This window comes from Panicum virgatum, chromosome 7K (assembly GCF_016808335.1).
Source record: "Panicum virgatum strain AP13 chromosome 7K, P.virgatum_v5, whole genome shotgun sequence".
Classification (NCBI taxonomy): domain Eukaryota; kingdom Viridiplantae; phylum Streptophyta; class Magnoliopsida; order Poales; family Poaceae; genus Panicum; species Panicum virgatum.
In genome coordinates, this window is record NC_053142.1 from 19462517 (window position 1) to 19534605 (window position 72089).

The following is a 72089-nucleotide window of genomic DNA, read 5'->3' on the forward strand; positions in this document are numbered from 1 at the left end:
TGGATGCTATGAGCCATGTTCAATTAATGTAATCGTGTTGTTCAATTGTTTGTTGTTCAATTAATGTAATCGTGTTGTTCAATTGTTTGTTGTTCAATTAATGTAAACATGTTTTCAATTTTTGTTTAAAAACAGCTTTGTTTCAGTACAACTATTTCTGAAATAATACTTTATTTACATGTAATGTCATTGTGGTATGATATTTAAGCTTATTGGATGGATAACAATTCAGGGATACAAACATTTCACAACAGCTTTGAACAGATAGGGGATAACAATTCAGGGATACAAACATTTCATAACAACTTTGAATAGATAGGGGATAACAATTCAGGGATACAAATATTTCACAACTTCAGTGAATAACATAATATTGCACTAATTAGTAGGTCTTTGTTCTTCGCCGCAGGAAAATACAGAGAAGGGGCAACATGCGTCTCCAACGGCGTCTTCAACGTCAATGTCATCACCAATCGTCGTAGAAGATTCCGGCTATGATCCCGTGCCTGATGGCAACATGAAGGTCATGTGTCATTTGACATATCTGACAGTTGACAATGCAATCAGGTAAGTTATAAATCAAAATGAGGGGTGCAAGAGTAGCTTGTGAGAGGGATCCTTACGACATGCGGCGGCATGAGCTCTCCAACGGCGTCTTCATCGTCAATGTCGTCTTCAATGGCATGCACAATCACTGTGATGCCCTGAAAATGAAACTCATGCATCCCCTCGACCTATGAGAAAACCAAGGTCACTATAAGGATAGTACATGTTGCACAGTTCATTTGACAGATTCACTCAATCAATCAAGCCAAGGATCTAAACTTCCTACAATTGAATCACAACTCGCTTCAATCCGAACTACTCTCCCTACAATCCAAGCTACAGATTCACTCAATCTAATTTGGCATCGAAGTTGAACATGGTGAATCAATGTAATTAGGATTCGAAGTTGAGCAAGGGTGCTTGAAATATTAACCTCGTTCTCGGGTGCATGCACACCATTGTCGGCCGCATGCGCACCATCGTCGACATTGGTGGCGACCTCTGGAACGTCCCCAATGGAGGCCGCATGAGCACCATCGTCAGCGTTAGCGTGGCCCGCATCCTCGTACCACTCCTTAGCACTCGCCCCGACGAGGATGAGGGGACGCGGGCGGATGCGGCTGACGGAGTACTCGGGGAGGCGGGCCGATGACGAGCGGCCGCTAGGCGGAGCCTCAGCCTCGCATTGGGGTCGCCCGGGAAGCGACCCCACTTGTCACGCGCCTGCATGAGCGAGCAATGCTCGGCGCGTTCCGCCATTGCTGCTGGGGTGCAGAACAAAGACACGAGGGGGAGCATGGAAGGTGGCGATGGATTGGAAGACGAAGTCGCCGGCGACGAAGATGGAGAAAAACTATCCGCAGTCAACCGTATTGGGGGAGAAGGCGAAATGGGCGCGGTGGTTTTTTTTATTTTTAATCTAATAAAAGAAAAGTCCATGCACCAACTCAGCCAGTCCACTGACCGACGGGGGATTCTTGCCCCCTGGATGGTAAATCAATAGCCACGATCCGCAGTCAACCTAGGGTAGACTCAATCGAATGGTACCACCACCCACTCCGGCCAGAACCCCAATCTTAAGTGGCGGCGGCAGCGGCAATGGCAGCAGTGGATCCTTGTGTTCCCGGACCCTTCTGCCCAGCCGGTACTCACCCTAAACCGTAAGTAAGTCTCCTCACCCCCACAATCATCTATTTGTTGGTATGACTATAGTTTGGTAAGTGATAGCTTTGATTTTCCTCTAGTAGATTGTTGAACTAGTTCCAATCCGGCCACTCTGTCACCCTGATTTGTTTAGGGAATTCAAATATCGAGATGGACAGAAATTGGATAACTAATGGTAGAAAATTCACACCTTCCTACACACTTGGAGTGGACAAATTCATGGAGTCTGTTAAGCAACAATCTCCTGAGCACGCCCATAAAAGTTGCCCATGCACCCGGTGTCTTAACCAAAGTCACAGGGCTCTGGCAGTTGTCCACGACCACCTTCTTCTGTTTGGAATATCAGCAGCGTATACAAGGTGGACTTATCATGGGGAATCTGCAATTGATGCGAATGTTGAGTTTACAGAGCAGGCGCATCCACATGAATATGATGGGATTTGGGAATCTCACCATTACGATGGGATTCATGTTTCCGAGGAACCCAATGTTGGTGACCAAGCAATCCCAGATCTGGAGATGTTATCAGAATTGTATACAGCCGCAGAGGAGGATGGACAGTTGCCTAATTTTTCTCAAGATTCTCCTTTCTTGTGAGGCTGCTCCGTATCAAGTCGCGCTACCGAATCAGCAATACAGCATTCAATGCAATATTGAACCTGCTGTCCTCGGCATTCCCTAACTCCAAATTACCTTCAACATATGATGATGCAAATAAGTATCTTCGTGCCTTGGATACGATGAGATCCATGTGTGCCAGAATAATTGTTTATTGTTCAGGAAGACGTACGAACATGGATGCCTGCCCAAAATGCAAACAATCTAGATGGGAAGATAAGGATGGCAAACGTGTTCCTCGAAAAATTTTGAGGCATTTCCCCCTAATTCCAAGGTTGAAGAGGATGTTCGCTTCAAGCCGAACAGCTAAGGACCTCCAGTGGCACAGGACAAGGCGCGAAACGGTTGAGGGTCAAATGAGCCATCCTGCAGATGGGAAGGCATGGAAGCACTTCGACAACAAGTACAATTGGTTCGCAAAGGATGCAAGGAACCTGAGACTTGCCGTGGCTATAGATGGTTTCAATCCGTTTGGCAACTTCAACGCGACCTACAACATGTGGCCAGTGCTTGTTATGCCCTTAAATCTTCCACCATGGGAATGTGTGAATCCTGCGAACTGCTTCATGTCTTTACTGATCCCAGGTCCAAAAACTCCGGGAAAAGATTTTGATGTATTCTTGGAGCCTCTTATAGAAGAACTACTTCAGCTCTGGAGTAGTGTCATGACATATGATGCTACCCGTCGAACAAAGTTCAACATGCATGTAGCTGTGCTTTGGAGCATAAATGACTATTCGGCCTTAGGCACCCTGTCAGGGCGAAGTACAAAAGGTTATTATGCATGTGTTCATTGCGACAAAAACCCATTGTCACGGCAACTAAAAAATAAGATAGGGTACATTGGCCACTGTCGTTACCTGCCAATGGATCATGATTGGCGCAAATATACAAAAGAGTTCGATGGGAACACAGAGGAGCAGGGGGCACCTGAAAAGTTCACTTCAGAGGAGGTTGCAGAGCTACTACAAAGGGTCAGCCATGTCCAGCTAGGTGTAATAGACACAGGGCTCAAGAGAAATCGAGGTGACAAAGGAGAACGAGTAATTTATAACCGCAAATCTGCGTGGTGGAAGTTGCCATATTGGAAAGATCTACTGCTGCCCCACAATCTTGATGTCATGCACATAGAGAAAAATATATGCGACAACCTCCTTGGCACTCTGTTGAAACTAGAGGGCAAGACAAAGGACACAGTGAGTAGCAGGATAGATTTGGTTGCCATGGGCACTCGACGTCAATTTCATCCTTACCAGGAGGGTCACGTGGTAAAGACTCCACCAGCTTGGTACGTCCTCAAGCCTGCACAACGAATTACATTTTGCAAGTACCTAAGAGGTGTAAAGTTTCCAGATGGATTTGTAGCCAACCTAGGAAGTTACATTGCTGCAGATGGTTCAAAGGTTCAAGGCCTTGTAATGGGAGATTCAGCAGATGATGAGGAAGACGAGGAGGAATATGAGGATGATGGAGATGACACTATCTTGGATTATTGTACTGACACTGACGCCAATGGGAATGGTGATGATGACGATGACGAGGATGACGATCTCTAGGAGTATGCATTATTGTTTTCGGATGTGTGTCTTGTTGCCTATTATTGCACATTCAGACTTGTCATGAAATTATTGTTGTATTGGATTTGCACACAGTTGTGTTCATTCATGAAATCCGCAAAAAATTGGATTGTTCATTCATTTTGTTTCAGGTACAATCTAATCTTCAACAAGGAAGACCTTGGTTACAACACTATCGGTACTAACTTCAATGGCGATTGCGTTAGCGGTTACATCAAATTGCACAACGAGATCGTTGAAGCCTGCTCGCCCTTCTCCTTCAGGGAATACAGGCTCCAAAAGGAGAAGATTGTGCCTAGTATAGGTTTGCGCCATAGCAAGAGCAGTTGCAGCCCCCTGCCAGGCACCGTTGGTGGCAATCTGCCTAGCGCGGTTGGGGATGTCCTGCAGGTGGTCCACAGCAGGTCGCCTCTGGCGTTCACCGTGGTGGCGGTGCCATTCGCCGCTTGGTGGAGGGCCTGAATTTGTGCCTCCAGGGCTATAATTTCCATGTAGAAAACAAGAGATGTTTATTAATGGGAACAAATAATCTTCATGGAGAATCAATTATGCTCAAAGAGAAGAACCGTACCTGCAACTCTACCATCAACAGCGGACAGCATCGCCCGAGCGGTGGAGGCCTCACCCTCGGCGGCAGTCAGGGCGGCCTGGGTGACCTCCAAGCAGAGCTGGAGACGCACAATCTCACGAGTTGCCTCGGAGTAGAGGTCGTGTGTCCCCTTCCACCAACGGAGGTAGCGCCGAGCGTCGTCTCTGTTGTAGGATTCGCCGGAACCGCCAGAGGAACTTGTTGCGGCTACGGATTTGGCGCCGCGAGCACCCCTGCAGGCCAAGCCGGCCATACAGATGGTCCTATATGAATAGAACAGAATTAGGGGTACAAACATATAAATGAGACCACGCAGGATTAAGATCTTCTTACCCTTGCCGGAGAAGGCGGGCACAGAGTGGCAGATTGCCTTCTGGAGCTCCATCTGCCAGGCGCTTGTTCTTCCTACCCATGGGATATTGAGATTGAGTGTCCATGGAGATTGAGAGACTAGAGGATGATTGAGACTAAAGCAGATGAGAAGGTATAGATTGATTTTCCCGATTTTCTCAGGATTTGTATTTATAACCGTGGTGAAATTGACGGAGAAGGGACGCGGTCGCCGGCAAGTTCAGACGAGGCGCTCGGGAAAATGAACCGTCGTGTGGGAAGTGGAAAATGTCTAGCGCAGTGGTTTTTAGTGATCTCCGAACTGCCGGTGGCCCATGTTCAAACCCGCACGGCAGCAGATTTTTTCCCATCTTTTATGGAATGTTCGCCACACATGTTTCCAATGCGGGCCTGTTTCTCTTCCTAGGCCGGATCAAGCTGGACCCCGATTACACGTGTAAATCACGTCGGCCTGCTGCCCTGCACTCCTACACGTGGCTGCCAGCTACATAAACTGGACCAGTCAGCCAGCAACGTGGCAGCCGGTCTGGTTCTATGACGAATCGCGCTGATCATAGGGACGAGGTGTTAATTAGCGAACCTTTTTTATGATGATATGAAATGTTGTTCTGTGACGCGCGTTGTATTTTCATCATAGTTTCGTAGGGGCTGAAGGTTTTGGCGATGACTGATGATGAAATTCCGGTTTTCACGTGACATGTTTTTACTTCCGTCACGGTTCAGCATTGTTCGAGGGATGTAGACAAGGACTTATGATGAACCTGGAATTTTCGTCATAGATGGGATCTGTTCAATGAGGAAATTCAAAACGTCATGCGCAAAAACATCATGGATGCTACTATTTCTACTAGTGGGTGTTACAGTTGGCATCAGAACTTTGGTTTTAGATTCTCGGTTAAACATGGCTTAATTTGACACACTTGCACATGTAGGATGGGTTTGGGTTTGTATAATTGCATATTGATATTTTATTGAAGTATAGGTAATTTCCACTCTCATACTCTGTTTTGATCTGGTTGGTTGATATAATTTATTATTTTGACACCTTGGGGTGTAATAAGGTATTGATTTTGTTGTATGTCACTGCTTATAGAATTAGCTGTGTTATATGTCACTATTTTTCTTTGTTGGGGTGGACAATTGCCTTCTTCTATGTCACATTATATATGTTTATCAAAATATATTGTTGTTGGCGTATGTTATTTAGTATTGGGCTTAACTAGTATGTATTTTCTGTAGTGGTATAATTTCATTGTGTTGTCTTATTGGATGGTGAGACATTTCTGTGGTTTTAGAGATTTTATAGTCTTCATGGTTTGAAGGATCCTAGAAGTTTAAAAGAGTATAGAGAGGACATAGATTGGCAATGCAGATGGGTAGAGTGGAGGGCCCCCACAATACTTTTTCTGCATTGCCGAGTGAGGGTTGCCCGGGGTGTTAGGATTGCAATTCAATGATCCATATTCGAAGCTAATAGTTGAGTAACGGATGGACTGGCCCCATATCGTACATTTTAACTATTTTCCTTCAACATATCAGAACGATTGATCATTGTGTGCCTTGTCCTATAGGTTGAAGTGGCGATGGTTTAGCCTAACTTTTATATGGTGTAGGCTCTCCACAAATGAAGTAGAAGCAATTTTGTGCTAATTATGGACTCGTGCTGAGCATTGGAAGCTTATAGGTGTTAGAGTATATCTATGTTATTGTGGAGTGCCTGCTTGTTTGCTTAGTCTAATTAGATCATAATTTGTCAAAAAATGATGAAAAGAAAAGATGCATACCCAAAGAAGGTATGCCACATGCCCACAAGGCAAGTCAAAAAAAAAGAAAAGAAAATATAGCTCGTACCAAAAAAAATATAAGGAGAGAGAGAATTCATGCAAAGGAGTTCCTCCACCATCCACCAAAAATATCCACACACCTGCACATCTTGATCAAGGTTTATGACTTGTTCCTCATTTGGATCCGGACTTTTACTCAGCAAATATGAGAAGTAGGTTTGCCTTCATATTCTCCATACCTACAGCTCCACCAAAAAGAAACCTTTAAGAGTAGGATGAAAATAAAGGCACGTAAAAAGGCCTTGGAGAGGAATAAAACACCTTTGAGCGATCTGAGAGATCACCCGAGGAACTTATTAAAACCTCCGGATTGATGGTTGAGCAAAGAAGCAAGTAAATGGTACTCTACATGCCGTTCTGACCCTCAACCGCCAAAGATGAGGATGATGCTATAAGCCCCATAGGAGTAAGGCAAAAGTGCGAACAATGCCAACTTATTCAAAATCAAGGTGAGAACAGTCGATTGTGCCTTGTGCATAAGTCAGGAATGCGACATTGTAGCAACTCCTGATCAACAACCTAAGTCTAAAACTTTGCTCGGGACGAGCAAAGGGCTAGCTTGGGGGAGTTGTTGACGGTCATTAAGTACCAAATTTGACCATCAACTAGACTCAATAATAAAGGAAAACTATACACCTTACTCGCATATTTGTATCACTAACCTTGCTCCACAGTTGTTTTCGAGTTTTATATATTTCAAATGATGATGAGGACATGACACCTTTGGATATGAACATTGATTATAAGGTGAGTTTGTTCTTATATTTGCATAATGATTTCATATACAATTCACTTGGTTCCACATGTACAAGTCATTATTTGCTTGTAGGTACAATCCACACATGGGAGCCAGGCCCATGTTGGAGGATGTCTCAAACATGTGGAGAGGACTTCAAAGATGGCCAAGGACGTCCTTCCCTTTGGCCACTACCTTAGGAGACCAGCAAGGGCGCCCCAGCCAAGGTTGAGGCCCAAACCGATTCGACTTCGTTTCAGTTTCGGACTCCGGGAACAGCCCGGACAGAAACTGGCCATCAAATTCCTCGGACGATTCCTGTCGACTCCGGAAAGAACGTCCAAATCTGACTTCGTATGCGACCTGGGCGTCCATTTTAGTGCGGGCTGTTCCTGGAGTCCGAAACTGAAACGAAGTCGAATCGGTTTGGGCCTCCACCTTGGTCTGGGCACCCTTGCTGGTCTCCTAAGGTGGTGGCCAAGGGGAAGGACGTTCTTTTCCATCTTTGAAGTTCTCTCCACATGTTTGAGACATCCTCCAATATGGGCCTGGCTCCCATGTGTGGATTGTACCTACAAGCATATAATGACATGTACATGTGGAACCAAGTGAATTGTATACGAAATCATTATGCAAATGTAAGAACGAACTCACCTTATAATCAATGTTCATATCCAAAGGTGTCATGTACTCATCAGATGAGCAAGAGCGGAATAAGACGAAAATACACAGGACACGCCACACAACTACACAGAATAACGCATCAGCATCTCACACTTACAAGGAGGGCCCATCTGGCAGAGCAAACGGGCGCCCCCATGCAAAATGCGTACAAGGAAAGAGATCAGGGCCCAAATGTTAGCCTGCCAGAAGAGGATGAGAATGAGCGGTGGCTAGGTGGGGCCGGCCTCCCATCCATGTGCACTTTGGGGAAGAGTAGCTGCCACGCCTCCTTATCACCTTCCATATGTGCATTTGGCGGGAACCAACCTCCAAGACTATAAATAGGGTCTCTCTCCACCCCCCTCAACACACACACACACACACACACACACACACACACCTCATTCCACTTATACAAGGAGGCTCTCTCTTGCTCTCTTTCCTAGGTAGTGGAGCTAGGCTAGTTCTTCTTTAGCGAAGCGAGTCGTACTCGGGGTCGTTGAACAATCCTCTACTCCTGGTATGGCTTTGTATTTGACTTGTCAGCTTTATATTCATAATATAGAGTTGTGCCATAGTTGCTTTACTATCTTGATAGTTTATCAATCCATGCTTAGTTCGTTAATAAGTTGTGCTACGGATTTTGTTAGGCCAGATGATCCAGGTACGAATAGAGGTTTGTTGTGCTTTCGGGCTTGCTCTAGCTTTTTACTTGTCCAACCGAAGAGTAGGAGACCTGGGGACGCTAGGGTAGTGACATCATACACGAGCGTGGTGCTCGGGTATGCAGGATCCTTCGAATATGACCGTGCTCCATGATGTGACTGGGGTAAACGGCAGGTGGTGACAGCCCTGTCCGTCCGTCTTAACAGCTGTGCTGCGATTAGTGCACTCCCTGATGTTCGGATTCAGTGTAGGAGTTTATACAAAGAGGTAACAGGACTGGATGTACTCCAGTGTGGGACCTTCTCCCCGCTATCCCATTTTTCTGGCACCTGCAACCCTAACCATGTCCTAACATAACCTCAGCTTTGGATAGAAGCACTAGGACACCTTACCTAGCCTAAGCTCCAGCTGACTTAACATTGGGCAGATTAGTCTTTCTTTTGTCCATTCTCTCTTTTATTCCTTTCTCTTTGGGTGTGGTTGTGTGCTATGTCGCATTACCCTTGCTTATTCTTTATCATGGCTTACCCCTGTCAGAGCTCTACCTATTGCTTGAGGCATAATGTCATGATTAATGTTAAGTACAATACCTTTGCCACTGCCATCCTTTGGAAAAATATAAATAACGATACCCTTACTCTCCGGGTGAAATGCTACAATGGTATATCCGTGCGCTTGCGGATCCTTCTGTAATCGTATAGATTATACCATGAGAGTGGCATTCCCTTGGTGCATTTGCTAGGATGGGTTGGCGGCCTCGTTTCTAGTGATTACACTAAGGAATGCCATCAAGCATTTCTGAGGCCGTTGCCGGGAACACAAAACCTGGTAGCGACTTAAGAAATGTCAACAGTCTGCATGATATTGTGGCAATGATGGAGTTTCAGATAATTGATTGAATTGTTGTAATGTTAGTTGAGGGATGTCGTTCCTTAGATTTCTGATGACTCCTTTTGGGTTTGTAGTTGTGGGTTGTTGTAGGCTTGATCCTGCATGCCAAAAAAAATGTATGGTGTTATTTGGTTGGTTCATGTTGAGGTCTCTCATGCCACTTGGCGAGCCACGATTGATTCCATGTTGTTTACTTGACCCTATCATTTGCATGCTCTATGGTGTTAATAATCAAGTTTGTGGGTCTCATTTGGTGAGTGAGTTTTAAGGGGATTTCAGATTTTGTTTTGAAATGTGTAGTCCTTCCTTCTATTAATTCTACGTTCAGTGTTCAAATAGGTCCTACACGTGGATCTAGTTTTGTGGCATGTGGGTCATCAAAGTTCGTTCCTTAGTAATGGTTAGACCAAAGAGTCTGGTTAGATCATTTGTTTCAAGTGGAGTTCTAGCTATAGTTTTATCACTCTAGAAAAGATAATTGTTGAGGCGCAAATATATTGTTGTGGTATGCTCTAAGTAGTTGTGCTCGAGTTTGTGGAGCATGTTACGGAGAAGAGTTAAGTGCCTCTTAAAGTTATGCTAGAATATATGGGCACTTTAGCTCGGTTTCTTCTTTCTTTTGGAAGTTTAAAGGAGGTATGGCTCGAAAGATGGATTTGGTGAAAGGGTTGCTTTGAACTTAGTTATAATTGCAGGAGTTTACTTTCTATATCCATTTCTGTGTCCTACATGAGTTCTCATGCATCTTGGTTTATTAATATAGTTTTCGCCTTTTGATGCCAGTGTTTGGCATGGTATACCATTCATGGTGTTTAAGGATTTCTATCTCTATGACATAACTCATCATAGGAATTAGAGTGGTCGGTGCAAAGTTTTGGAGTGATCATGTAATGATGTAAGGTTTTAAAATTTCAGTAAACAATGAGGTTTGAGCATGGATCCGTGTTCTTGACTGGTGGTGCCACGTTGGGCACCTCTGATGCATTAACAATATATTTCCATCTTTAAGTGGTTGAATTCGAGGACGAATTCTTTTTTTGGGGGGGGGGAGATTGTAATGCCGCTGACATTAAAGTGTCACTAATCGCGCATACTTCATGAAATATTTGGATTGATGTTATGATGATTGGATGTTGGTGAACTAATAGATTGAGCTTTTGAGCAAAATACATTTTTTATATTAGAAAGTGTAAAAGGTGTATATGTTGACCGGGTGTTTTAAGGAGGGGCAAAAGTTGACTTTTTGATCAATAGTTTGTATAGAAAGTCAGTGACCATAGATGCGTAGATCTTGCCGAAAACATTCTGTTTGACTGCTCATTCCGTTTTGTGCAACCGAAGAATGAATGGATGAGATGAATCAAAAAAAAAGTATGTAACCCTTACCCCCACCCTCTTCTGGCCGACACTATTGCCGCCCTCTTCCCCCTCCATCATGACCCCTTCCCCAACATGCTCTCTCTCTCTCTCTCTCTCTCTCTCTCTCTCTCTCTCTCCATTGCTCCCTCCTCCCTCAGATCCACTCCATTGCAGCCTCAATCAAGAAAAATGAGCAGCAAAACGGATCAAGAAGGAAGAGAGGATCAAGGAGATGTGCAAAATCGGTGTTCCCCCTCACTTTCCCCTTGCGGATTCTCATGGGGAAACCATAGGTGAGATTTGAGCCCTACTGTATATTTGATTTGAGGTTGCTTTGGGTGTGGTAGTTCAGGGTAGGGAAGGGTTGGTGTGCAGGTTTAGTGGTGGATCTTGAATCGACGTTCGTCAGGAGTTTCCAGATCGGGTAGAGGTTATTTCGTGGCTAGAAATGGAGGATAAACATCATAAAAAAATTATATTATGGTAGTACACTCGAGTATCTTTCTTTTGATGCAAAAATCATGTCCATAGATATTGTATGCTAGGAGTTGTGGCCGGTGCTTTGTGATCCAGTTCTTCTAATGAATTTCTTCACAGTTTTAGATCTATTCAGTTTGAACAACCATACAAGTCTAAAAGGTATACACAATGAATACCATTGTTGTTGATAATTTAGTAAGCTTTTGTGTATAATTGCATTTTTGGGTGGAGTAAAACTCGAGTTATGGTAGGATTATTCTGTCTGTTTGTGTTTGCCTGGCAAAATGAGCAGGTCTATTCATTGATGTTTTTCATCTAGTAAATGAACGAATTGGTTCTTCCAACTATGAAGAAATTTGTAGAGGGATAAAAGTTCTTACTTCCAGCAAAATTTCATATTTTTGTATGCATAGATTAGGAGATATGGATTTCTCTATATTGGTGCATGGGCTGTTAGGCAGATTCAGAAGTGTTGTTTTAAGTGTTTTTTTATGTGACCTTAGAGGCTTAACAAAATTATTGTTTGACTATCAAAGTTTTAGTTTATTCTCTGAAGTTTCCAAATATGTATTTATTTGGTACCTAATCTGTTGTATAAAAATAAATACATAAAAAGTAAATTTTTCTGCTCTTCATCAATGTGGTGACGAGAATTATTGCTCGTAGGTTCCCTTTTGTATTGTGGGTTTTGGACAAAGGTTCACTTTGTATTTCTTTGGCTATGTAATTTGGAGTTGTTTTTCTGATACACGAGTGGTTTAGCAGGTGATGTTGTTACGAGGCATCTATGCCATGTCTACATAGTCGATAAAGGCAAGTGAACATAGTTATTGCTTGCTACAACTTTAACATAACATTCTATTTTTACTGCCTCCACTTATAAAATGCAGCACACATACTTATATGTGATAATGGAAAAAATTTCTACATGACTTATGATTAATGGGCAAATTATGAATATGATATTGCTAATATAGGTATGCAGTGGGTACATTGTTTTTACTTCAACATGGGTGGATAGGTAAATGAAATATTCTCTGGATGATGGATTCTGAATTTATAGTGGGCCTGGATGTATATGTATTTTAGCAAGTAATCCTATGGAATATGTTACTGTGAGTAATGTTTGTGGAAGTCTTAGTGGTTCAATAGATGATGAGTTTGTTATAGGATAGGTATGCTAGTCTTGGTGTTTGAAACCATCTATGGTGTTTACGCTACTTAGTATCTCCTAGTGCAATAGTGTGTGGATGAATTAGAGTTTGGGGTATGAGTATGGTCTGAAGTAGTTTCCTACCATTCTTTGATATATGTGATCAAATATAAGAATTGAATCTCGCTCGCCTCTATGTTTAAATTAATAATGGCTATATTCTATCCCATCCTATTTTTGGTTAAGATCGAGGACATCTATAGCTATGATGGAGGCACTGCAGCAGCTTCATACCTTGTTGGGTATGAAGGCATGAGTTCATATGCATCCATATGCATATATCATCTTTGGTTTGGCATTGCAATGGAGCTTCATACCTTAATGGGTATGAAGGCAGGAGTGCGTGTGCATTGGTACGCATTCTTGGATGGCTGAGTATTAAATGTAGTGGAGTTATTATGATGTTATATATATTATGCCCTTATGCTAATATGCATTTTGATAAGGCTTATGGGACTTTTGATATACCATATACGTGCCTCTTGCATTCACATGCTTTAACGGAAGGATATTTGGATATTAGTTGATATAGTTGGAATAGAACTAATATGATAATGATGCTATTGCATGGTGACGAGAATTCTGGTATGGCTTGCAGGATTGTGGAGATATTATAAGTTGTTGCCATGCATTACTTTGCACCTTTTTTGGATTGCAATTATTATATCTTTTCTTATATTATATGATATGATCTGCACATTGCTACCTTTAATTCTATTTGTTATGGTGACCTATATGTTTTATTTTTTTAATGATTGCTTACCATCATCCTATTTGGGTCATACTTTATTGATTGTTTGTAGATCAATAGTAAAATGTTATTGCTTTATCCTTACCATGCCCTTGGTATAGCTACTGGATGGTGGAGCCATATTTTGATACTTTCTACTTTGCCAAATGGTTAATTAATCTTTTGCGGATTAAATAGCTTGTTAAAGCGGTTCACTTGCTGAGATTATTCAATCTCACCCTTGTATATCCCTCCCCAAGTTATAGCATGAAGGGAAGTGGGTTAGTTGCACGGCATACACTTCTACAGGATCCCTTAATGGTGGTGTACAACTTTGAGTTTGATAGATCTTATAGTGCTCCTTCTCATAATCGTTAAGGATAACTTTGAGTTTGATAGATCTTATAGTGCTTCTTGTCATAATCGTTAAGGATGTAGAGTTGTCTTGTTGGAGTATCACACTTTTCTTATACATCTATCTTTTGTTGCTTCCGCGTCGTGCTTGTTTATAGGTATACGGTGATAAATTTAAATTTTCAGCATTTGATAGTATAGTTGTGTAACATCTCAGGGTTGCATGATACCTGGGGTGTTACAGATAAACCCGCGAGTAAGAGAACAGATCTCACTCAAGAAATGCAATATAGAAATCATAAATACTAACACTAGTAGAAATAGTAGCATCCATGATATTTTTGTGCATGACGTTTTGAATATCGTCATTGAACATATCCCATCTATGAAGAAAATTGCAGGATCGTCATAGGTCCTCGTCTACATCCCTCGAATAGTGCTCAACCGTGACGAAAGTAAAAACGCGTCATGTGAAAATAGGAATTTCGTCATTGTTCATCGCCGAAACCTTCAGCCTCTACGGAACTATGACGAAAATACAACGCGCGTCACAGAACAACATTTCATATTGTCATAAAAAAAGGAGCGCCAATTAACTCCTCATCCCTACGATCAGCGCGATTCGTCATAGAACCAGACCGGCTGCCACGTTGCTGGCTGACTGGTCCAGTTTGTGTAGCTGGCAGCCACGTGTAGGAGTGCAGGGCAGCAGGCCGATGTGGTTTACACGTGTAACCGGGGTCCAGCTCGATCCGGCTCAGGGAGAGAAATAGACCCACATTGAAAACATGTGTGGTGAACATGGGCCACGGGTTCGTGCTAGACATTTGCCACTTCCCGGACGACGGTTCAATTTCTCGTGCGCCTCCCCTGAACTTGCCGGCGACTGCGTCCCTTCTCCGTCAATTTCACCGCGGTTATAAATACAAATCCTGAGAAAATCGGGAAAATCAATCTATACCTTCTCATCTACTCTAGTCTCTATCATCCTCCAGTCTCTCAATCTCCATGGCCACTCAATCTCAATCTCCCATGGGTAGGAAGAACAAGCGCCCAGCAGATGGAGCTCCAGAAGGCAATCTGCCGCTCCGTGCCCGCCTTCTCCGGCAAGGGTAAGAAGATCTTAATCCTGCATGGCCTCATGTATATGTTCATACCACTAATTTTGTTCTGTTCATACAGGACCATCTGTATGGCCGGCTTGGCCTGCAAGGGTGCTCGCGGCGCCAAATCCACAGCCGCAGCAAGTTCCTCTGGCAGCTCCGGCAACTCCTACAACGGAGACGACGCTCGGCGCTACCTCCGTTGGTGGAAGGGGACACGCGACCTCTACTCTGAGGCAACTCGTGAGATTGTGCATCTCCAGCTCTGCTTGGAGGTCACCCAGGCTGCCCTGACCGCTGCCGAGGGTGAGGCCTCCACCGCTCGGGCGTTGCTATCCGCTGCCGATGGCAGATTTGCAGGTACGGTTCTTCTCTTTGAGCACAATTAATTCTCCGTGAAGATTATTTGTTCCCATTAATAAACATCTCTTTTTCTGCATGGAAATTTAGCCCTGGAGGCGCAAATTTAGGCCCTCCACCAAGCGGCAAATGGTGCCGCCACCACGGTGAACGCCAGAGGCGACCTGCTGGTGGACCGCCTGCAAGATATCCCCAACCGCGCCAGGCAGATCGCCACCCACGGTGTCCGGCAGGGGGCTGCAACTGCTCTGGTTGTGGCGCAAACCTGTACTGGGCACAATCTTCTCCTTTTGGAGCCTGTATTCCCGAAAGGAGAAAGGCGAGCAGGCTTCGATGATCTCGTTGTGCAATTTGATGTAACCGCTAACGCAATCGCCAATGAAGTCAGCGCCGATAGTGTTGTAACCATGTTCTTCCTTGGTGAAGATTAGATTGTATCTGAAACATAATGAATGAACAATCCAATCTTTTGATGATTTCATGAATGAATACAACTGTGTGCAAATCCAGTACAACAACAAATTCATGACAAGTCTGAATGTGCAATAATAGGCAACAAGACACACATCCGAAAACAATAATGCATACTCCTAGAGATCGTCGTCCTTGTCCTCATCATCATCACCATTTCCATTAGCGTCAGTGTCAGTACAATAATCCAAATAGTGTCATCTCCATCATCCTCATATTCCTCCTCGTCTTCCTCATCATCTGCTGAAACTCCCATTACAAGATCTGCTAAATTAGCTTCAATGATGTCTGCATCCTCATGCTGGTGCACATCATCATCAGCATATTCATCGCCCTCATGCACTGCACGCTCCGTATCGGAATAGTAATCGTCTTGGTGTATGTCCCCATCCTTTTCAGGCATATCATAAATGCCCCTGTGCTCAAATTTTTGCACAACTCGCCAACTGTTGCCTAAAGAATTATCCTGCAAGTAAAATATCTTTGTGGATTGTGTTGCAAGAATAAATGGGTCTGACTTGTACCAAAATGAGTTGATATTGATGGACTTGAAATGTCCATCATCTTTAATGCCTACAGTCTTTTCGTCTTGATTGTACCAGTCGCATCGAAATAGGACCACTGAACGACGGTGTTGCAGATTAGAGTTATATTGCAACTCTATTACCTCTTTGAGAACACCATAAAATTCAATTGTCTCACCTCTATGTGTCCCCTTGGCCATGACACCACTATTCTGTGTTTTTAGGTATTTCTCACGAGAAACTGTGCTATAGCGGACTCCATTGACACTGCAAGCTGCACACGTCTTGACTCAGAGATCAGGACCACAAGAGAGTGCAAACAATCCCTGGCTAACCGCATTAGGATCCTCTCCATGCAGCTCCGTGATCTACAACCAAGCATAAAATAAAGTTGTATGCAGCTATTGTAATTCCTCTTATGACTTACATAAATGATAGAATTATAGCAACTTAAATAATGCTTAAACCATTCAGCAAACTCTTTCCCGTGCCTTTTGTCAACATCACGTACCCCTTGTTGCACCAAAATTTCTCTGTGCTTCCTGCGTGGCAAAGTATAGACATTATTGTTACGAACATATCAGCAGTAGTCAACACATGTGTACAACAACAACAACAACATAGCCTTTTTTTCCAAGCAAGTTGGGGTAGGCTAGAGATGAAACCCGAAAGAAATAAGTTCAAGGTTCAGGCACATTGATAGCTAATCTCCAAGCGCTCCTATCCAAAGCTATCTCTTTAGAGATATTCCAATCCTTAAGGTCTCTCTTAACCAACTCATCCCACATCAGTTTAGGTCTGCCTCTACCCCTCTTTACATTATCGACCCGCTCAAGAACCCCATTACACACCGGCGCCTCAGGAGGCCTTCGTTGGACATGTCCAAACCATCTCAGCCGATGCTGAGTAAGTTTCTCCTCAATTGGTGCCACCCCGACCCTATCCCGAATAACTTCGTTCCGGACTCTATCCCTCCTTGTGTGCCCGCAAAACCACCACAACATCCGCATCTCTGCTACACTCAGTTGATGCACATGTCGCCTTTTTGTAGGCCAACATTCAACACCGTATAACATCACCGGACGAATTGCTGTCCTATAGAATTTGCCTTTTAGCTTTTGTGGCACCCTCTTGTCACAAAGGATGCCAGAAGCTTGCCGCCATTTCAACAAGCCAGCTGAAATTTTATGCCTAACATCTTCATCAATGTCGCCATCCTTTTGTAGCACTGATCCTAAATACCGAAAAGTATCCTTCTGGACCACCACTTGCCCATCTAGACTAACGTCTCCCCCCTCATGCCTAGTCGCGCTGAAATCGCTCATCATGTACTCAGTCTTTGTCCTACTAAGTCTGAACCCTTTCGACTCTAACGTGCGTCTCCACAGCTCTAACTTCCTATTAACCCCTGCCCTACTCTCGTCAACTAGCACCACATCATCAGCAAAGAGCATACACCAAGGGATCTCACCTTGTATATCCCTTGTGACCTCATCCATCACTAAAGCAAATAAATAAGGGCTCCATGCTGACCCCTGGTGTAGGCCTATGTTAATAGGAAAGTCAGTGGTGTTGCCATCACATGTCCAGACAAACGTCGTCGCATCCTTGTACATATCCTTAATGAGGGTAATGTACTTAGTTGGGACTTTGTGCTTCTCCAAAACACACCACATGACATTTCTCGGTACTTTGTCATATGACTTCTCAAGGTCAATGAAGGCCATGTGCAAGTCCTTCTTCTGCTCCCAATATCTCTCCATCAATTGTCGTATTAAAAAAATTGCCTCCATGGTTGACCTTCCAGGCATGAACCCAAATTGGTTTTGGGTCACACTTGTCACTCTTCTTAGGCGATGCTCGACAACCCTCTCCCAAAGCTTCATCGTATGGCTCATCAGCTTAATCCCATGGTAGTTAGTACAACTTTGAACATCGCCCTTGTTTTTGAAGATAGGTACTAATATACTTCTCCTCCATTCTTCCGGCATCTTGTTTGACCGAAAAATGAGATTAAAAAGCTTAGTTAACCATACTATTGCTCTATCTCCTAGGCATCTCCACACCTCAATGGGAATACCATCAGGGCCCATCGCTTTACCTCTCTTCATCCTCTTCAAAGCCTCCCCAATCTCTACCTCCTGAATTCTCCTCACAAAACGTCTGTTGGTATCGTCAAAAGAGTCATCTAACTCAAGGGTAGGGCTCTCACTCTCCCCATTAAAAAACTTGTCAAAGTATTCTCTCCATCTATCCATGATCTCCTCATCCTTCACTAGCAGTCGATCTGTCCCATCCTTAATGCATTTGATTTGGTTGATGTCCCTTGTCTTCCGCTCGCGGATCCTAGCCATCCTATAAATGTCCTTCTCCCCTTCTTTCGTGCCTAGCCGCTAATACATGTCATCATACGCCTTACCCTTTGCTACACTCACAACTCGCTTTGCAACCCTCTTCACTAATTTATAGCCCTCGATGTTGGCTGCACTCTTGTCAAGGTGGAGGCGCTTGAAATACTCCTTCTTCTCCTTAATAGCCCTTTGCACCTCGTTATTCCACCACCAGGTGTCTTTCCCTTCCTGTTTGCCTCCCTTACTCACGCCAAACACCTCTGAGGCCACCTTCCGAACACATGTTGTCATCTTTAGCCACATGTCATCTGCGTCTTCTCCTTCTTCCCAAGGCCCCTCACCTAGCATCCTTTCCTTAAATGCTTGTGCCGCTTCCCCTCTAAGCTTCCACCACTTTGTTCTCGCAATCTTGGCACATTTGTCCCGGTGGACACGTACCCGAAGACGAAAGTCCGCCACCACAAGCTTGTGTTGAGGGACAACACACTCCCCAGGTATCACCTTACAATCTAAGCAATCACGTCTATCCTCCCTCCTAGTAAGGATAAAGTCGATCTGGCTCGAGTGTTGTCCACTACGAAACGTCACAAGATGGGATTCCCTCTTCTTAAACACGGTATTCGCTATCAACAAGTCGTAGGCTAACGCGAAGTTCAACACATCCTCCCCCTCTTGACTCCTGCTACCATACCCAAAACCCCCGTGCACTCGCTCGAACCCTACATTAGTCGCACCCACATGGCCGTTGAGATCTCCTCCTATGAAGAGTTTCTCGCTGGTAGGCATGGTACTAACCATGCTATCTAGATCTTCCCAGAACTGCATCTTGGTGCTCTCACTAAGGCCTACCTGAGGGGCATAGGCACTGATCACATTCAAAACCGAATCTCCAACTACCAACCGGATTAGGATAATCCGGTCGCCTTGCCTTCTAACCTCTACGACTCCATCCTTAAGGCTCCTATCAATCAAGATGCCTACACCATTTCTACCCGGAGTTGCTCCCGTGTACCAAAACTTGAAGCCAGTATCCTCAACCTCCTTCGCCTTCTGGCCCTTCCATTTAGTCTCCTGAACGCATAGAATATTTACACACCTCCTAATTGCTACATGTGTAGATATAATAAATAGGAAACAAGTAAAAGATATATACACTTACTCCAAATACGGCTCGACTTCATCACTGCTACTTAGTACATACCAAAAAAGCTGCTTAAAGCTTTGGTCATCGATGTACTGTACCCGATCCCTGCCAATAAGATGAACACCATGCATGAAAACATCGGTGTCACCATCTGTTGGCCCATCAAATTCAGGAAGTCCGTCGACATCATCGTCCATGTACAAAGAACAAAATGTCAAGACTTCACTTTCTATGTATGATCTAGCAATTGATCCTTCAGGCCTAGCCCTATTCCTTAAAAGATTCTTCAATGTGCCAAGCCGCCGTTCAATTGGATACATTCAACCATACTGTACAGGACCTCTAAGCAGTGCCTCATCAGGTAGATGGACTGCACCATCACATCAAAGAAGGCAGGAGGGAAGATCTTCTCAAGCTTGCATAGGATCAGTGGGATCTCTTGTTTTAGGTGTTGGACAACATGTACAGAAAGATTTCTGCTACACATCTCCCGAAAGAAGTTCCCATGCTCAGCAACTGCATCATATAGATCAGGACGCACAAGTCCTCTTAAGCCCGCAGGTATGATTCTTTGTAAAAGGACATGGCAAGAAAGAGTTTTCATCTGGCCTTGGACCTTTGAACCATTTGCAGTAATGTAACTTCCTAGGTTGGCTTCAAATCCATTTGGAAACTGTACACCTCTTAGGTACTTGCAAAATGTAATTCGTTGTGCAGGCTTGAGGACATACCAAGCTAGTGGAGTCTTTACCACTTGACCCTCCTAGTAAGGCTGCAATTTATGTCTTATGCCCATGGCAACAAAATCTATCCTACTACTCATTGTGTCCTTTGTCTTGCCCTCCAGTTTCAGCAGTGTGCCAAGGAGGTTGTCGCATATATTTTTCTCTTTGTGCATGACATCAAGATTGTGGGGCAGCAGTAGATCTTTCCAATATGGCAGCTTCCACCATGCAGATTTGCGGTTATAAATTATTCGATCTCCTTTGTCACCTCGCTTTCTCTTGAGCCCTGTGTTTGTTACACCTGGCTAGACATGGCTGACCCTTTGTAGTAGCTCTACAACCTCCTCTGCAGTGAACTTTTCAGGTGCCTCCTGCTCCTCTGTGTTCCTATCGAACTCTTTCGTATATTTGCACCAATCATGATTCATTGGCAGGTAATGACGGTGGCCAATGTACCCTATCTTATTTTTTGTCGCCGTGACAATGGGTTTTTGTCGCAATGAACACATGCATAATAACCTTTTGTACTTCGCCCTGAAAGGGTGCCTAAAGCCAGATAGTCATTTATGCTCCAAAGCACAGCTGCATGCAGGTTGAACTTTGTTCTACTGGCAGCATCATATGTCGTGACACCACTCCAGAGCTGAAGTAGTTCTTCTATAAGAGGCTCCAAGAATACATCAAAATCTTTTCCTGGAGATTTTGGACCTGGGATCAGTAAAGACTAGTAGTTCGTAGGATTCACACATTCCCATGGTGGAAGATTTAAGGGCATAACAAGCACTGGCCACATGCTGTAGGTCGTGCTTAAGTTGCCAAATGGATTGAAACCATCTGTAGCCACGGCAAGTCTCAAGTTCCTTGCATCCTTTGCAAACCAATTGTACTTGTCGTTGAAGTGCTTCCATGCCTTCCCATCTGCATGATGGCTCATTTGACACTCAACCGTTTCGCGCCTCGTCCCATGCTACTGGAGGTCCTTAGCTATTCGGCTTGAAGCGAACATCCTCTTCAACCTTGGAATTAGGGGGAAATGCCTCAAAACTTTCCGAGGAACACGTTTTCCATCATTATCTTCTCATCTAGATTGTTTGCATTTTGGATAGGCATCCAAGTTGGAATACGTCTTCCTGAACAACACACAATTAATATGGCACATATGGATCTCATCGTATCCAAGGCCCAGTTCACGAAGATACTTATGTTGAAGGTAATTTGGAGTCAGGGAATGCTGAGGACAGCAGCTTCAATATTGCATTGAATGATGTGTTGCTGATTCGGTAGCGCGACTTGATACGGAGCAGCCTCACAAGAAAGGAGAATCTTGAGTGGCTAGATCCTGGGCAAAGCGTCCGCTTCAAATCTTTCAGCACTCTAGTAAAATTTGGCAACTGTCCATCCTCCTCTGTGGCTGCATACAATTCTGATAACATCTCCAGATCAGGGATTGCTTGGTCACCAACATTGGGTTCTTCAGAAACACGAATCCCATCGTAATGGTGAGATTCCCATATCCCATCATATTCATGTGGATGCGCCTGCTCTGTAAACTCAACATTCGCATGAATTGCAGATTCCCCATGATGAGTCCACCTTGTATACGCAGCTGACATTACAAACAGAAGAAGTGGGTCGTGGACAACTGCCTGAGCTTGTGACTTTAGTTAAGACACCGGGTGCATGCGCAGCTTATATTGGCATGCTCAGGAGTTCGTTACTTAACAAACTCCATGAATTGCTCCACTCCAATGGTGTAGGAAGGTGTGAATTTTCTGCCATTAGCTATCCAATTTCTACCCATCTCGATATTTTAATTTCCTCAACAAATCAGGGTGATGGAGTGGCCGGATTAGAACTAGTTCAACATCTACTAGAGGAAAATCAAAGCTATCACTTGCCAAACTATAGTCATATCAACAAATAGATGTTTGTGGGGCGAGGAGACTTACTTCCGGTTTAGGGTACCAGGCGAATTGGAACCGTAGATGAGGCTGAGTACCAGCCGGGCGGAAGGGTCCAGGAACACAAAGATCCGCCGCTGCCGCCGCCACCGCGTAAGATTGGTGATTCTGGCCGGAGTGGGTGGTGGTACCATTCAGTTGAGTCTACCCTAGGTTGACTGCGGATCGTGGCCGTTGATTTACCATCCAGCGGCAAGAATACCCCAGCGGTCAGTGGACTGGTTGAGTTGGCGCATGGACTTTCCTTTTATTAGATTGAAAAACCGCCGAGCCCCTTTAGCCTTTTGCCCCAATATGTCCCATCGAGGAGAGGGTTTTCTCCGTCTCCGTCGCCGGCGACTTCGTCTTCCAATCCATCGCCGCCACCTCCTTCCTTGCTCCCCCTCGCGTCCTTGTTCTGCACCCCAGCAGCAATGTCGGAACGCGCCAAGCATTCCTCGCTCATGCAGGCGCGCGACAAGTGTCGCTTCTCGAGCGACCGCAATGCGAGGCCGAGGCGCCGCCCAGCGGCCGCTCGTCGTCGGCTCGCCTCCACGAGTACTCCGTCAGCCGCATCCGCCCTCATCCTTTCGTCCTCGTCGGGGCGAGTGCTGAGGAGTGCCACGAGGAAGTGGGCCCTGGCACTGGCGGTCGCCACCAACGCCGAGATGGTGTGCATGCGGCTGCCATTGGGGACGTTTCTGAGGTCGCCGCCAATGCTGACGATGGTGCGCATGCACCCGAGAACAAGGTTAATATTGCAAGCACCCTTGCTCAACTTCAGATTCTAATTAGATTGATTCACCATGTTCAACTTCGATGCCTAAGATCGATTCACCCTATTCAACTTGTAATTGTTCGGATTGAAGCGAGTTGCGATTCAATTGTAGGAAGTTTAGATCCTTGGCTTGATTGATTGAGTGAATCTGTCAAATAAACTATGCATAATGTTCCATGTATATGTATAGTGACCATGGTTTTCTCATAGGTTGAGGGGATGCATGAGTTTCGTTTTCAGGGCATCACAGTGATTGTGCGTGCCATTGAAGACGACATTGACGATGAAGACGCCGTTGGAGAGCTCATGCCGCCACATGTCGTAAGGATCCCTCTCATAAGCTACTCTTGCACCCCTCATTTTGGTTTATAACTTACCTGATTGCATTGTCAATTGTCAGATATGTCAAATGGCACATGACCTTCGTGTTGCCATCAGGCGCAGGATCATAGCCGAATGCTTCTACGACAATTGAAGACGACATTGACGATGAAGACACCGTTGGAGACGCATGTTGCCCCATCTATGTATTTTGCTGTGGCGAAGAACAAAGACCCACTAATTAGTGCAATACCATGTTATTCACTGAAGTTGTGAAATGTTTGTATCCCTGAATTGTTATCCCCTATCTGTTCAAAGCTGTTGTGAAATGTTTGTGTCCCTAAATTATTATCCCCTATCTGTTCAAAGCTGTTGTGAAATGTTTGTATCCCTGAATTGTTATCCATCCAATAAGCTTAAATATCGTACCACAATGTCATTACAGGTAAATAAAGTATTAATTCAGACATAGTTGTACTGAAAAAAGCTATCTTCAAACAAAAATTGAACAACACGTTTACATTAATTGAACAACAAATAATTGAACAACAAATAATTGAACAACACGTTTACATTAATTGAACAACAAACAATTGAACAACATGATTACATTAATTGAACAACAAACAATTGAACAACACAAAGACATTAATTGAACAATAAACAATTGAACAACACGATTACATTAATTGAACAGGGCTCACAACATCCAACCCTCATTCCGAGCCAGGACTCAGTGCCGGCTGTACTTCTTCTTGTTATCTTCCCTCAGGGCGCGGGACTTGGCCTTTCCGACGACATGATCCCTGACCTCATTCGGCCTAGTCCATCGGTTCGCCAAGCCGGGGCAAACAGGGCACCAGAAGGTGCCGTCACCATGGCGGATGACGCGCAGAGCAGGGCCTCGGGGTACTGCTCTGCGATAGCCTTGTCGGTAGTTGTCGTCCGGATCCGTCTCCATCTGGTTGTCGGAGTCGAATCCCTCAACAGGAATGTTGACTGTGGAGGTGGACGTACTTGGCGGCGACGAAGCAGTGGAGGTGAACGAGGATAGCACCACCACCGCCAGAGAATGCTGGGAACGCGGTGGGCAGCCCCTCCGCGGCATGCATCAGTGGATGACGGCTGGTGCCACTACAACACATACGGGCTTCTGTGACGTTTCATTTATGTCACTGAAAGTGGTATTTTCGTCGTCTTTCATGATTTGTGACGCTTGCGTGACGAAAATCAGTTCGTCGCCTATACCATGTCATAAAAGGTCTTCTGCGACGAAAACATATTATTTCGTCATAAATCTTATGACGATTATTCTATCGTCACTAATTTGTGACGCTCATTTTTCGTCATAATTAACACCAAGAAACGTCACAAAACTATCTCCCTGGATGACTGTACATGTGCCACGTAGGACAGAAAATGTCACAAATTTTTTACGTCATATGATGTGGTGATGACTAGGATATGATGTGGCACCTTCATTATGACGATTTGGTTCATCATAAAAATTTTGGTGGCTCAATAAAGCCCATGTAGTAAAAGAATCTAATATGGGCCGAGCTGAATACTCGTCAGCTCATTTTATTATTAAATTCAGCCAATTTGATTTTTTTTTCTATCCTATTATTTGTTTTGGGCTGATGTTTATTTATCATTTAAGGCCCAACATTTTTTGTAAGCCTGCCTTCCATTTGGGCATTATTCATTAAAAGTCAAATTTCCAAAAGGACATTAATCATTTAAACATCACAGCCATTTCAGCCAACAAATTCACCAATAATTCAGCCCATAATGCATTCATTAACAGCAGATTCATTCAAAATGTCAAAACAGCATATCACTTCACATAATATTTATTACAGCCCAACATACTTGTCAAAAAGCCACCAGATTCACAGCCAGATGCACATCACAGCCCGATAGCAGGTATAAAAATTCTCTAAACCATCAACACAACTCCATGAACTCAGTCAAAAAGTATGTACCAACCACCATATCCAGCGACACACCTCCTCGAACCTGCAAGTAGTCAAGGAACTACTCCCTGTTGAGGCATAACAAGCGGCGAAGAAGGGCATTTGTTTCCTCTCCTTGCTTCTTCAAACATTCAATCTCTTCCCTTTGGTTGTCCCTTACTGCTTCGGATTCTTGGAACTTCAGGTTCAAGTCTTCTAACTTAGTTTGACGATCCTCCATTTTCTCTCGCAGAGCTGCTGAATTCTCCCTCTCTGATTGTACTTCTATTTGAAGTTCTTGTACTTGTGTTGACGCTCACTAACGATCATTTTCAGGCATCAACTTGATCATAAAATCATGGGAGTTTGCATTTCTTACATGCATCTTTATCCAATAAAATCCCTAAACCACACTTTATCCTTTAGAAAATGCAAGTTGTGTTTTGGAGCTAATATGCAGGTTGCAAGCACATTTTGGCCCAACATAAAATCACAGAAAATATCAGAACGACGTTTCAGGCTCAAATGGACCAAATGTAGCCCAAGAACCAATCCAAATGAAGTCAAGACAGGCCAACCCCACGTGGATCAGACAAGGAGTCCCAAGACAGCCTGCTAGAAGAAGTTGGGGGCGGTTGGTGGCCCGGGCAGGACGACCGACCTACCTAGTCGGCCGACCTAGCCTGTGGGCCCCACCACCTCAACTAGGGCACGTGGTGTCTCCCCATTGGTCCCCTGCGTCGGTTGTGATGGATTCACCCCGTGGCTCCCTGTTATAAATACAAGGTGGGTAGAGATTAGAACACACATCACACCTCACTCACCTCTTGCATTGTCTTTAGGCTTAGTGGAGTTTAGGAGAAGTCTAGGGGTCATTGAGTCGCCGGAGTTGCTCGAGAGTTCTGGTATGGGTTCATCTCTAGCTCTCTCTTGTAATTTTCGGTTGTTTGTAATAGAATTAGACTATGGTTACCGATATCTGCTTGAAGTATGTTCTGAGTTATCGGATATATGCTTCTTGATATGGTTGCGTTGTTATTCAATGCTTGCATTGTATGATCGCCCTGTGCTGGAGATGGTTAGTATTTTGTTCTTATAACTCTATCAACTGCTCAAGTATTCGTATGATTGCTCTAGTGTGATGTCTGTCCATCCGGAGGGTGGGGGCTCCGCGCGGGACACTAGAGTATCCCTTACTAGTGTAGACATGGTGTCTAGATTAGCTAAGTGTTGCTGGATATCAACTATACCCACGGTTTGTAGAGGTAGCCGGCAGGTGGTGATAGCCCTGTCCGAGCCCGATTAATCCTCCACGTTCGGTATGGGGGGTAGGAGGTACATAAAGTTGCTGGGGTCTACGGGCTCCTCCCGTTGCTTCGATAGCGATCTCCATGTTGTGTAGTTTATTCTCTGACGAGCTAACCAATGAGAAAGTATAGATATAGCTAGCCTAGCATAGTTGACTCGAGCTCTGACTTCTACCTTGCTCCCGGCCTAGAGCATCTTTTATCTTTTATCTTTTATTTACCCAAGAGGGTAGTTTGTGTGTGTGTCACACTACCTCCTACCATGTTATTATCTTACTCCTATTTATGCATGAGAATATCCAATCTAGATAAAGTTCACCAACAAGTCTATATCTCTTCACTCACCGCCTTCCCTACGGAAATATAAATGACACCCCGGTATACTCCCAGGTAAAATGCTACAACAATATTCCGTGCGCTTGCGGATTTATTCATGGTTCATGAAATACTGCCACCCCAAATTGGCATCTGCGGGCGTCATCGCTGGTGACGTTGGTAGGCGCCAACAAGCATTTTTGGCACCATTGCCGGGGAAGGCACATATTGAAGTATATAGACTAAGTGTGAACAAAATCGAAATTGGTATTCGCTTGCTAAACAGGCTAACTTGGCTTTGTTTTCTTGTCTTTGTTGATATGAAAATAGGGTAGTGTATGACCGGTTTCGACTTGCCGCAAAACTTTCATTTTGATCCAGAGTCACTTTTGAGGAGGACGCGAGCTCGTCTCGTATCACCTCGGAAACCACTCTGCGGGAATGTTGGACATTCGGGCGACAATTGCCCAGAAACCCAAGAGGAAGCTCTGTTCGTCAATGGCAACAATGGGTTTCGTCCATAAGGAGGTCAGGGGTGGAATCAACCACGCCCATACTACCAAGGAGGTAATGGGAATTCAAATTCTTTCAATCCTATCCAGCCTACCTTGAGAGATCTTGTCTACAGCCAAGCGAAGATCAATGAGTCCCTTCAGAAGAAGTTGGCCGGTATAGACAAATCTATGGAGACCGTCCATGCCAAGATGGACGGATTCTCCACTACCATCAAGAACCAGCTGAGTTTCAACAAGATGATTGAGACTCAACTAGCTCAAGTGGCTACTGCCATGCCTCCTGCTATGGAGAACGTTAAGGCGATAACTACACGAGGAGGTAAAACTACTCAAGATCCACCTTATCCTAACCATGTTAACAGGAAGAAGGCAAGCCCGGTGGCAGAAGAACCACCTCGGGAGGAGGAACCCAAGAAGGTTCATGAAGGGAAGACGGCTCCGCATGAATTCTATGATACTCAAGTATTGCCGTTCCCTATGAGGGCAAAGAAGCCAAGTATAGATGAGCAGTTCAGCCGCTTTGTTGAGATGATACAACAAGTGAACATCAACGTACCCTTGGTGGATGCGTTGAAGGTTCCGACCTATGCTCGCTGTATCAAGGACATAATCAACAACAAGCGACTGCTGCCAACTACTGAAGTAATCAAGCTCACTGAGGCATGCAGTGCAGCTATACTTCAACAATTGCCCAAGAAGAAGAAGGATCCAGGATTCCCAACTATCAGATGTTCGATAGGGGCACAGAACTTCGACAAAGCCTTATGTGATTTGGGGGCCAGTGTTACTGTGATGCCAAAGGCGGTATTCGACCAACTCAACTATACAGAGTTGACACCAACAACCATGTAGTTACAATTGGCTGACTCCTCAGTAAGGCACCCAGAAGGAATCGCTGAGGATGTCCCAGTGAGAGTACGGGACTGTTTTGTCCCAATCAACTTTGTGGTACTTGATATGGATAATCAGAAGGAGACTACTCTCATTCTAACTCTCATTCTAGGACGGCCATTTCTCAATACAGTAGATGCACATATTGATGTCAAGGCCGGAGAAATCTGACTTCATATCAATGGTAAAGAGGAGAAATTTGACTTCCGACCCAAGAAGGAGCACTGCTTGATGATCCGAGTCAAATTTGGGCCAAATCCTCAGAAAATCAAAGAAGTCGAAGTCACACCCTCTCAAAAAGTTAGTCTTATACCTTTTATGAAGACACTTATGAAAGAAGATCCAACGAGATCAAGAAGGTCTAAGAAGAAGGGTAAATCAAAGGCTACTATGCCTGCAGATCCTATTCCTGCGCCGACTACGCCATCAAAGAAGAACAAGAAGAAATGGCGCAAGAAGAACAAGACGTCATCGACCGCTACTACTTCTCCAGGTACGGACGAAACGACCTCAACCTGATCAGGTATGGAGAAAGGTCCTGCTTTTTGGACCCTAAACCAAGAGCTAGCTTGGGGGAGGTTCCCTCCCCTAAGTCAATTGTATCCCTTTATTTTCTTTCAATAAAATTTGATAAAAACTTTCAAAAACAAAATAAAAATTTACTATTTTATTTCCATTTTCCATGATGCGCGGTAAGAATGTTTTAACTCCTTATGATAAGTTGAAAGGATGAGTTTTGCTTTGCTCTATCATGTCTGTTGTGCCTAGTTTGAAAATAAGAGTTCTCTTAAGTTTAAATATGTTGGTTATGTAAATATCTTGCCAATGAACCTAAAAGTTTCGTGGGTTGCATATGCTTGATCCAAGTCTAAGTTGTTGTGGGTTCAGATATGGTAAATAAGGTTGTGCAAGTTTGTTCTAGTAATGCTTGAAGTCTGGAGTTGTTTTCAAAAATTTAAAAAGGCAAATTCCCCAGTGATATGCAATGTCCTACCAGAGCCATATGTCATATTCCATGAAAAACCTTACACATATGCTGCTTCATATTCTGTTGAGTTTTGTCAAATTGTGTGACCCTAGTGAGATATTTTTCATGCTTTCTCGATCATAAGCACGTACACGTCCTATCCATGTGCCACATTCCTACATTGGGAATTAGCACATAAATGCTCCATGTCTTGGTGATCTCTCTCGTAGAACATCCCTGAAATAAAATAAAAGTTAGATTATGGTTGCCCCAAAAAGAGAAAAGATGGCATACCAGAAGCATGACCAAAAAAAGAGAAAAAAGGGTAGCCATGTTTCAAAAAAAAAGAAAAAAAGATAAAGAGATAGGGATGATTCGAGAGAGAAAAGCCATTACCTCAAGAAGTAAGCCATATCCATCCATCCATCTATCCATCCACTCATACACTTGTACCTTTTGATCAAGATTGCATGACTTGTTTCTCCATAGATCCTCTCTTTGACTTTACAATATATAGAATACAAGTATGCCCTGTTCTTATCCTACCTTGAGCTCCACAAAGGCTTGTAGTAGTAGGAAAGATCAAAGGCAGATACTGCCCTGGTAAGGAAATACAAGTTGAGTGCCTCGAGAGAATTATCCTGGGAACTTTGCCATGTTTTCAAAAATCTTTCAAAAAGTATCTCCAGATGGATTGCGGATCTATGAGCAAGTAAGTACTACTCTATGTATTGTTCTAACTCTCAACAGCTCAAGACGAGGAGACGGCTAAAAAGCCCCGTGAAGCAGTAAGGTAATTGTGCAAAGGTATGCTAACCGACTTATTTAAGCTTATAGATGAATCTCTTTACTTCAGACCATGACATGACAGGTAAGGTACGAGTCAGTGATTTTCTGATCAACAACCTAATTTGTCCTACTTTGCTCGGGACGATCAAAGGACAGCTTGGGGGATCTTGTTGACGCTCACTAACGATCATTTCCAGGCATCAATTTGATCATAAAATCATGAGTTTGCATTTCTTATACGCATCTTTATCCAATAAAATCCCTAAACCACACTTTATCCTTTAGAAAATGCAAGTTGTGTTTTGGAGCTAATATGCAGTTTGCAAGCACATTTTGGCCCAACATAAAATCATAGAAAATATCAAAGCGACGATTCAGGCTCAAATGGACCAAATGTAGCCCAAGAACCAATCCAAACGAAGTCAAAACAGGCCAACCCCCACGTGGATCAGACAAGGAGGCCCAAGACAGCCTGCCAGAAGAAGACGGGGGCGGTTGGTGGCCCGGGCAGGCCGACCGACCTACCTGGTTGGCCGACCAGGCCCGTGGGCCTCACCGCCTCAACCAGGGCACGTGGCGTCTCCCCATTGGTCCCCTACGTCGGTTATGATGGCTTCACCCTGTGGCTCCCTGTTATAAATACAAGGGGGGTAGAGATTAGAACACACACATCACACCTCACTCACCTCTTGCATAATCTTTAGGCTTAGTGAAGTTTAGAAGAAGTCTACGAGTCATCGAGTCGTCGGAGTTGCTCGAGAGTTCTGGTATGGGTTCATCTTTAGCTCTCTCTTGTAATATTCGGTTGTTTGTAATAGAATTAGACTACGGTTACCGATATCTGCTTGAAATATGTTCTGAGTTGTCGGATATATGCTTCTTGATATGGTTGCGTTATTATTCAATGCTTGTATTGTATGATCGCTCTGTGCTGGAGATGGTTAGCCTTTTATTCGTAGAACTCTATCAACTGCTCCAGTATTCGTATGATTGCTCTAGTGTGATGTCTGTCCATCCGGAGGGTGGGGGCTCCGCGCGGGACACTAGAGTATCCCTTACTAGTGTGGACATGGTGTCTAGATTAGCTAAGTGTTGCTGGATGTCAACTATACCCACGGTTTGTAGAGGTAGCCGGCAGGTGGTAACAGCCCTGTCCGAGCCTGAGTAATCCTCCACGTTCAATATATGGGGTAGGAGGTACATAAATTCGCCGGGGTGTACGGGCTCCTTCCATTGCTTCGATAGCGATCTCCCTGTTGTGTAGTTTAATCTCTGATGAGCTAACCAATGAGAAAGTATAGATATAGTAAGCCTAGCATAGTTGACTCGAGCTCTAACTTCTACCTTGCTCCCAGCATAGAGCATCTTTTATCTTTTATTTACTCAAGAGGGTAGTTTGTATGTGTGTCACACTACCTCCTACTATGTTATTATCTTACCCCTGTTTATGCATGAGAATATCCAATCTCGATAAAATTCACCAACTAGTCTATATCTCTTCACTCACCGCCTTCCCTGCGGAAATATAAATGACACCCCGGTATACTCCTAGGTAAAATGCTACAGCGGTATTCCGTGCGCTTGCGGATTTATTCGTGGTTCATGAAATACTGCCACCCCAAATTGGCGTCTGCGGGCGTCATCGCTGGTGACGTTGGTAGGCGCCAACAACTTGTGCACTAGCAGATGTGCTCTTCTTTGATGCTGGTATCTCAAGGCCAATATTTCGAAGAAACTTTGTCGATGGCAAAACTTGGGCGACAGCTTCAGTAGGAGTCTTTGTTGCTTGACCTTCTTCTGGAGGATCAACCACAATGGCTACCATTTGAGCCTGAATTCATCCAATACAAATATTTTGCATTAGTATCTAGATCATCAGTTTGCTAGAACAGTAAGAGCAGGTTATGAGCCATCATCACATACTAGACATTTAACTTTGCAAAAAATTGTCTTCTCTAAAATATCAATCAGTTCACAAAACAAGAAATAGCCAAAACAGAGCAAATGTTTATTATTTGAATATCAGGTTGTTATATTATTTAATTATCAGGTTGTTACAAAGCTAAAGCTGGGCATCACAGCAAGTTATAAGGATAAAAAATAGGAAACAATATATAATCAAACTGCAGGAATAAGTTGGATGGTTACTATAATTCTGGTTGCACAGTTTGCATTAGTACAATGGCATGATCAATTCATAGTGCAATCTCTAACTTCTCAGGATAAGACATGACTGCATGACTACAGTAAGAAAGGATTACAAAAAATTGCTTTAGGTCTGACCAACCCATTTAATTTTGATAAAGCTAATCAACCACAAAACATGTACTTACAATGGCTTCCTTTACCGGCTCCCTACAACCAGTCTTCCTGCTGCAATGAAATGCCTCGAAAAGATCAACTGCAGTGGGCGGCTCATCTTTATATTTGTCCTGTTTCTGAAATAATATGCAAAAAATTTAGAGTCACAGGATCATGTTCATTACTTGTCCATAGCAAGTTTGCAGTTCAATGTGGAGAACTCCATGTTTAATTGAGCAGAAAAATTGTGGCCAAGGCAGCATAGAAATGAAGACACATGACATATATAAACATACCTAGTCTAGTTCAGCATGCATGCATGAAGCTTTGAATACACTATAATAAAAAGCACTGAATTTTGAAGCCAAACAGCTACAGCCATCAAATCATGCTTACGTTATAAACCCAACTAAATAACCATGAAAAAGTTTGTCCATCTTACCACAGCATAGGCCTGCGCAATGTAACACCTAGAACCTGTCTTGTGAGGGTACTTAAGTTGCTTACGCCTATCTTTGGCCTTTAGACACTTGTCCTATAAGCCATATGTTAGATAGGAAATATTTCCCGTAATGGAAAAAAATAGATAGTAGGAACATTGGACGAAACAGATATGAACAACTAGCAATGATTAGCATACAGTTGCAGATCATCTAAAATGGGTTTTACTATAAACTGTTAGTTCTGAAATTTCAATATAGTTGCTTACAATTCAATGTCTTAAGCTTAACTAGTGTCTCAGTTCAGAGATGGTCAATTGCACTATTTTTTCAAAACAGAGGCATCAGTAGCAAAAAAATATTCAAAGTTCTATTAAGCATACAGAACAACTCAACATAATTGTACCATATTAATTTTCAGGTGCAATGTGTACAAACCACCAAGCAAGTATCATCAAGTTACTACAAATGGTTCAACAGCATGTAACTCCATACCTTATGCTTTGGGTTTGACCACATGGTTACGAGTGCTTTCCACTGTTCATCAGTCATACTGTTCATTGGAGATGTTGTCCTCACTTGGTTAGCTGGTACACCATCAAAGTTCTTTCTTTAACTTGTGCCTCATTTGACGCTGCCCACACTTCAGCAGATCAGTACATGCAGATTTCACAGCATTGTTGTTTGTGTCCATGGTAAATTTAACCTAGTGAAGAGCATGTGCATCAGAAAAGAGGCATTCAAACAATTTTTTCATCATTGAAACAACTAAAAATTTAAGTCAGTTACATTATTAGAAAAGAATATTTACTTACAGCAACTTTGCCCATGTAGTTTTTAAGAGGAGCCTCATCTTTCTTGTACTCCTTCCAGTGTGTGTAGATTGGTATATGTTGTCTCAGTATAATACCACCCTCAGATGCAATGCCGCTTGCATGGGTACCTCTGGCCTTCTCTTCCCCTCAGCAATGACCACTGGAATCTTATTGTTCAAAACTCTACACATCCTTTCCAGATCTTTGCCCATACTTCGTCCCCTACTGCGCTGATTTTCCATGGAACTAGGCTCACCTGAAAATAATAAGCATTTGCACAGTTCATGCACACATCATAAGCAATCATAGATGTGAACCATATTGCTGTCAGTTCTTACCTTCATTGCACATCTGTTCCTGTTCACCAACTTGTGCAGGCAGTGTATCTTGCTGATCACTTGTAGTTGTGTCAAGGAGACCTTCCTCAATTGACGTCAGTTCCCTTATCCTCTGCCTAGTCATTCTAGCAGATTGCTCTTGTTCCACAGGTCCCACAGAGATCCTCTTCGAGCCTCTTGCTCCTCCAGTACTCATGACTGTGTTGACTGTCATCTGATTGACATAATTCATACAAAATTAGCTGCATTTTGCTACCAAAAGGATCATGCTCAAAATGGTTTCATACAAACAGATTTATGTGCATACTAGTGAATACTAACCAAAGGATCGTACTCAAAAGGTAAATACTAACCATGCATGGTGGTGAGACAAAGCATAAAAGGTTAAGGGAAGAGCAAATTTTACTTTTAACATTGGTAAAAGTAAGTGGCTGGAAATTACTTACTGCTGGAAATATAGTAAAAGGTTAAGGTGTCGTCCAGATTAACATGTAAGGTGCTGGAAATAACATTGTTAAAAGTAAACTAACCATGTACTAACTGCTACAAATTGTACTTACTGCTGGAAATTACATTGGTAAATACTAACCATGTTAAACTAGTGAATACTTACTGGCTAAATTTTACTTATTGGTAAAAGGTTAAGGGAAGAGCAAATCGTACTCAAAAGGTAAATACTAACCATGCACAACACCTAAACTATATTTACAGAGACAGTTTAGTGAAAGACAAACTATATTTCTGAATCAAACCATCAAAATTGCTTATGGCATAGCACAGAAATGACTAATAACACTAAAGAGATGCAATAAATAAATGAAAAGTATCTGATTGAAAATACCTTATCAACCACATCATCATCTGTGCCCTCCGTTTCTTGGGGTTCATACAAAGAAACCAGAGTCTTCACGAGCTGCAACCTTTTTCTTTGCACTCGAACTGTTGACAATTGAAGCCAATGTAGTAACCCCAAGACTGCGCAGCATCTGGTTGTTCCTCATCATTGTCTGAGCCCTCTGTCTTTCATATTCTGTGAGTGGTGCCTCTGCCTCTGTACATGCATAGAAAAACTTAATCATGACCTTAGGTATTTCAGATCAAGCAGCAGGTATAATGTTGCACTTGAAAAGTAAACTTAGGGCATAAATTTCAGTAGCAATTAGCAAGCACCAGTATTAGACATAAGAAATAATCTATGCATCAGTAGCAATTAGCAAAAGAACTAATCCATGCACCAGTATCAGCATGGCCAGATTAGACATAAAAAACTGCTGCTGCTTCAGGCTTGTGATGCTGAAAGGCAGCTCCGGTTTTTACTGCTACGCCATCCTCCAGCACCCCAGCGGCTGGCCTGCTCTCAGCATCGCTGAGGCTCGGCTCGCCTTCAAGCTCAACCCGGCCAAGTACAAGCAGGCCGTCCTGCTGGTTCACCCCATCGAGCCACAGTTCAAGGGAGAGGTACTACTTGAACAAGTTAAAGTTTCAGACTGAGACAGAGAGCCATGAGCCTGCAACTCTCTAAATTTTTGTTCAGGTGGATGACAAGTACGAGTACTCGCTGGACAATAAGGACGACGTCGTTCATGGATGGATCAGCAGCAGGCACCCCAACCCCATGGGCTTCTGGGTCATCACTCCAAGCAACGAGTTCAAGAGCGGAGGCCCCATGAAGCGGGAGCTCACCTCCCATGTTCCGGATCAAGGAAGAAGCCCGTCAATCCCCAGCAAACCCTAACATCTATTTCCCCTAATTGATCCTTGAACTAGCAAACCCTAGCATCGATTTCGCCAAATTAATCCCCAAACCAGCAAACCCTAGCAACAATCAATCCTCGAATCCAGAACAAATCCAAGTGGAGCGGGGTATGTAATAGAGGGAGTAGCTATAAATGACTTATAATACTAGTTATTAGTCTTTTTTACTGCCGCTTCCTTATGGCATGATGTCCCAATTATTCAAGCCAATCATGACAGTAAATCTATACATAATTGAATAAGAATGAGCTTGAAATGATGACAAATAGTATAATGAACTACAGTAGTTTAAAAAGTCATGATATTTTGCATAAATTTTTGCATAAGACTTGTGGTCAAACTTGAAGTCAAACAAATTATAATGTGGTGTGTACTATATAAGACTAGTGGTCAAACTTGAAGTCTACTATAGCATTCATTCTTTGATGATGCCTTACGAGCTGGCTTGAGTTCAAGTTAATCATACATGATTTGTGGAAGGTGGAATAATATGCAAATAATTAGAAAGAGAAATACAAAAAGAAGGATACATATATTTAAGATTCTCTTTTGTAACACATTTTTAAGCTCTAGTAACACTTAAATTTGTGGTATAAACACCAAAATATTGATTGCAACACATGTTTTACCTGTTGTAACATGTTTAAATTTTAAATAATTATTCATTTTACACGTGCATATTACATATAATGTTACCATGAAATTTCCAAAGTGAACCCAATAAATTGGAAAATCACAGAAACCATTAATTTTAATAATCATAGCAAGCTGCATTAATTGTAGGAAGTTTACAAACGTAGTACTTGTTCACATGATGCGATATATAATATAGTTCTAGTGAGTAAATGTACAATAGTTAAGAGTACAAGCCCATACTACTGGGAAAACAAAATTTAAACAAAATATATCTCTAGTATTCTTAAACTCCACTGCCACTTTATCCATTTTTGTACGCGTCGACATAAGAATTCAGCTGCTGATCAATTTTGGCCTGCATATAGAAATCAAGTTGCAGCATTACATAGATCCAACACACACAAATACTAGTAAATATTGAATATGAACTCTCTATGATAAATTGAAATACTGAGAAATTGATGCACGTAGGTATTGATAATATATTAAAAAGTAAACAAATAAACTTCTTCAGGGGACAACTCAGAAACACGGATACGTCACTGCAGTCCCGTATCCCGTGTCGGAGACGTATCCGATACGGATACGCCTGGGATATGGCCGGGATACGTATCCGCGGCATGTCCGCGTATCCCAAGTTATGTGGGCCGGAAACTTAACAATGGAGACGTCTCGGTCTAGTCGATACGGCCCAGCAGCCCAGTCGCCGTCCTCCTCCCCGTCGCCCTAAGCCTCGCCTCGCCGTTCGCGTCCCAGATCGACGCCGCCGCTCCCGCGTCGCCCTTCGCCTCCCAGATCGATGCGGACAAGCCGGCGCTCGCGTCGCCCTTCGCCTCCCAGATTGGGCCCCCTCCTCGGCCGCCGACTCGCGCTCCTCCTCGCGCCACCGTCAGCTCGCCGCCCGCCGGCGACGAGTACCGCCCCTGCGATGTGGATCCAGCTCCGGTGAGTTATCCTATCCCCTTCCCCAATCTCGATCTCCTCTTCTTCTTGAGTCCCCGCGCCGCCCGCCGTCAGTGCCTTGCGCCGGCTGCCGCGGCTCCCGCGGGGCCACGCTCGGGTCGCCGCCTCGCTCCTCCTACCGTGGCTCCCGTGCGCCATGCTCAGGGGCGTCCGCGTGGGCTGTGCGGCTGCGCCGCTGCGGCACCTCCCAGGCTTCCCGACCGCCGCGCACGGGTCGCCTCCGCCCCGCTGCTTCCGTCGCCGCCGCGCCCCGTCGTCCTGTGCGCGGGTCACCTACCAGGGGTAGCAGGAGAGGGAGGAATTGAGGTAGAGGAGAGAGGGGCAGCAGGGAGCGAGAGGGATCGGGGCAGAGGAGAGCTCGTATGAGAGAGCAAAGGCGGAGGATGCGATGCGGCTGTGGCAGTCACCAAATGAGTGGACGAGAGGGCACTTGTGGGCTGTGGCTGTGGCATGTGGGTAAGCGTCACTTGATTTTTTTTGTTTCTTTTTTTTTCTCCAACAAAGCGGTGGGCGGCTCCTACAAGCGATGAACTTTGAGGAGTGGATCCCACATAAAATGATGATCTTCTATGATAACAGTCTATTGCAAGGTAATTTACTACTTTGATATGTGCCATTATTTATTTATTTAAAAAAAAGTAAAACGTATCCGCGTATCGGGTTTTTTAGAAAATTGCCGTATCCGCGTATCCGTATCCTTCCGATACCGATACACGTATCCGTATCCGTGCTGCATAGGGGGACAAAGTTCAGTATTTCAAATGATCACTATCCTAATTCGCAAGCTAGTTTTCCAACAACAGTTTACTGTCGTTTCAACGAAAAAATTGCTATCAACTGAATCCTGTCACTTACCGATAACTAAATATGCAATGCTTTCAATCACTCCACGAACATAATAAGAAAATTGGTCTGTGGATTTTGTTGGATACATGATCTGCTTGGCAAAACAAAATGTATAATGGTTTGTTCAATTAGCTGGAATCAGCAATGGACAATAAGCAATCAGAGTGGCCTTATTGCTAGTTTGGAGGACAAAACATGAAAAAACATAAATAAATTGATAAAACAGTAATATCCAGGAATAAAATTCTAATCTCGCTTTGACATTTCAACAAACAAATCATGGGCAAAGTCAATTAAGATGCAATTTAGTCATAATAGAAGTAACACGTAGTATCACTAGGCTTTCTTCCTGCCTTACAATAATCTATCTTGGAGCAAATTAATTACTTAAATCAGGAGCCTTAGTCCAGCTAAGCCGTGGGGTTGAGAACTTACACTTCTGATTTGGAGGCAATATTGGGCTCCATGCGGCACCTGTTGCAGACCAAGGGTGGCGCAGGTTTTAGATTACATAGTGCAAACCATTTGTTACTGCAATTTGCAACCTGACCAGCGAGGAAAGATGTAGTTCATTGATTCATAAAGAAGGGACATCTAATTTTGACCTTGAAATGCTTCTGCATATCACAGTGAGGAGGCAGCAGCAGCCTAAGTAATTAATCTTGTGTTTCCCCTAATAGACTAAAAAATACTAACTCCTGTGGATTAGTTAAAGCATTACAACATTTATTCATGCCGGGTAAGCAATTCTTACTCTATGTTTCAACAAAGTACAGATGCTTAACCACACCTAACAATTCACTTCTACAACCATTTGTCCTACAAGGTAACAAAACTGGTCTAAACAAACAAGAGTGATATCACCGATACTCATATATGCCAGCTGCATGGTTAATCAACACTGTACCACAATCACATGTCATCTAAGAAATCCTTAGTCTATGTTTTAACCAAGTATAGATGCTGGACTATTCACTACAGTTCATGACCAAAACCTACAAATTTCCAAGAACTGAATCTAAATAAACAAGATTGTTATCACCACTACTCATACCGTGGACCTGCTGCGGCGTCGAGGCAGCCCCTGGGCCTGCTGCAACATCCCGTGGACCTGCGGCCGGGGGGGCTGGACCTGCAGCGGCGGCGGCGCCCCCTGCACCTGCGGCGTCGGGTCCCTGGACCTCCGAGAGGACTGCGTGGGCGCCGGGTGTCGGGTCGTGGGAGAAGGCTCAAGAATGCGGCGGCGGCCCCCTGCACCGCAGTGACGGCGGGGTGGGCGCCGGGGCCAAGTCGTCGGGAGGGGAGGCGGGGGCGGAGGATTGAGGAGGCAACCGTCGAGGGATATATGGTCGTGGTGATCTATTCACCGCTGCCCAAGAGAGCAGATGAGCCACGCACGCAGGCCAAATCTGCTTCGGCACGGGCGCACGACCCATTAGGATTAGTTTTTTTTTCATTTGCCGAATTTTCTTTCTTTCATTTTTTGATGGGCTTTCTTTCATTTTTTATTCACTGGCAAACCGCAAGTCCTCCAAAACAGATATTGTGTCATATTCATTTTCGTGCAAAACAGGATTTTAACAAAGAAAGTCAGCAGTTCGAAAGGTGATTGTCCAAATGAATTAAAAACTGAACCATTCCTTTTTATATTTAAAAATCTGAAACATTTTTTTTGTTTTGGAACATCTGCTCAAACAATTTCTTCTTTAAAACATTTTATCTTGTTCTCGGAACATCTGGAATACCGCGGGAGACAATCGCGTGCGCCGAAGAGGTAGGGGCCAGCAAGAATCCTCAATCACTAATTTTTGGGAATCCTCAATTACAAATTTTAAGTAAGGGAAAAAATAAAAAACCACAAAGCTATAATTATTTTGACCTTCCCAACACATCAGGACACGTAGCCACACTAATGCCCTTAAGAATATACTAAGTACCATAATTTTCTATGTCTCACCATAATTCAGCTGGGCTTGTTAGTAAATTACGCTGCATCGAGCCACGTGCGAGCCAAGCAGGCTAACGAGCTGCGCGCCTTTTGTCTAGCCCTAATGCCAAGGAGGACATGTTGGATGGGGTGTAGTGGAGTAGTGCCAAAAACTAAGTCTTTTTTATTACTAATACTTCTATTTTTGTAATTTCTTCAACATTCTCAATTGTCTAGTCGTGATGCTATCTAGTATCATCACATTCATGGCACTTAGTGAATGGAAAAAATTCGAAGTGATTCTTTGTAACATTTAAATGTAACATTATTTTGTATGTGTTACTAAATACTACTAACTTTGTAACATTTTGGATGTAACATTACTTTTGTGTTACTATAAATATTTTTTGTAACACAATTTTATAGAACATGTGCTATGTGTTACAACACTCATCTGTAACACATAGTTTTGTGTTACTGTTAAACTTCTCTGTAACACAATGATGAATGTGTTACAAGAGTGTGTTACAATATCCATGTTCTGTAGTAGTGATGTGTCCTTTTTTTTACAGGAGGCGTGCGACTTTGTGGAGTGGATGGATGAGGAATGGCCTAATAGGGTTTAGGATGGAATGAAGGTACTTTGGAAGATTCTGTGCAGCTATAAGAGAGCTGAAGAAAAAACAAAGATGGAACTTCATGCTGCCATTATGGAAAGGAATGAGACCATGGCAGCCAAGGATGACGTGAAGGAGACCATCCCCCAGGAAAAACAGGAAAAGCAGCAGCTAATGGCCATGTTTGAAAGGATGGTGAAAGTAGCTGCCGAGGAAAAGCAGCAGCAGATGGCATGGTATGAAAGGATGGCTGAACAAGATGCCTTGGACAAGAAGAAGATGACTGTGCTCCTGTACGGAGCAATAGGAGTCATTTTAGTGATGTTTCTTGCTGTGGTCTTCAAGTGAAAATGTTAGGCTTCTTTTGCTATTTTGGAAGGCAAGTGATGCCTACTATTGAACTTATGTAATGGTTGTGCCTGCTGGGAATTTATGTAAACTTTGACCAGATAAGCTATTTATGTAAGGTTGTGTCTAGCTACTTGGAACCTTGTTAATTTGTGCTATGGTGCTGAAACATGTCATGTTCATTTGTGTTATGGTGCTGGAACAGATGTGACTTATTTTTAATTGATAGATGAGGCTCCCAGGAACATGACATATGTTCTTGTGACTACAAATTTTTGTTCTTGTGACTGCAATTTAACAGAACATGTACCTACAACATGCTGCAATTCTTGTGACTAGAAATTAGAACATGTACCTGGAACATGCTGCAATTCTTGTGACTAGAAATTGACCCAAAATCAATTGCTATTACTAGATCAGATTTGGCATATAAGTTTGGAGTAGTCACAGCTCACATAGTTCTTGTGACTGGGAATGAAGGATTACAAAAAATAACCATATAGGTTCCATTCTCATGCGAATCAAGGATTAGAAGAAAATAAATATAAGTGAGTTCACCGCTCACATAGTTACAATATTGAGTTGACAGCTAACAAAACAACAAGCTACTAGCCATCGCTATCCTCATCCTCATCGAGAGGGATTGTTGGGCCTTCATTATCACTGATATATTGCCATCCAGTTTCATCCTCATCGCTTGAGTAAAGTTCTTCCATTTCTTCTTGACCTTGTGCTCGCAGCTCATCAATTACACTTGCATCAACATGAAGACAATCTTCGTTGTCCAGATTTTCACTGTCCAAATTTCCTTCATTGAGTCTGACCTGAAAACCTTCACATGTATCATCTTGGTAAGACAGACCTGAGCCACCAGATCTCTCATCATTGTCATTTTCAGGCGACTACATAGGCGTCTTATGAGTAAATTTTTGAACAACGCTCCAGCCTTCAGCATTTTTTGCGGTGTCTTTCAAATAGAAAATCTTTGTTGCCTGTGTTGCCAGAATAAAAGGGTCATCCTTGTACCAGCAATTGGCACAGTTGATGCTTCTAAAAAAGCCATCATCCTTCATTCTAGAACTTTTGGCATTAGTATCATACCAATCACATCGGAAGAGAACCACTGTCCGGCTGTTGCTTAAATCTGAGTTGTACTGCAGCTCAATTATTTATTTGAAGGAACCATAAAACTCAATAGGATCTCCATCATGTGTACCCTCTGTCATTACTCCACTATTCTGTGTTTTTCTATTTTTGTCACGGTCGGTAGTGTGGAATCGAATGCCATCAACAAGACATCCTGAAAATTTTCGAACTCGCAGATCCTGATCACATGACAATGCATATAGGCCATCAGGGACCTCGTCCCCCTTCATGAAAAGTAGTTTAGCAATTTGTACAATTAGATACCCAACATCAAGAGGGGAAAATATAGACTGAACTAAAATACAATTGAAAATGGCATGAATGCAAACTTTTGATTGAATACTCACATGCTTCTTAAACCAGGAGGAAAATTGCTTCTCAAGGGTTTTTTTAACATCAAGAATTCCTTTTTCCACAAACTCTTTCCTGCATATCCTGCATACCTTGGTTAATTCAAACATCAGAGCTACTAATTAAGAAGCTATATTAAAAATTGCTAAGCATGGAAGGGCTGACATACTCGATATATGGCTCCACCTCTGGACAATTATTCAACACAAACCAAACCATCTTCTCATAGTCATGTTTGAGGTATGTGACCCTAGAGGCTCCAAGTAAGTCAACTCCATGCTGAAAAATAGATAGGTCGCCTCTACTCAAATCGACACGCTCTCTGTTCCTTCCTTCCCGATTGTGTCATGTGTCAAGATCATCAAAGTGCCATGAGCAAGCATGCAAGCACTCATTAGCAGCATATGCTTCTGCAATGGATCCTTCAGGTCTTGCCATGCTCCTCACAAAACGCTTCAAGGTATACAACCTTCTTTCAACCGGGTACATCCATCCATATTGAACTGGACCTCTAAGGAGTGCCTCATCAGGCAAATGAACAGCCAAGTGTAACATGACATTGAAGAAAGAAGGAGAAAATATTTTCTCAAGCTTGCACAGAATGATTGGGATTTTAGCTTTCATTCTATGCAAAACATCTACCTTCAGAGTTTTAGAACATAATTGCTGAAAGAATTTAGCTAATTCTGCAAGTGCTTCATAGATGTCCTTATGCATGATTCCTCTGATAGCAACAGGTAAAATCCTTTGGAGTAGTATATGGCATCAGTAGTAATGTGTGTTGCTATGTTCGAAGCAAATCCATCAGGGAATTTCACACTTATAAAATCACAAAAAGCTTGCTTTTGGGCTTTATCCATTGTATAGGGGGCATGTGGAACACTGTATGATTTTCCATCATACCTCAAGTGTAATTTTTTTCTTATGCCCATATCGTCCAAATCAAGCCTAGCATTGATATTGTCCTTTGACTTCCCAACCAGGCCGAGAAATGTAGCAAGAATGTAGTCACATATATTTTTTTCAATATGCATTACATCAAGATTGTGCCGTAGCTTCAAACTAGTCCAATACGGCAAATCAAACAAACAAGACCTTCGCTTCCAGCATTGATCATCTTCTCCCCGCTTTCTCTTCTTGCTTTGAGGATGCTTTCCTGGCCTAACATCCTTGACCCTCTCCAATTGTTGCATAAACTCTTCCAAAGTAAAATCCTCTAGTTTGCCACGTTCTTCAACCTGACCATCAAAACATTTCTTTCTCCTCCATAGATGGTCTGTAGGAAGGAAACGTCGATGGCCAATATAACATATCTTATTCCTTATTCTTCTAGAGCAAGGATTTTTGTCACAACGAACACATGCATAATAACCTCTTGTGACTCTGCCTGGCAATGTACTCAAAGCTGGATAATCATGAATACACCATATGACTGCAGCATGTAGGTCAAAAGTTTTTCTACTAACAGTGTCGAAGGTACTGACACCTTTCCAAAGCCCTAGCAACTCTTCAACTAGTGGCTCCAAAAAGACATCAAAATCCTTTCCAGGGATGAGTAGGCTCATCATGAAGTTTGATTGTTCCATACATACCCATGGAGGAAAGTTATAGGGCACAAGAAATACCGGCCACATGCTATATGTGGCGTTCATTTTGCCAAATGGATTGAAACCATCCGTAGCAAGGCCCAACCTGATGTTTCTTGGATCCTCAGCAAACCACTCATATTTTTTTATCAAAGTCCTTCCATGCCTCACCATCAGCTAGATGACTAAGCTCATTATCTACTGGTTTTCTCTTCAGCTTGTGCCATTGTAGCTTCTCAGCTATTTTCTTGGAAGGAAACATCCTCTTCAGCCTTGGAATCAACAGAAAATGTCGCAACACCTTTTGAGGGATCTTTTTCTTTGCATCATTATCTTTCCATCTTGATTCATCACAAACTAGGCAATTATCTTTGTTTGCATGTTCCTTCCGAAACAAAACACAATTATTGGGGAACACATGGATTGAATCATATCCGAGTCCCAATGCACGAATTAGTTTCTTGGCTTCATGAAAAGATGCAGGAAGAGAGCAATTGGGAAATGCCGATGATAACAACTTTAGAATTGCATTGAATGCAACATTGCTTATTTGATAGAATGATTTGATGTGAAGTAACCTCACCACAAAAGAAAATCTTGTACTAGCTGCACCGGGGTAAAGTTCCTTTTTCATCTCTTCTAATACAGATGCAAACAAAGATTTTCCTTCTTCTTGTTCAGCTGTGTACAACTCCTCTAGCATATCAGGAAATCTATCATCATCTTGTTCCTCCTCCTCATTCATACCAATATTTTCATTAGCGTTCTCATTGAAACCAATATGTTCACCCATATGATCTGCATTTTCATTAATTCTGCCATCCGGTGCTTCTCCATGTAGTATCCACTTATTGTATGTGCTGGACATGCCATGAATATAAGTGGTCCTCCACAACTCCTTTATGCCTATGAACCTGATTCAAGCACTTACGACAAGGACAAAGTATCTCTTTGTTCTCCTCAAATCTTTCTGAAACAAACTTCATGAACTCATCAACCCCATCCAAATGTGGCTTGCTAAATAGCCTTGAATTGATCCAACTTCTGTCCATCTGCATATAACTGAAATAAGCACTAATTATATTAAAATAAATGATGATAGAAGCATTGACACAAAAAGGAACTTGTAGTAAAGACACATCAGCACAGATTTTAGGAACATCAAGATGGATGACATATATATCAACTATTCTATTTAAAAGACTGATTAGGAACAACAAAAAATCAGAAAGTTGATTGTCTACAAAGGATATTCACATATGTTCATTTTTGTCGAGGAACAATTTATATACATTCATGAATTGTTCGGTATGCACAAATCGAGTTACCACACGATGGTTTGACAAGTTTATATATATGTGACAGAATTCTCCAGCAAGTACATGTAAGTGGCTGGCCAGGACAAAAATAAAACAACCAGGTTGGTTAAAATCCTTGCTGGGATTTTCCTTTCTACAACACCTCAAGGAATTCTCTCACTGCTACAACGTGATGAACAATTTACCTTGCACGGATCAATCCTAGATCATCATCCTCTCTGGAAATTAAACCAACATACTATGCCAATCTGCATGCTATGCCAATAATCTCTCTCTCTCTAATCTCTAAAAGTAATCAGCAGTTTTTAGAATTGGGAGGAAAAGAGTACGCCGGAGGTGAAAGTTGGCGAACGGACCTGGAACTTGGGCTTGGGAAAGTCGGTGGATTCGTGATAGGCAGAGGTAGTTGTCTAGTTGATCCAGCGCAGCCGGCAGCTCTTGCCGCACCTCTGGAGGCCCGCGAGCTTGGGCACGGAGCTCCAGCAGCCAACGCCGTAGCGGATGATGTGCCTGTAGAGCTTGTCGTCCTCCTCGGGCGACCAGAGTCCCTTGCGCAGCTTGTGCTGCACGCCGCCACGGCGGCGGAGACGGCGGCGCCCGCGTGGGATCTACGCTGGGCAGACGCGCCGCCAAAGCAGGCGGACGGCAGCACACAGGCGGCGGCTGCCTGCCCTTGCCGGAAACAGCGCTGCGCACGGGCGCCGCCGCTGCAGGCGAACAGCGGCGCACAGGCAGAACGGCGGCGCCTACCTACCCTCGCGACAGGACGGACGGGACTGCGACGGAGTATAACAATATTATATATAAATTAATTACCTATCTAATTTAACAAATTGTAACTAGCCTAGTGGTTTCACCTGGACTTGACTAGGAAGAGATCACCAGTTCTAGACTTGTTCCAGCAAGTCCAATTTTTTTTTTTGCTGCCGAACCGCTGCTCCTTTGTTCATGGGCCCAGGTGCAGCTATGGGCCGGCTTCTTTGTTCAGCTCAGCCCAAATCGGGAGGCCCACGACAACGAGTTCGGAATGCATCCAAGGCGCGGATTAAAATGAGCCCGTGAATAAGGAATATTTGACTAAATAAAAGAAAAACCCCCTCAAAAAAATAAAAGAAAGATGTGAATGGTATGTGGTTGGATTAACTCAATTTTTTTAAAATAATTTTTACGACGAATCAATAGTATAGTTTTGTCATAAATCTTGTGACGCTTATTGGTTAAGCTTTTATGACGAAATGTGATTCGTCACAATCTAGAGTTGTGTACATTTGTGACGATTTCTAGTTGGTCTTAACGACGAACACAACCTATTTGTCACTAAACCATACTTCCTAATAAAAAACATCACAAAATCAGTATATTAACCACGAATACATCCGACATCGCAAGGTTTTCGTCACAGAAGCCCACATGTGTTGTAGTGTGCCCAAGGTCGACGGCGTCGTCGGAGTGGGGCGAGCGCCTAGAGTGGGACGACAAACCTCCACGCATCATGCCGAGGTAGTGGAAATGGCAAGGACACCGATGGTCCTGCAAATGTCGATTTAAAGGAGTTTGTGGCTTCCACGAGAAGTCAACCGATTTGAATAAATGAGTTTGTGGCTTCCACGAGAAGTCAACCCACGCCGGAGAACAGCAACTGAGCCGGCAACCGGCTGCGGCCGTACTTGGGATCTGAATCGTCAGCCGTCGATGGGCAGATAAATGGCCACGAGGAATCGGGCTGGACTAGAAAAAAGGCCCACGGTAGGTTTCCGGCCCATTTAACCCAACGGGCAACCGTCTACATATTGACCGCTTAAACTTTCAAGTAATTTGAAAAGTATGTTTAAATTGAACTACGTGTCCCTCCAATAGAACCCATAAAATATCAGAAAAATTATAATCAGGATCATACATAGCAGCATAAACCAAGTGCTACATATGGAATGAATATTCAATTGGTTGGTATGGATAATTCAAACATCTATGTCTAAGGAACTACAAAAAAAATTAATAAAATTAAAAATTTGTTAGAAAATCGTACAAACTAATACAGCAACATAATGTAGGTTCATAATATTGTAAAAAAAAAAGCAAGTGGTTTTGACAAAGTTGGGTCATACATTGTTCAAAAATGGGTACATCACCCACATGGTTACCTAGAACTCAACACCAAGTTTCAAGTTTCCATAGCACAACAATACATGTGAACTCATATACACTTCAAATTTGGACACAATGTCGTATTTACCTTACAAATGCTAAATATGAGCTTATATTTGCATTTTTTTTATGAAAATTGTGTTGTTTCTTTTAAGAACTTATGCGTACTAAACTACGCGATATGTACAAGATCTAAATAATAGTACATAACTTTGGGATAACACAAATTAATGGAAAAAAGGTGATTTAATATAAAATTTCGAAAAAGAATCATCAAATTTTGAGTTAGTATGAGGGAGAAATACCAGTTACAAGTTTTTATTAAGGATTGAAAAGAGAAATATGGACTACATACGACCACTTTTGGATTTGAGCCAATCGCGCGCACCATTCATCCGGGATTCAATTCGAACCGACACGTGGGGTCCACTGGTCAGTGGGGCATCCGGTCCGAAATTTTTGATGGGCGTCAAATACGTCGTCGAAGCCGAAAAAATTTCCTTGAAATGACCCTTCTACCCTCAACCAAAAGGCACGCCGCTGCCCCATCTCTCAAGGGTATTTGTGACAATCTTCCCCCGCGCACTATATCAATTGCCCCTTGAATCAGTCCCCGCCTCCATCTCACACCTCTCCCCCATTCCCCTCCACCGAAGGCCACCGCGACGGAGCTTCCACTGCCTCTGCACTAGATCTGCTTCCCCATCATCCACTCCCTCTGCACCGGAGCTGCTTCCCCGTCGGCCACTACCTCCGCACCGGAGCTGCTCCCCCGTCGGCCACTACCTCCGCACCAGATCTGCTTCACGGTCGGCCAGTACCTGTTCATTGGATCTGCTTCCCCGTCAGCCACTACCTCCGCACCGGAGCTGCTCCCTCAGTAGGCCAATACCTTCGACGAGCAGCTACCCCGACGATTGACCATGGTCGGTCCAGGTATGCAAAACCCATCCTCTTTGCACAATCCTTCCCCTCGTCCTCCTCCTCTATGGAGCCTATAGTGGGTTTGTATTCGCCCTCGTGTCAGCAACCGACCAGCCACCAATCACCAGCCAGCCAGAAGTATTTTTGTCTCACAACAATTCTGTACTAGCCACCAGGCACAGCCTGCCGAACAAGATCAGGACACACACACAGAGAGAGGGGGGAGTAAGAAAAAGTAACACTTATTCTATATTGGCACCTTTTGCTATGGATTACTGTATGGTCTGGTCTCACAGTGTTTCTACACTCTGGACTGCTTTTCAACAAATTTGTGGTTGCTCTGCTCTGAACGTAGGTTACTAACACTTAAAATCTATTTTGCACATTTAAGAACCGTCTTGTGAATACAAAATGCAACGGAATGCCAACATCAGGGAAAACAACAGAATATTTGAGGAGCTTGGCCTTAGTGGTCTGGCATCAACTCTTAGTTCGTTGCCAACAAAAAAAGCAACTTCAAAGGGGGGAGATTCAGGCACCAAGGGGAAGAGCTCTGGCAATAATACTTGGTAGGGTGAAGGGTCTAATTTATCAGATTATATCCCTGAACATGAGGAGCCTGATGATGCAGATGACGATACAGACTTAGAAGAGGAGGCGACATCCCTAGCAAATGAGGTGCATTTTCTATCTTGGCTTAGGGGCGAGATGCGGGATTACATATTTCCAATGCCTATAGAAGCTGACTATTGCGTGGAGTACATATCTACAATACATAATACTGCTTCTGAGTTATTCGTTTAAACAACTATTTTTTAATTCAACAGGGCCCTATACGAACTCGGCATACGGAGATGTCTGAAAAGACGAAGAAAAGACTTGCTGTCATGGCTCCTGGAGGCAGACAATCGAAGAGGGTTAGGTCAATCCCACCATCACAAGTTGTTAATGCAGGCTCATCAACGATACTGAATAGGCTGAAGACAACAGGAGCACCTGAATAGCATGTGTCTGAAAACATATCACCAATGGCAGCAAACAGTACCGGTTGTGACAGTGCTCAGGCAGAATCGACACTAGTTGCAGAAAATTGGGACTGGTCATATGCATATGATGGCGCCCTGGACAAAGATGAGACCGAGGGCATTCCCATCCCCGAAGATGATCCCATATCCGAAGGTTGGTTCTTATGTTACCCTCAAGACTGTTGCACTAATGTTTGTATACTTGTGTCAATAATGTGAATTTGAATTGCAGTACCTACACAAAGAGGTGGCCCGAGGAAGGCGTGGGAAGCAACCAGGGGAGTTATGCTTGACAGGATGACAAAAGCTATGGGGAGAAGGTTGCCCATAACTATTGTTGAGGGGAACCTAAGGCCGCATGATCCGTTGCAAGCTGCCAAGTTTGCATCAGAGGCTGGTGTTATTGTTAGGGGTCAAGTTCCTATCTTGACCCATTGGAAAGAATACAAGCAACATACAGAACATTTTGATGGCTTTGTGGGAAAGCTATCTGTGAGTGACTATCTGCTAGTTGCTCTTTTACATTGAACTCTTATATGGCCCTCATGTAACTAGGATGTCAATTAATCACCAGGGAAGGTTAGCAATTGACCCAAGCCACAAGCCAACAAAAGATGCTTGTGTCAGTGTATTCCAATCAGCCATACGGCAGAGGAGGTATAGGTTGAAGAAGAAATACTTTGTTCACCGCCCTGCTAATGAGATCCCCACAATCTCTCCTGTCTCACAGTGGTCTCAACTTGTTGATAAGTGGTCAAATATGCACAACAGGGTAATTACTCTTGCTGTTCTTTGAAATATGTACATATGATGGAAACTAGATAAGACATAATTTCTTATGCAGGGAGTCTCTGACTAGAACAAGGAAAACCGTGGACGTGTCAAGTGGCCTCAAGCAACAGGTTTCTTGAATATGTAAGTCTCAACACTCTTGTAATGGAAGCTTTTCATTATTTTGCTTTGTTAATGAAATGAGCTCACACACACACACACACACACACATGTAGCAAGTCCTATAGTCAGTTATTCCTGCTTGATTATCATGGTTTCGCTGTTTGTTTGACCACCATTTTGGTATATCCATCAGCACAATAACAAGAAGAATGATACCGAAGGAAGTGAAGTCAACGGTGAGGAATCCTAGGATCCAGTTAGGGAATCTGATGAAGAACTCGATGCTGTGAAAGTATTCAAAGTCTGTCATACCAACTGCAAGAATGGTATGAGTGATGCCGCTAGAGAAGCAGTTGTAAGTCCCCTTGCATGGTTCTTTGCTCTTCCAGGATTCGGCTAGCTAGTTTTGTTGACATTTGCAATTCCAGTTCTTTAGCAGCAGTTAGAATTTCATGATTAAATACGGCTTTTAGTTATTTCTGCAAGGCTTTTGTCATCATCTTTCCAATGCTCTGTACATGCTGCATCATATAGTTTTAATATGCATGGCTCATGGCTGCCTCTTTAACTCAGTGGTGTGTCATGTTAACACTATTTAGTAGCAACTATCCAATCTGCCTTTGTTCCCAGTATTTTTGATACACTACTTTCTTTTACTACAATTAGTGAAGTAATAGTTCATCTATGCATTTTGTAGATGTCAATGAAAACTATTCGGGTAGAAGCTGTTGCTGATGGGCATGCACCATTGAGTAGTGCTGAGGTGGTTTCCAAGGTCATCTCGCCTAACAGCTCCAACTCCACTTTCTTCAAGAATGATGGTTTATCCACTCGCTCCTTGAAGCCTCCATCAGCTGCGGAACAAGCGCTACTTGAAGAACTTGCTGCACAGAAACAAAAAGAAGCTGCTATCACTGAAGAATTTGCTGAGGTCAGGAAGAGGTGTGAAGCAGCAGAGTCAGCGCTGGTCAAGACACAACAACTGTATGAGGACATGGAGAAGCGACAGGAAGAGAACTATCTCGTCCTTTAGAGAATCTTGCAGGCGAGTGTTGCTGGTACCTCTTCTCAGCCCTGATCCTACCATTACCTCCGGTGCTTGCGGGTTCTGAACTATTTTGGTGGTGCGATGAACTATCTGTTGTGTTGTGCTGAACTATATATCTATTGTCTGTAGTGCTGTGATTAACTATTTGTGGTTGTAACTTATGTGGCTCCCTTTCTGTGATTTCCTGCCGCATCATTTTATCTGTAACGGAATGCAGTCCGTTCAGCTGGCTGGGCTGAAATAGTTGGCTGGGCTGGAATGTAATGATAAAAATGAGGCTGGCGCCAGCCAGAACCAGCCCAGTAAAAAGTTCTATGACAAAATGGTTTTGTGACAAAAGCACCACGTGCAACTGTATGAAAATGACGCGTGGAACAACCAGAAACTGACACATGGAACATCCATAAAACGCCACGTGCAGCACCTTGAAAGTGACACGTGGACCAATAGGCACGCGACACGTGGACATAAAGGGCACCGACACGTGGGTCACCGAGAGAATGACACGTGGCCGAATCAAGAAAGGACACATGGAAAAACTGGAAGATGACACATGTTAGTTGCTCATATCACCACGTGGACTGTTACCAGCTCGCCACATCGCTATCCTCTTTGTGACACGTGCTGCTCGCCATGTTACCTGCCAGCGTGGATGAAGCCACGTGGAGCGCCAGCATGTCCCATGGCGGCTGCTAGCGCGGATGTGCACACGTGGATCCAGGCGTCCAGTGACGTTTCAGCGACGCGTCAATGAGGCAAAATTGGTTTCCCGACGAAATTTCCTTTCATCGTGGAAAAAACATTTTAGTGACGTTTTGGCTGTTTCGTCAAGGCAGACCTAACTCGATGCTCTATTTTTGATGAACCAAATTTCGTCACTAATCGTCAAAAATTCATCACAGGATACTTTACACGACGAATTTGGATCCTTCTGTGATGAAAGTTGGTCGTCATTGATGCATCTATTTCCACTAGTCTAACTTACTCATATCAGAGGAAGCTAGCAACCGTAGAGGTACAAGCCTGGAGAAGACCGCCGACAAGCCCAGTACTTCCCAGAACTACTCCTCACCCTCCTACTCTAAGCACTAGTCTAGGCAGGGCCTCGCCTTAGCGTTGGAGCACTACATCTTCAAGTGAAGAGTTGGAGGTCTTGGTGGTGTGTTTAATGGGTGATGGTACTTTATAACATCACAAATAAATCTGCAAGCGCACGGATACCGCTGCAGCTTTCACCCAAGAGTATTCCAGGGTATCGTATCCACTGGGAACGTGAGTATGCTATCTATGGGTTCAGGCTCATCCAAGGACACACACGCTGATGTAGGAGAGATAGAAGAGAGAGGGCTTTCTAAGATCTAGAATCTATGTTTAGAAGAAGAGATCACGTCGCCGTTATACTTCGAGCTACTGGTTCGACCGGCTTATACAAGCCGACCAATAATATATGCTCTATCCAATATCTGAACGTGGAGGATTACTAGGGCTCGAACAGGGCTGTCACCACTTGCTGGCTACCTTTACAAACCGTGGGACTATCAGACAACTGAGTGGTATAGTCCAGCCAAGACACCACGTTTACGCTATTCCCTACTAACCTTAGCCCTGGACAAGACTTACCTTTTCTATCCGGGGTCTTAAGCTAAGATCAAATGCTACTCTCTAAGCATACACATCAACTTATATAATGAAGATATGATAACTAGCAATCTAATCTACAATTCTAAATAAGAAAGTCTCGAACACTTACAAGTGAATAAGCATCCATCGAGGTAAAGCGGAGAAGAGTGCCGACAAGCCTGGCACTTCCCCCGACTCCCCCTCACTCTCCTCCTATTGTTCTACACCTCCTAGACTGCCTAAGCATCTCGGATGAAGGCCTCAAGCTCTAAGGGAGAACGGTGAGTTGAGTTGTGTTGTGTGGTGTGTTTTTCTATTCTCACCCCCTCCCCTACTATTTATTAGGGATGAAAGCGGGAGCAGGAAAATCCCGTCCCGAACGGCACCGCATACCGTGTAAATCGACCGGATACCGTATTAAAAGGAAAAACAGGAAAATATGAAAAAAAAGGGAAATTCCTGCAATTATATTCCTGTATTTGGGGAAGCAAACCTCCACTTCAGCCCAGCCCCGTCACTCGGCCCAATCCAATAGCCAGCGCCCGTAGCCCCCTCTCCCATCCTCCGCTCCTCCCCCTCCGAACCCTAGCAGCTCCCGCCCACCACTCTGCCAGGCGCTGGCTGCCAGCCACCTCTCTGCTCGTGTCCCGTGCTCCATCTCTAGCTTTCTCCATCTCTCTTGCCACCCAGCATCGGCCGGAGTTTGCCGCCACCAGGCTTGCCGTTGCCAGTCCCCAAGCCTGCTGCACCGCCGCGCCCCAGCCTGCAGGTGCCCAGCGCACACCGCGTCGCTTCCCCAAGCTTTGCCGTCGCCCGTATCCAGGCCTGCCTCCACCTGGTAAATTAGATTCCAGCCGGCAGGTCACGCTGGCCCACATGGGTAAGTAGCTTGGTTAGGTGCCGCCTGCGACTTTGAGGTTAGAGGCTCGGAGCTACTCAAGCTAGGAACAGAGATAGCAATGATGGGCAAAATCACTTGGTGTTGGTGATGTGGCTGCGGTGGGTGAGCATGTCTGTGTTACTGTGTAGCCTTGTTATATATATCTTGCTTGCTAATACTATGTGCATAATTATAACTATTTTTTCAAGCTACATGTATGAACTGGTCACATGTATTTTCCCATTTTGAGTTCTCGATTCCCGATCGTAAGCGCCATATTCCTGATCGAAATATTTCGTTCCCGATATCCCGTAATACCGATTTTGTTTTCCCATCTGGCTTTCCCGTTCCCGCTCCCGTTCCCGGCCAAAAAATATGGTTGCGGGAATGGTTCCTATAATAGGAGGGAGCCATGGGGGTGTACGCAGCCATTCCTCATCAAACCGCCTTCTAGAGCCAATAGGGAAGTTACATGTGGAAGATTGAGGCGGTGGGGCCTACTAGGCCGTCGGCCGACCATGGTGGTCGGCCGACCAGGCCTAATGGCCCACCGACCTCTCCTTTGGCTGGTGACTGACATGTGGACCCCTCATGCAAGGAAGAGTGGATGCCAAGTTTCCTCCTTATGCATGGCTGCCATGTGGGCCTTTAATCCTCGCGCTTGCGTCTGATTGATCGAAAGGAGATCGCCTTGGATTGATGATGTGTCATGCGCATGGACTGCTTCTCCTCCTCTTGTGTGGCTGCCGAATGGGCCTTTTTGGCCTTTGGGCTTGCTTGTGCTTGGCCTAGGAATTTATTTCTTGGATAATATGCTTGTTACATGTAGTTTTGGCCCAAATTCACCTGCACACATTCTCATACCAGCATCTGTGGAATTCGTCAAATAATCATCCTATGCTAACATTTATTTCTTCCGATGCTCAATTTTTGCATGATAGTTGACGGTCAAAATGGGTCAATAGAGACTGTCAACAAGATCACCCACACTTAGTTCTTTGCTCGTCTTCGAGTAAAGGCTAGAACTAAGGCAGACCCAACCTCACATGATGTGACACCTGCATACAGATTAGTATAAGCTTTACCTTTGCTTGTGAATTTTGATGTGTCTACCATGAATTCTTTGGGAAGTTGAAGAGTAGAACGGTGCTGACTTCAGTCTCCTCCACTTTCTTGCCATATGATTGGGGTTTTGAAAATATTTTTGCAAAGACCAACCATAGCTTTACTTATCCATAGGATCTCTCATGTCGCTCAATGTGTATATATATCCACACCAAGGCATTGCCTCTTTTCATCCTATTTCTAAAGATGGCTTATGTGGAGATCATGGTAGGAGAGAAAAGGAAGCATGCAGTTGTGTCACATATATTGCAAAATCAAACAAAGAATCCACGGAGATGACAAATCACACAAGTTGATCAAGATTGTGCACATGTGTGGAAATTGGGTGGTGGAAATGAAATACTCCTTTTATGAATCTCTCTCTCCTTTATTTGGATAACATGAGGACATGGCTATATATATGTATATATTTTTTTTCTTGGACCTTTATGTGTCTATTTTTTTAACACTAGGACCTTCATGTGCCCCTATTTTTTTTGGGTCATGCTTCTTGGACATGCCATTTTTTATAGCCCATGCCTCATTTAGGAGATACTAGAGAGTGAGATCATTAAACATGGAGTTTTATTTTGTGGATGGATGGAATGGGGTAGCTAACTTCCAATGTAGAAGTTTAGCTGATGGAGTGCACGTGATCTTGATCAAGCAAGTATGAAAGACATCTCACTGGGGTCACAAAGTTTGATGAAGCTCAAATGCAACAACAAGGCACATATGTGTAAGATTTGTATCATGGAGGTTAACATATGGCTTTGGTAGGACAAACACGTGGAGTTGTAGAGCTATGGAGGTTTTCTTTTTGATAAAAATTTTCCTAGACACATAAGCAGGTAAAGCAAGAATTCCTCCATCAAACCATATCTCACTAGTCAACAACTTGACAATCATGGGTTCCCTAAGATATGATTCACAGGCTCAGGCTTAGCAAAGAAAAAAAAGTATACAAGGCAATCATTGAGAAGCACAGAACCAGAGGATACCTTGAGTTTAATTTTAATGATTGATCAAAAATTTCATTGAAACTCATAGGTTGGGGAGAGTGAGGATTAGATTGCGCAAACCGTCGTGATGAAGAATGAACGGTGGTAGTTCCGGTTGGCCAAACCTTGCTAGTACCAGTTTTTGCATGCTGGTTCGTTCGGTGTTGCGCACGTGCTGTGGGAGATCTTGAGTGTATATGCTTGAAGGCTCCGAGAGATCTCCCCCACACTTATTCTCGTACCTGGTGCTTATTCAAAAACAAAAAAATGGAAAGAAACTAATAGCTTTACTGGTTTTAAAAACCAGGGAGCTCCAAAAATTTATTCGAACTAAACTTTAATCTAACCAAGATACTTACTCAATCAAGGCTGGACTAAGATTGTATCAACATGAGTATGTTGTGCACCATTAATCCGAAACCATGGCTTACCTTTCCATTTAAATTCAGCTCAATGACTCACCCAATTGGATTTGATTTTTCTGCAGGGGTTAGTCCATATATGCAACCAATGTCCATGCAAGTATTAACTCTAAGAACATCAATCAAACTTGACACAAGGTCTAGTTTGACTGAAGAGGACATTTTAACCCAAACACAATGTTTGATTTAAAAGGCCTATGAATGTGTGATGCATCAAACACATTCAAGCTAGAGCATACAAGAACTGATAAAGGAAGCAAGAAAGCATGATTGAGCTTTATTCAAAGGGAGTTAGGCATGAGTATGAACCTGGTGATCCTCGGGCGACCTCCTGGCAGGGCTTTGTTTAATGTCAAAAGCAGGACATTGAGAGGACTTACCACAACATTTTGTTGATGAAGACTTAATGTTGTCACCATGGCAATTCCTCTCATTTTCATTTTTTTCATTTTTTTATAGAGCAAGATGCGAGGACTAGCACCAATTCAAAGACAAGATATGGATTGAGAAAGAAACTTACTTCAGGGTACTCACATACCTCCCGCACACTTGGAGTTTGCAAAACTTCAAGTGTATGGAGTTCGAGTCTCCTTTTGTAGTTGTTCCTTCATCAAGGCATATCGGGGTGTTGTAGTCGGTGTAGCTCTCATGTTCGTAAGTGTTTCTTGTCCGTCATTCTTCTTGATCTTCCCCTGGAAAGGTTAGCGACAAAAAATACCCAAAGGAAAACTATATCCTAGAACATTCTCTTGCTTTTTATTGAAAGGGAAATAAATTAATAAATAAATAATAGTCCGGGCTATCTCCCGGTAGTGCTTTGTTTCTGGTCATAAGCTCGACCATGATAACCCTTGTAGCCGCCATTGGTGATGGGTCATTGTTTCACTACCAATTGCTGAAGCTAGCTACAAGGTTAGTGCCACAGTGCACTCACGAAATCTGCAATGTTTACGATAAACATATACATCTACAACCAACCTTCTGAAAACTTTGCAAAAGAGGACCATATGTTGGTTGTAGTCCTCGTGTGTGCACGGTGCACTAAGCATGCCTGACTCTGGACTTGTACTGAATGAGCATGGTTTCCTTGGTATCTCAAGAGCGAAACTCTCATGCTCATTTGTGGAATCCTTTTCTTTGGGCTCCAGAGTCGGCACCTCACAAAATTCCATGGCCCATTGATTCTCCATCTCAAGAGATTCCTCGTGAAAGATCATGGTTGTATCTCGATCGAGGTCGAGAACAACAGATTCTAGGCCATCAGGAAGAGGCTCACAATCGGTCGAGGATGATGATGATCGTTCATCTTCACAAGAGTGAAGGCTACCCTCCGAGTCATATTCTTCAGAGGATTCTAGAATTCCCAAGAGAACAGGCTCGGATGATATGAACGGAGATGTATGCATCATCTCCTCGAGTGGGTTTTGCTGGGGAACAGGCTTTGTCAGAAGATTTTCTAAATGAGGAATAGCAGTGGCAGAGCCGGTTTCCCTAAGCTTTTCTTCTAGGCTCCCATGAGATGCCAGAAGTTTTTCTAGCGGGTAGCCTAGGAAAAGATAAAAAATGAGGATATCGTAGATGTGAAAATCTAAATGCACCTCGATTTTGTCTATGGTGATAGGCACAACCCTTGCAATCCCCCGACATTCAAGGTACAGTCCGGATGGACTTCTAAAGTATTTGTCAGTCAGGGTTAAAGGCTTGTTACCCACAAGAGTATCCAAGAGGCACTGGGGTATGATGCAAACCTCAGCAGCAGGGTCATAAAGATCTTCTACCATATTTCCCTTCATAGAACAAGGGATGGTTGCGGAGGTTGGGCTAATCTGAATTGCTTCGGAAGCACGCTTTGCCTCCTTTGACCAATCCATTGCGGGTGTATGGCAGGAAATTTCATCGAGAGTCTCATAAAGACACATCAATTTTATAGGCTCGTTGTGCCTAAGATGATTCGAGGTGTTTCGGATGTTTCCTGAAGGATCATCCTCGAATCGGGAAGAGAACTCTGAAGGATGAATTTCTTCTTCCTTTGGTGTTCGTGGTTCGGGAGAGGGCTCAACAGACAAATATTGGGAGGTGAAAGATGAATGCTCAGATTCGATTGTTGAGAGACTCTCATGGCTCGACACAGAATCGATACGACGGGGTTCTCTTTGGTTGGTAGGAAAGGAAGAGTTTCCTAAGAAATCATCCAAGATTGCTCTCACTTCCGCTGGAGTTGTTTGTGCAAACGAACCTCCGGCGGCGATGTCGAGTTTTAGGGAAGACTTCATATCTAAACCCGAACAAAAGATGCCCAATGATACATCCTCGGGTATAGATAAGTTTGGGCTAGATGCCAAAAGGCGTAAGAATCTAGCCCAAGCTACACCTATGGACTCCTTCTCCAATTGCTCGAAGTCAAGGATGTCAATCGGTAGGGAGTTTATGCGTTTAGTGAGAGAGAACGAGTGACAAAAGTCATCTCGCAATTCCTCCCAATCATCGCTCATATTTCCTATCGTGCGGGTGTACCATTGCTCTGCCCTCTCTGTAAGAGAGAAGGGAAACAATTTCCACCACAAAGGCTTCCTGTGTCATGCCTAGGATTACTAGACCCGAACATAGTTCCTCGAACCTTTGCAAATGGTCGTAGGGATCTTCATTAATTTCCCCAGAGAAGGGTCGCTTCCGAACCATGGCTATAAAGCCTGGGTCGAGTTCATAGCTAGATGAGGAAGGTGATGATGGCTCAGAGAATTCGCCCTTAAGAGCAGAATGGTTGTGGATAGAAGGTTGCTCCGTGATAACGGGGGTGAAGATATATAGCAGAAAGAAAATTATAAATGATGGTGAATACATCCCATAGGATAGAAAAGCTTTTCAAGGATAGCTTCTCCATGGGTAGCGGGGGTAGAGGTAGAAGGAAAGAAAATGAAAAAGATATGAGGATGACTGAGTCCGAACATAATGTAGCTACAGTTCCCGGCAACGGCGCAAAAAAGCTTGTTGGTACTTTGTAACGTCATGAATAAATCCGCAAGCGCACGGATACCGCTGTAGCTTTCACCCAAGAGTATTCTAGGGTATCGTATCCACTGGGGAACGTGAGTACGCTATCTACGGGTTCAGGCTCATCCAAGGACACACACGCGGGTGTAGGAGAGATAGAAGAGAGAGAGGGCTTTCTAAGATCTAGAATCTATGTTTAGAAGAAGAGATCACGTCGCCATTATACTTCGAGCTACTGGCTTGGACCGGCTTATACAAGCCGATAGCTCCAATAATACGTGCTCTATCCAATAACCGAACATGGAGGATTACTAAGGCTCGAACAAGGCTGTCACCACCTGCCGGCTACCTCTACAAACCGTGGGACTATCAGACAACTGAGTGGTATAGTCCAGCCTAGACTTCACGTCTACGCTATTCCCTACTAACCTTAGCCCTGGCCAAGACTTGCCTTTTCTATCCTGGGTCTTAAGCTAAGATCAAATGCTACTCTCTAAGCATACACATCAACTTATATAAGGCAGATATGATAACTTGCAATCTAAACTCTAATTCTAAATAAAAAAGTCTGGAACACTTACAACCGAATAAGCATCCGTCGAGGTACAAGCGGAGAAGAGTGCCGACAAGCCCGGCACTTCCCCCGACTCCTCTCCCTCCTCCTATTTTTCTACACCTCCAAGACTACCTAAGCATCTAGGATGAAGGCCTCAAGCTCCAAGGGAGAAAAGTGAGTTGAGTTGTGTTGTGTGGCGTGTTTTTCTATTCTCACCCTCTCCCCTACTATTTATAGGAGGGAGCCATGGGGGTGTACGCAGCCATGCCTCATCAAACCACCTTCTAGAGCCAATAGGGAAGTGACACATGGAAGATTGAGGTGGTGGGGCCCACTGGGCCGTCAGCCGACCATGGTGGTCGGCCGACCAGGCCCAATGGCCCACCGACCTCTCCTTTGGCTGGGTGACTGACATGTGGACCCCTCATGCAAGGAAGAGTGGATGCCAAGTTTCCTCCTTATGCATGGCTGCCATGTGGGCCCTTTAATCCTTGCGCTTACGTTTGATTGGTCGAGAGGAGATCGCCTTGGATTGATGAAATGTCATGCACATGGGCTGCTTCTCCTCCTTTTGTGTGGCTACCGAATGGGCCTGTTTGGCCTTTGGGCTTGCTTGGCCTAGTAATTTATGCCTTGGATAATATGCTTGTTACATGCAATTTTGGCCCAAATTCACCTACACACATTCTCAGACTAGCATCTGTGGAATTCGTTAAATAATCATACTATGCTAACATTTATTTCTTCCGATGCTCAACTTTTGCACGATAGTTGACAGTCAAAATGGGTCAATAGAGACAGTCAACAATGGGGGTCTCCCCTCCTCCTTATATAGCCCTCTCAAGGGTGGATCCTCTGGTCAACTTCCGAGGTGGTACACCCAAGAACCGTCGTAGGGAACACGGTGGGAGACTCCAAGAGAAAATTTGGGCTTGATTGGTCCATATGGGGGGACGGTCGAACCAAGGGTTTGGCCACACCCCTTTTGAGGCCTTTTGGGCTCATCTTGGGTCAGTGCATTCCTTATAGGCTCCTTGTGTAGATCCTTGGGTGCATCTTGCTTGGTGCGCCCATTTCCTCTGCCAGGTGGGCCCTCTTTTTTTTTTAAGTGTGATGCCAAATATGATCTTCTGTGCATTCTTGTGGCGTCTTCTGCGTATTTTTCTCTTACTTCAGACTTGTGCTCCTGCAAGCAACAATTCACCAACACTTGAGGAATTCGTTAGTAATAACTCCTACCACTACTACTGGTGTTTATTCTTTCAGTGTTTATGCAGAAGTTGACGGCATTTATTTTGTACTTAACAGCCGTTAACATGTGCGCTTGCGGATTCTTTCTGTGACATTAAGTTATACCACATGGCATTTCTTGGTGTCGTTGCCAAGGGACTTCATACACCCTTTAGTGATGTCGCTAAGAAATATCAAGAAGCATTTCTAGCGCCGTTGTCGGGGATGGCATGTGAACAAAGATACTTTACTAGTATATAATCTAATCTTTGTACTTAAGATATAGTCACTGCTCTTTCAGGCTAATGTCACTTTATGCTTTCTTTTATCTTTTTGTTTGGAAGAAAATAGGGGTACTATATGACCAGTTTCTCCATGCCTTAAAACTACACAGAAAATCTGAAGAAGCTCATGAGAAGGTCGCGACCTCGCATCGTTCCTCCTCCGATCTCTCCCCGACACAAGAATCAGTCACCAAAAGTATTAAAGCACCATCCACACTAGAGGCTAGGCTGAGAAGACTTTTCGTGAGTTCTCTATCCCCTCCATAGCCAATGTTACTACCGGACCCAACGTCAATGTTGGGGACGTGAATTTGGAGCTCAAGTCAAGCCTCATAAACATGGTGTAGGCTAGCCCGTTATGTGGCAAGCCAAATGCGGATACCAATTCTTACCTATAGAATTTCTTGGAACTATGCGAAACCGTAGTTATATGGGGTGTCACAGCTAATGCAAACAAACTTCATCTGTTCGCTTTCTCCCTACCGGGGATGGTGAAATAGTGGTTCTACAAGGAGAAAGACATCGGCAGCTGGGACAAATGCTCCAAGGCCTTGCACGGGAGTATGCTAGAGGGATGGATTTCAACCCAGAAGCTTGGGAAAGGTTGCAGGAATACATCCCGGCCTGTCCCCACCACGGCATCAATGAATGGCTCATCCTCCAAAGATTCTACAATGGGCTAACAATGACATTAAGAGCCCATATTGATGTTGTTGCTGGAGGAGCCTTCGTCGACCACATCATCACAAAACCCAAAGATCTTGTTAACACCATTTTTTGACATGTGTCAAGGGAAGTAATGTTGTGAAGGAAAAGTTGCCGATTTGGAAGAAATCAAAACATGCACAGGATCAAGGTCGGCCGATGGGGCTGCAGCTGGCGGACCAGAAGAATATTCCATGAAGATGCTGATCCGCATGATTTGGTAATCGGCCGATGGGAGTTGCCGATGTGTCAGAAGGAAGGGAAAGTCGGTTATAGATTTTAAATAGTTTATTTTAGGAAATCTTTAATTTTTAGTCAAGTAATGTGTTTGCCGTAATCGGTTAGGACTTGTTAGCGTAGGCTATATATATCAGTTGTATGGGACCGGAAAAAGTTGATACACGTCCAATACAACAACCCTTTACAATTTCCTTGCACTTTACTTTTCCTCTCGGCGACTTCGCTATTTTCTTTTTCGGCGAGTTCATTCAAGCTGATCAAGAACATCTCACATTCGAGCGACTTGATTTGCTGGTAAGTTTTCATTTTACCGAGTTGTTGACTCAAAAATCAACACACTAGAATCCGAGGGCAAGTGTTCGCCAAGCTCCGGAAAGTTAACCAAGCGTGCCAGTCAATTTGACCTGTAATTAAAAAGGGATAAAACAAAGTTAAATTCGAGAGCGTATCGGCTGGGATTCCGAATATCTCTCACACAGGCGTATTGACAGGCTTTGCCGATACAGAAGACGACAAAAGAATATTAAATGCGGGTGTTGTAACACCCTAATTTTAAATTTCAGTATTTATTAATAAAATTAATTGGCTTTATTTAATTTTCTAAGGTTTATTGTGTTTAGTTGGCATTTAATCTAATTTTTGTTCCTTAATTAATTAAAATTTATCCTAGGTTTAAATTTTTGGTTGCATTCATGCTGGTGCATAATTTTATTTGAGTGTGGTTTGAATTCAAATTCAAATTTGAATTCAAATTTTGTTTGAATTAGATTTAGAAAGGAGAAGAATAAGAAAACCCAAAACCCAGAAAGCCCAAAACCCAGCCAAAACCGGACCCAAACAAAACCCAAGACCCAGCCCAACCCCAAGGTCTGGCCCAACCCACTCCCCTCCTTCTCCCCCGCTCGGCCCAGTCCTGCATCACGCTCTTGGCCCAGCTTCGCACGGCCCGCCCTGCGGCCTGCCTCCGCCTCGGCCCAGCTCGCTCCCGAGCCCAAGCCAGCGCCTCAGCCAGCCCGCGCTCTCTCTCCCTCACGCGCAGCCAGCACGCGCGCCGGCCTGCTCCCCTGGCTCCCTGCGCGCCGACCCCACCAGTCAGCTCCGCCTCCCCCGTTTTCCCCGCGCTGCAACGGCCGCGCCGCAATCCCCGCCGGGATCACGACGGGCGCGCACCCCCAAGATCCCCGCCGGCCCCCCCCCCTTTAATTGGCCCGCATCTCTGCGCCCACACCTCGCCTCGCAATCGCCGCCATAAACCCTAGCGCCGCCTCCATCTAGCTTCGCCGTGCTCCTCCACGCCGGTGAGCCCCTGTTCCGCTTCAATTCGTCACCTCCGGTGACCACCGGACTAATTCGGCTTTGGACCTCCCTCGCAGGACCCGCACGGACCCCCTCCGGCAGATCCAGCGCCTGGAGCACCCCCGTACCGGCCCCGCCACCGAGCTCTGCTCCCGCCTCGCCGCCGGTCAGCATCGCCGTCGACGCTGCGCTCCTTCTCCGGCCAAGCTGAACCCTCAGTAAGAACCAGTGCCCCTCCCTTGCCCTTTTGCGCCTTTTGCCGTAGCCTGTAGCCCTTGGCGTCGCCCAGCGCACTCGCGCCGGTGAGCCTCCGCCGCGCTGACCTGCCATCGCCGGTGCGCCCTCCGCCACAGACCTCCCCGAGTCCAGTAAAGGCCACGGGTGGATCACGCATAACGCGTAGATCCTCCCCGACCCAAGCCCGCTCGGTTTTGACCCCCGGAACGCCGGATTGGGCGTCTCCGGCGAGCCGCCGCCGCGGAAAACCGAGCTCCGGTGGCGTTCCGCCGCCGCCGTCGCCCGCGAGGCACTCTGGCCGTCCGATCCGAAGCCTAGGGCCCAGATTAGATCGTGGGCCACCCTGATCTGATCCATCAGATCCAGATCCAACGGCCGAGGATCGCGCATACCGGTTCGCCCCGCACTTTTGCTAAAGAACCCCTGAAGTTTTCTACAATCAACCCGCGCTCCATAGCCTTTGAAAAATAATTACAGTTTAGTCCCGTTTTTAGCACAAAACCCCCTGAGCTTCTTTAAAATGGAACCCGCAGTCCAGCCCTGACCTTTTTGCGCGCTAGACCCTGGAACTAATGTTTATTTACATTCTAGCCCTCGGTTTTAGCAGAAAAGCCCTTGGAATCCTGTTTTTCTTACAAATAAGCCCCTGAACCTTGTTTTTGGCCTAGTTTATGCGTTTTAGCTCCGTTTTTAGCGTTCTTTATATCCACGCGATCGTTGTAATGCGTAGAACAGTATTAGAGTAGTTTAGTGCGCTGTTTTTATGTGTTGATGTACTGTTCTTTAGCTTTTTGTTAGAGTTTGCTTGTATGCTTATTGTTGTGCATTGTTTTGGCCATGTGTTCGTGAGTAGACGTTGATCCATCTGAGGAGCCCCAGTACCAGTACCAGGAGCAGCCGTCTTCGGAGCACTTTGAGCAGCAGCAGGAGCAGTACGAGGAAGGCAAGTATAACATGAACAACCTATCACTTTAATTACAATTTCATACTGCATTTTAATACTGTATGCCTATAAGGATTTCCTAGCCACTTTATATCCTTTATATATACCTTTGGGTTGCATTTTGGTTAGTTGTGCTAGGTTGCTGCGCTATAACACACTCTGGTCCTTTTTAATTAAATTGATTAATGGTTTACTTGAACTTAATTCTGAGAGTGGCCCTCTGTGTGGATGAGTGGCTCACGTCTCGTTAAAAGATGTTTTTGTAGAAACATGGTTTAGGGGGCCAGCACGGTGCTTAGTGCTTGGTTGGCCACTCTCCATAAGGACCGGTTCATAGAGCGACAACCTGGGACAACAGCGCTACCACAAGGCTAGAATGGGATAGACTTGGCGTAATAATTAGATCTTTTTGGTTTGGAGTAACTTACCTGCGGGGCAAGAGTAGTAAGCTTCAATGGTCCCTGCTCCTCCGGCTTGGTCTGTGCTTGGATTGCGCTCCTGTGCTTGTACCCCCGGAGGTGGGCCCCATCGTCGCCGACCTAACTCTCGCGGTTACGCCTTACCAACGAGATTCTTTTTAAAGGCCTCGTAGTGAGTCGCTGGCCATCTCACCTAAGGAAGTGTGATGAACAACTGGCGTAGCTCACGACTTGTGGGTAAAGATGTGCAACCTCTGCAGAGTGTAAAACTGGTATACTAGCCGTGCTCACGGTTATGAGCGGCCCAGATCCTCCTTTTGATTAGTGAAGTTATCTCCTTCCGACGAGGGAGGTGCTTCTCGGGGTTACCTTGGTGGCTTGGTCGTGGTTTGGTCCTCAGTAGTAGTATAATTAATTCTGATTAATTACTATGTAACTGGGTCAATGGTAATTCATCAACTCGTAGTAAATAGTTTTAATAAAATTTTGCCAACACTTAAAAGCTAATGCAGTTGAGTCAGCCAACCTTAGAGCCTCATAGTTTGTGTTATACTTGTTGAGTACAAGTTGTGTACTCACTCTTGCCTCTTCTCTACTTTTTTCCTCTTGGATACGCTACTGCTGCTCAGTTCCTGCCGACACGAGGGAGTTCGTCCAGCGCTACCAGGACTACGAGGACTTCTAGGTGTTCGTCTCCCAGTCGACGTCCCTGTGGCGCCCTGCTTCAGCTTCGGAGAACTTTTATCGTATTTTGTACTTCGCTTCCGCTGTATCAGACATTTTGTCATTATTGTAATAAATAACATTCGTATTCGCTTTATTACATCTTTTACGTGATATGTGCTATGATATACTGTTCATTCTGTTGTATATACGTGTGACTTGATCCTGGCACGTATATGATTGCTCGGTTTATGTTCTTTTATAAACCGGGTGTTACAGAGTGGTATCAGAGCCGTATCGACTGTAGGACGAAGCCTAGATAGAACTGGTCGAGTTTTAGGACTTCTTCTCTCCAAATCCTTGACTGCTGAAACTATTTTACTATTATACCCCTTGACTTCTTTGACTTTTTACCCTTCTTGCCTTGATTTCTCTCTCTGAAGAATAGTTTCGTAGATTTTGGCCTGAATCAGTCATCTGACCACCATGAGTTAGCTAGGTGACCTTTTTATAATAATACGATAGCACGTTCTGCGACGCGTTGTGTTAGTCGAGTCTTTTGCTAAACTCGGCTAAGTCGTGAAAATTGTCTGCTTGTTATTATGCTACATGTTTGATTTGGATTTTTGACTGATTGCATAGCTTAGTAGTTCAAATTTGCTCAAAGAAAATCACTCAGATGTTAAAGTTAACTAATTCATAAAATGAGTTAGATCGTTGGGGGTAAAACAGTCAACTCTATCCTGTCTACTTTATCATGGCTGAGTCTTTTTCCGCAAAGAGTTATCATATCCATCTGAGTTTATTCCTGCAATATCCTTACTCGTGAAATCTTTTGTTCAAATCAGATGGTGAACACCAGGAGCACCGGTTCCGGTTCTGGCCAGCAGCAGGGTCAGAACAACCAGGGTACCGGGATCCCGATGCCTCCGCCTTTGACTCCGGAGCAGTACTTCCAGCTCCAGATGCAGATGATGGCTACCCTGAACAACACTGTTCAGGCTCTCCAGCACGCTCACACTCAGCCTCCGCCTCCTCCACCGCCGCAGCCTCGTGACAGGCGTGCTGAGTTCCTGAGGGGTCACCCGCCGACGTTTTCTCACACGTCCGACCCTCTTCAGGCTGACGACTGGCTCCGTGCAGTGGAGCGTCAGCTGGACATCGCCCAGTGCGATGACCGTGAGCGCGTCTTGTACGCAGCAGGACAGCTGCGAGGTGCAGCTTTGGACTGGTGGGAGTCCCACCCAGTTCACGACCGCGAGGCTCTCACTTGGCTCCAGTTCAGGGAGCGTTTCCGTAGCCACAACGTCCCCGCGGGCGTTATGAAGATGAAGCAGAAGGAGTTCCTTGCACTGAAGCAGGTAATCTTAAGTATAATCATTCAACGGTTTCTTTTGAGCTAATGCCCCTTGTTCTATCCTTATGAATCTTGAGTTAATCTTCCGATATCTATCTGTCTTTGTGAATTCAGGGGACTATGTCGGTCACGGAGTATCGTGATCGCTTTCTTCAGCTGGCACGCTACGCCCCTGCCGAGGTTGCGGATGACCGCAAGAAGCAGGAGCACTTCATGGAGGGTCTTGAGGACTACCTCCAGTACGCGCTGCTCAACCTCCGCTTCGACGACTTCAACCATCTGGTTGACAGTGCGCTCAACACTGAGCGTAAGCACTTGGAGATGGAGGACAAGAAGAGGAAGGTTGTCCCCGTTGCTTCCGGCAGCAACACTCGTCCACGACTCCAGCAGCCTCAGCCGTACCAGCAGCAGTACCGGCCTCCTCAGCAGTACCAGCAGAGGCCACCGCAGCAGTACCCGCCTCGACAGCAGCAGGCAGGTCAGGGCCCGAGGTTACCGGCACCTCCGGCTCGTGCTCCACCAGCTCCACCGGCACCACAGGCTCCACGTCCGGCAGCTCCTACCGGACAGCAGGCTCAGGGACCTCCTCGCACCTGCTTTCACTGCGGCCAGCCGGGGCACTACGCCAACGCTTGCCCCCGGAAGGCGCAGGCGGGACAGCAGGGACGCCCAGCTCAGCCCAGGGCGCCAGCACAGGGCAGGGTGAACCACGTGACGGCCGAGTCAGCGGCCGAGGCTCCCAACGTGGTTATTGGTATGTTCATGGTTAATTCATATCCAGCTACAGTGCTTTTTGATACTGGTGCTACGCATTCCTTCATTACTCAGTCTTTTGTCGAGCATCATGGTATTCATACTAGCACATTAAAGAGGTGCCTGTTAGTATCTTCACCGGGAGGACAGTTGAGGTCTCACACTTACTGCCCGAGAGTCAGTGTTTCTTTGAGGGGAGTAGAGTTCTGTACTGATCTGATGGTGCTAGACACCAAGGGCATTGATGTCATTCTGGGAATGGAGACTCTGGCCAAGTGGGGAGTTCGGATAGATTGTGCTCAGAGGACAGTCTTGCTATCAGCTTCCAGTGGCCAAGAGGTTGTTATCAGTGCAGTAGAGCCTTCGGGATTTCTTCATCAGATGGAGGCTAGACCCACGGACGGTATTCGCGTGGTGTCTGAATTCCCGGATGTCTTTCCGGATGATTTGCCAGGTATGCCGCCTGAACGCGCCATTGAGTTTTGTATTGATCTCTTGCCTGGCACAGCTCCTATTGCAAAGCGGCCCTACCGTATGGCGCCTATAGAGCATGAAGAAGTCAAGAAGACTATTGATGAGTTGCTAGCCAAGGGCTATATCCGTCGCAGCTTCTCTCCTTGGGCTTTTCCATTGCTGCTAGTAGATAAGAAGGATGGCTCGAAGAGGATGTGTGTGGATTATCGGGAGCTGAATGCAGTCACTATCAAGAACAAGCATCCACTGCCCCGTATTGAGGATCTCTTCGATCTGCTTCGAGGTGCTCGTATATTCTCGAAGATTGATCTTCGTTCGGGATATTTTCAGCTGAGGATCCGTCCTGGGGATATTCCGAAGACGGCATTCACCTGCAAGTACGGGCTATATGAGTATACAGTCATGTCCTTCGGCCTGACTAATGCCCCGGCTTACTTCATGCATCTGATGAACATGGTCTTCATGGATTATCTGGATGTCTTTGTGGTGATTTTCATTGATGATATTCTGATCTTCTCCAAGACAGAGGAAGAGCATGAGGAACATTTGAGTCTCGTATTGCAGAGATTGAGAGAGCATCAGCTGTATGCCAAGTTCAGCAAGTGCGAGTTCTGGATTGACGAGGTTCCATTCCTCGGTCATGTTATCTCTCAGGGAGGCATTGCTGTTGATCCGAGCAAGGTGAAGGATGTGCTCGAGTGGGAGACACCGCAGACAGTAAAGGAAGTCAGATCTTTCTTGGGCTTAGCAGGATATTATCGGAGGTTCATTGAGAATTTCTCCAAGATCGCGAAGCCTTTGACTTCTTTGCTAGAGAAGAATGTGGCTTTTGTATGGACTGATGAGCGTCAGATGGCCTTTGATGAGTTGAAGAAAAGGTTGACTACGGCGCCAGTCTTGACTCTGCCAGACCAGACGAAGAGGTTCACGGTATATTGTGATGCTTCGAAGGATGGTCTGGGGTGTGTTCTGATGCAGGAAGGCAGAGTGATAGCTTATGCTTCACGGCAGTTACGTCGGCATGAGCTGAATTATCCTACTCATGATCTTGAGTTAGCCGCAGTTGTGCATGCTCTGAAGATTTGGAGGCATTACTTGTATGGGCAGCGGTGTGATATCTACACTGATCACAAGAGCCTCAAGTACATTTTCACGCAGAATGAGCTGAACATGCGGCAGAGAAGATGGCTAGAGTTGGTCAAGGACTATGACCTGGAGATTCACTGTCATCCGGGCAAGGCCAATGTTGTAGCAGATGCTTTGAGCAGAAGAAGTTATGTCAACATGGCCGTGGCTTTCCAGATGCCTCCAGAGTTATGCGAGGAGTTCGAGCAGTTGAGTCTGGGCTTCTTGCATCATACTTCCAGTGCAGCATTTGAGGCAGTACCGACTCTAGAGTCAGAGATCAGGCAGCATCAGAAAGATGATGAGAAGCTGCAGGAGATTCGTGAGTTGCTCAAGAAGGGCAAGGCTCCTCATTTTAGAGAGGATGGTCAGGGTACCTTGTGGTACAAGAACCGGATCTGTGTGCCAGATGTGAAGGATCTTCGAAAGTTGATTCTGAGTGAGGCCCATGATACAGCTTACTCTATTCATCCGGGCAGCACGAAGATGTATTATGATCTGAAGGAACGTTTCTGGTGGTATGGGATGAAGCGTTCAGTGGCAGAGTACGTGGCTATTTGTGACACCTGTCAGCGTGTCAAGGCTGAGCACCAGAGGCCAGCAGGTCTGTTACAGCCGCTGAAGATTCTAGAGTGGAAATGGGAGGAGATCACTATGGACTTCATTGTTGGATTGCCTCGTACTCAGAAAGGGTACAACTCCATTTGGGTAGTAGTGGATCGACTGACGAAAGTTGCTCACTTCATTCCAGTGAACACTACTTACTCCGGTGCTAGACTTGCAGAGTTGTACATCTCTCGGATTGTCTGCTTGCATGGTGTGCCCAAGAAGATCATATCTGACAGAGGGTCTCAGTTCACTTCTCGGTTCTGGGAGCAGCTTCATGATTCGTTGGATACGAAGCTGCGCTTCAGTACGGCTTATCACCCTCAGACCGATGGGCAGACAGAGAGAACCAACCAAGTGTTGGAGGATATGCTGAGAGCTTGTGCTATTCAGTATGGTACTAGTTGGGATAAGTGCCTGTCATTTGCTGAGTTCTCATATAACAACAGCTATCAGGCCAGTCTAAAGAAGTCTCCCTTTGAGGCATTGTATGGCAGAAAGTGCAGGACTCCTCTCTATTGGGATCAGATCGGTGAGAAGCAGCTCTTTGGTCCTGAGATCATAGATGATGCAGAGCAGATGGTTCAGGCTGTGCGAGAAAATCTGAGGATTGCACAGAGCAGGCAGAAGAGCTATGCTGATGGCAAACGGAGAGACCTGACTTTCAGTGTTGGTGATTATGTGTATCTGAAGGTATCTCCGATGAGAGGAATCCGCAGATTTAATGTCAAAGGGAAGTTAGCACCTCGTTATGTGGGGCCATTCAAGGTGCTAGAGCGGAAAGGCGAAGTTGCTTATCGCCTGGAGTTACCTCTCAGCCTCTCAGGAGTTCATGATGTCTTCCATATATCTCAGTTGAAGAGGTGTTTGCGAGTACCCGCGGAGCAGGCACCACTGGATGGAGTCGATGTGCAGGAAGATCTGACTTATATTGAGCATCCGGTGAAGATTCTGGAAACATCAGAGAGGGTTACTCGGAACAAGCGCATCAAGATGTGCAGAGTTCAGTGGAGTCACCACAGTGAAGCTGAGGCTACTTGGGAGCGAGAAGATGAGCTAAAGAAGACATATCCAGGTCTCTTTGCTAGCCAGCCCAGCTAAATCTCGGGACGAGATTTCTTTAAGGGGGTAGGGTATGTAACACCCTAATTTTAAATTTCAGTATTTATTAATAAAATTAATTGGCTTTATTTAATTTTCTAAGGTTTATTGTGTTTAGTTGGCATTTAATCTAATTTTTGTTCCTTAATTAATTAAAATTTATCCTAGGTTTAAATTTTTGGTTGCATTCATGCTGGTGCATAATTTTATTTGAGTGTGGTTTGAATTCAAATTCAAATTTGAATTCAAATTTTGTTTGAATTAGATTTAGAAAGGAGAAGAATAAGAAAACCCAAAACCCAGAAAGCCCAAAACCCAGCCAAAACCGGACCCAAACAAAACCCAAGACCCAGCCCAACCCCAAGGTCTGGCCCAACCCACTCCCCTCCTTCTCCCCCGCTCGGCCCAGTCCTGCGTCACG

At 44.4% G+C, this 72089-nt stretch overlaps 1 protein-coding gene, 1 long non-coding RNA gene and 1 pseudogene across 2 annotated transcripts; 1 reads left to right on the forward strand and 2 right to left on the reverse strand.

Annotated features, from left to right (window-relative positions):
- Nucleotides 1–11124: 11124 nt before the first annotated feature.
- Nucleotides 11125–15725, forward strand: LOC120640449. Its single transcript, XR_005661807.1, has 4 exons — nt 11125–11297; nt 12250–14893; nt 14964–15244; nt 15335–15725. It is a non-coding gene; the product is annotated as an uncharacterized LOC120640449 (long non-coding RNA).
- A 16056-nt stretch (nt 15726–31781) lies between these two features.
- LOC120640450 lies at nt 31782–39725 on the reverse strand (annotated as a pseudogene).
- A 2418-nt stretch (nt 39726–42143) lies between these two features.
- On the reverse strand, nt 42144–44572 carry LOC120640451. The gene is made up of 3 exons (XM_039916289.1): nt 42890–44572; nt 42717–42804; nt 42144–42593 (listed from the first exon to the last, which is right to left on the reverse strand). Exon 1 carries the CDS (start codon nt 44478–44480, stop codon nt 43401–43403), a length of 1080 nt encoding a protein of 359 aa, XP_039772223.1. The 5' UTR covers nt 44481–44572; the 3' UTR covers nt 42144–42593; nt 42717–42804; nt 42890–43400.
- Nucleotides 44573–72089: the final 27517 nt, after the last annotated feature.

Excerpts from the sequence above, each read along its gene's own strand:
- LOC120640451 (XM_039916289.1), bottom strand. The coding sequence starts at position 44,480 with ATGGTGAGGCATGGAAGGACTTTGATAAAAAAATATGAGTGGTTTGCT.